The sequence below is a fragment of the Macaca mulatta genome, chromosome 6, assembly GCF_049350105.2.
Source record: "Macaca mulatta isolate MMU2019108-1 chromosome 6, T2T-MMU8v2.0, whole genome shotgun sequence".
In the NCBI taxonomy this organism is placed as follows: domain Eukaryota; kingdom Metazoa; phylum Chordata; class Mammalia; order Primates; family Cercopithecidae; genus Macaca; species Macaca mulatta.
Window position 1 is genome coordinate 144,348,002 of NC_133411.1, and position 71,009 is coordinate 144,419,010.

Genomic DNA, 71,009 nt, shown 5'->3' on the forward strand with positions numbered 1-71,009 from the left:
TTCTAGGCTCATCTTTGAGAATGTGTGCTGGTGTCTTCTTGTTGCCTGGCAACCCAGGTATTCTTCGAGATTGGTTTGCACTTTCACCCTGAGTCCCTTAGACACATTTTCTAAAACTATTCTAACATGCCCCATCCAGGGAAAAAGACAGACAAGAGCCTGGCCTAGAAACTCAAATGTAAGTACAGGTCATCTTCACAAGCAAGGGAGGAAAGAGGGAGGGTCACTTTCATCCCATTGACTTTTACTGAACCCCGACCAGGTGCCAGGTCTGGACCAGCCCCTTGGGAAATGGAAGTGAACAAGACACAGCCCTTCCCTGGCCTCTACCTGCTGGATGCTGCTAGTATCCTCTTCCCCAGCCAGACATTGTGAAATGTCCTCTGGGGAGGGGCAAAATCCACTCCGGTTGAGAACCACTAAGTTAAAGCATGATGTGTCCATGTGGTGGCACAGTATACTCATCAGGATAGTTTTTAGAAGTCATCAAAGATGTGTACAAAAATCTTCACAATATAACACAAAGAAAAAAGTTAGACCTATAATTTTACATATAATAATAATACTAAAAGTACCAAATATACACACACAGTACATGGGAAAAGGCGGGAAGAAAATATAATAAACCATTACAAGAATTAAACTGGATGGTAGGATAAATGATACCTTTCCAATGTTCTATTGTAAATAACATTTTTTCAATAAGGATCAATGTTTTATATTTATTTTATGCTTTTTTTTTTTGCAGTTTTTAAAACCAGGCGGGTCTTGAACTTCTAAGCCTCCAGCGTCAGCCTCCCAAAGCTCTGAGATTGCAGGCATGAGCCACTGTGCCTGGCCCAATGTTTCATATTTATTTATTTGTACATACAATGTTGCTATGAGCCTGATCATTTATTTTAAGGAAATTTATTATTGGATATAACAGACATACAGAAAAGTGCACAAGTCATAAGTGTGTGGCTCAGGGGATTTCACTCTGTGGACATACCCATGTAGCCAGCATCAAGATCAGGGAACAACATCACAGGCGCTCTACCTCCAGTGTCAACTTCCAGTCACCACCCCCCAGGGCTGACCCATTTCCTGATTTAAACACCAGAGATTCTGTTTGCCTATTTTTAAGCTTCATATAAATGGAATCACACAGTGTGAACTCATTTGTGTCTGGCTCGCTTTGCTCAACATTGTTGAGCAATGTTGTTACTGTATGTAGTTGCAGTAGAGCACGAGTATATATCATTTAAAAATCATAAAGCTATATTTAAAAGAAGGCAGATTTGAAACCCTGGGACACTTTTTGCTTCCTGGGGAGCGCTACACAGTCCTTCTGCTGGGAAGTCAGTCCATGGCCTCCAGTCCTGGCTGCTGCCCTGAAGATCCCAAAGATTCTCTTGTGCAGTTGCTTCTCCAAAACTAGGGAGGATTTGTGCCAATCCTCCTGACCCTGCCGGCTCGCCCACCATCGCCAGTGATGTGTTTGGGCCCCTTTATAAGGAGGCCAATCAGATAGGATGGAGAGGGGGACATATGTGTCTCACCATGGTGGTGCCGGACACAAGGCTGACAGGAAGTGGTGTCCAGCAGGGGCTCAGATCCTCCTGAAGGGAGGGCCATCTCTTCCTGCTCTCGTGGTGACTGTCGCTGATATGCCACGAGCAGAGAAGCAGAAGCTCTCTCTCAAAGATTGCCCCATCTGGCCCCTGGCTTATCACATTCCTCAGGGTAAAGCACCCCCTGCCCTTGTTCTCCTTGCAGCAACCCTATGAGGGTTAGGGCTGGGGGAGCTACAGTTATTTTCCATTTTGTGGACCACGAGGCTGAGACTGGGGAAGGTTAGCCTGCAGAAGGGCACAAGCTGGACCTTGCATCCAGGACTCCATGACTCCCAAGCCCAAGTTCTTAGCCCTGGATATTTGCCTCTAAAGGCCACCTCCCTGGCCCTCCCATGTCTAGCAGAGGTTAAGAGATGGGGATCATGACTCAGTCTCTGGTAATGGGCTCAGCCTGGCAAACTGCTCCCAGCCAGCTGTGTGGTCAGGCAAGTCATTTTCCCAGAAGATGCTGCAGTTGGTTTGACTATAAAGTGGGTAGCTGATACTTCCCTTCTTCTCGCTCTAAGCCCCTCCTCCCCAAGCCTGCAGGAATCTCTGGAAAAATGTTCTGGAAAAACGGAGGCATTTTTACGACTCTCTCCTCACCTAAACCTGCTGGGCCAGGACAGAGCCCAGACCCTCAGGCTCTGACCGTTATCCTACACTTTGGACCCGGGCAGCCCCCAGCTTTGATGTTGTCTTGCTAAATGTCCCCGAGTCACTGGCGGGCTCTGATCTCTCCAGCACCTAATAATTCAAACAGTCTGAAGTAGTGAGCAGCTAATCAGCTGGGCAACCCTTGCAGCTGCACAATGAAGTTGAAGGGAAAGGGGGTCCCTTTCATTCTTGGGGTCTCATTCTACAACTCGATGGCCAAGGCAGACGGCACCGTCCGCTGGCCAGGGGATGGGGTTAATTCCTGCAAGGACCTGGGTGAGGGTCTCCCTGACCAAGGCAGCCAGTTGCACGGTTTGAATCATGGCTGTCCCAGCCGGGCCATCGGGTGGGAATTAAAATTTAATTTAGAAAGTCCTGTCTCTGCGGCCCTGGTGGCCGTCGTCTGGGTGATTGACTGGCTGGTTTCTTTCACCTTTGCACGTCTCAGGTTTTTACTGGCAGAGGAAATGAAGGCTGAACTGGGGCAGGAAATTCCATGTACACAGGTGTTTCTGATTAGCCCCGTGCACCTCACCCAGGGGCACAACCAGGGGCTGAGATGCCTGCATGAGGCCCTGGGCCCCTCTCTGGCCTGGCAACTGTGGCAACTTTGCATCTAGGGAAGGCTGGACAGGACACTCACGCCGCTGCAGGGCAGACAGAGGTGCCAACCAGGTCCGCTGCCTGGCCCTGGGAACTCAGTAACCTTCTGCCGTGGACACAAGATCACACAACGCCCTTGGCCAGAGCCACCCCAGCCTCTGTGTCTGCCGTAGGCGGCTGGTGGCACCAGGGCCTGACCTGGAGATTAGCATCGCCCTGAGGTGTGTTTACACATTGTAGCTGGCGCTTCATGTGGCTGACCTGCCCCCATTTTCACATCTTCAGAGGGGCTTAGAGATCCAAAAACCACCTCCTCCTTTACTTAAAGGGTCTCTGGAGGGGTCGGGGAGGGCAGCCCTGGGCTTGGTTCAAGATGGCCATCTGTAGCGGTGGTTTCAGAGGCTGAAGAAGCAGCTTTCTTCATCTCATACCAGCTCTACACTGCCACAGAAGCATCCCACCATTGTCATTCACTGCCCTGGGTAAAGGCACTCAGGGCTCCCGTTACACCCAGAGTGTACCTGGAGGTCGGGGGCATCCCAAGAAATGGCTCATGAAAACACGCTGGCTGGCTCTGGGCAAATGTCCACTCCCACCCTACCCACCTCAGTTTTCCCATCTATAAAATGGGCATCATAGGAGCAAACTCTGCTGGACCAGCAAACGGATTAATGAGATAGTCTGCAAAACATCAGGCACACAGAGGATCAACAGAGCATGCAGCTCCTGGGAACATTCTCAAGGGAATTGTTCCAAAGAAAAAGTATTTTATAGATACTTTGAAGCATTACATTAACCATTGCAAAAACATTTTAACCAATTAAAATGCTCATTGGTTAGTTATAGACTAAGGTGTATTGTGACGCGATAATGTGTAACCAATAAGCTCAATATGACAAGGATGGAGCCATATGAAATGTCCAACAAATAACTGAAGAAAATGGGTCTGTATATAGCCTGATTACAACTGTGAGAAAGTGTGTGCCCTGAGGAAGATTGGAGGGACATGTAAGTAAATGTTTATTTAAATATATTTCAGTTATTCACATAGTTAAATGCATATTAAAACATGAAAATTAAATAAGAGCAGAGACAGATATGAATGTGTCTAAGTTATCAAGTTCCTACTAGGAGGAGACCCCATGTCATCAGTCTAGGACAGAATATATGTGGTACAAAAGGCTGGAGAAAAGCCTGTGGCTGAGCTTTTGCCCTGTAGGGAACATGGAAACAAAGTCATCAGAATGAGTGTGGCCACCACACGAGGTTCTGGACTCAGACTGGGCATCCTGGAGATCTTGGAGGGTATGGGGCTAAGCCACCGTCATAGTCGGCCCCCTTTAACAGCCTAGGGCCTCATGTCTCCCCGTGCCCCTGTCACCTGGAGAGAGACCTGGGCTCCTGACGAGGGGCTGGGAGTGGAGCCTCACCCACATCCTCAGGACTCTGAGTGACACTCTGCTGACCCTGTTAGCTGCAGAGTAAGAGAAATGTGTTTTCATTGCTGTTATGAGTTCCCAGGCTGGGCAGCGAGCAGCCCCTTTAGAAAGGACCTCTTGTTCTTAGTGAAGCACAAATAAATGCCTGTCGTGTGGGGCTACGTGAGCTGGGAGGTGGAGGGGGCTAAATGGAGACCTCAGAGAGCTGGCTACCTCGTCCCTGGGCCCCCGCCCAGCGGGCAGCAAGGCATAGCGGGGGGCTCTCCCTCTCTCTCAGCAGATGGCCCATCCTTCAAGGTATGACTTCATCCCTGCCCCCCTCAGAAACCCCTTCTGCCCAGACCAGCCTTTGCCAGGTTGAGCTCAGAGTCCTTCTGGAATCTGGATGTGGTCCTGGGTCCTTGGAGGGCAGAAGTCGGGCCTCACCATTTCTGTGCTGCTCCCACCACAGCCCCCACACCCAAGGTCCTCAGGATGAATCTCAGTATATTCTGACTGAATTGCCATGGATGAAAATAACCGTTGGAATGGCAGCAGTGGCTTGTGAATTTCAGTTCCTCTTCTAAAACCACTTGCAGATATTTCTGCTGCTTTCTTCCCCTCTCCCCTCCCCCTCTTCCCTCCCCCGAAACAGGAATTATGAGGCAGTAACACACACTCTTTTTGCATTTGTGGCTCCTCTTGTGGCCATTGGTACAGTTCCTTCAGGGGCTGAGCCTGCTCTGACTCACTTCCCAGTCCCCCAGGCCCCAGCAAGCGCCATCAGATAGGGAGCTTGTCACCTTGGAGGGAAGGGGCCAAAAAGATAATTTCCAAACATTGAATCCTTGGTGTCGGTCAAGCACGGTGCAGAGTCCTTCACAGGCACCCCATTTATCCTCCCAGACACCGTATAAGACCTGTGATACTCCTGTTTCACAGAAACAAGAAACTGAAGCTGGGAGAGGTTGAGCTCTTGCCCAAGGTCACAGAGCCAGTAAGTGGTAGAGCTGGGATCCAGACTTTGGCTGTCTGACTCAAAAGTCTAGGCTTTTCTTTGCTCTAAATCCCTCCGCTCAACTTCTCTTTTGTCTGAGGAATTCTAGGAAGTGTTGGTTCTGTTTCTCATCAGCAGGGCCTAATGCTCCCCATGGTCTCTGGGCACCTGCACGTCATCCCAGAGGCAAACCTTGGGTATGCAGAGCCCTATCCCAGGGCCCAGGATGTTCAGGACCAGCTGGAATCAGAGGCCTTCTGGCTCCTTGCCCTGCCATGTGGAAATGCCATTTGTAGTGAGCCGGCCATCATTGGAGAGCTGCCTTTAGGTGCAGTGAGTCAAAGGACCACATGGAAATGCTTTAGCCTGAGGCGGCACTGGAGCAGCCCTGGCTTGTAGCCATGAACGGCAGCAGGTCCAGTAACACTGAGTTCCAGGTATGCATGTTGCCAAGACGGGAGAGCAGTTTGGAGACTGACCAGCTCCTCTGGCTCATGCAAAAGCCCCTACACAGTGCTAGGCACGTGGTGCTCAGTAAACATAAGTTCCCATTCTCTGTGAGAGGAGGGCCTTGGCCCTGTGCACTGAATGTCCTGGTAATGGAATGCTATATGCTCTGACTCTCTTGGGATGGGGGAAGAGGGAACATCTACAACAGGAAACCATGGGCTCCTGAGGTTGGATGCAAGTTGCGCATGTTCCTATGTGCGAAGAGACACCATAGCTATCATTTTCTGAGGTGTCCAAGACCCACAGAAAGCCAAAGACTGCACTACCCAAGAGACTGCAGCAGGAATGAGTGGATTAAGCCATTCAGCATGTCCAGACATACAAAATCACCAGGGACAGCTGGCTGAGGGAGACAGGCCAAGCTAGCACATGCATGAGAGGAAGAGGAATGGGCACTCAGGCCAGGCCGGCTCTCTGAGCAAAATGGAGCTCCTTCCTGCTTCCTTTCCCGGCCTGACCACACAGGCTGCAGAGCACAGGGGCCCGCCTAAGGCCTTCAGGGAAGATGGTCTCCCCCAACATCATCTGTGAACCTCATCTCCAAGCTCAGAGCTTCCTCCCAGGTGGGGTTGCCCCTTCTCAGAGCTCCAATTTCCCCGTCAGCCTTGGGCCGTATATCTTCCCCTTCTTTCTACAGGCTGCTTTATAGCTTGCTGGAAACACCTTCCCTTAGCACTTCGAAATGTATCACTTGAAAGCATCTTAACGTTAATCAATATGATTCTTTTTTAATTTGAAGGGGCTTATTTCTCCAAATGGTTTTCCTGATCTTATAGGAGGGCATGCTCTCTAATATTAAACTTTTTCTTTAAAAAGAGCAAAAAAAAAATGACTCACATCTGTTTGATATTTAATTCAGATTGAATGGCAGGACAGGAACAAAATTACACTGCAAAAGGCCATAAAGCGTGATGTTTAAAAGAGCCAAGCATACCAAACCTACATGCCAGAAAATTTGAAATGACAAAGGATTGAGGGGGTGTGGCCTGGGCGATGGGGTGTCTCCTACCCAGAAGCTGGAGGGGCAGTAGCCAAGCTGGGGGAAGGTGGGAGGTGGGAGAAGGGCTCACTTTGCACGGGAGGACTTTGTAGGGGCTGGTTTCCAGCCACATGTGAGTTTGGGGGTCTGGGATCTGAGCCCCAAGCAGAGGTCCTGGAATCCAGTGCTGGCTGCTCCAGGTTGGGGGATGGGGTGGTGGCCTGTCTGGGGCTTTCCAAGGGGCTGCTGGGTAACACCACACACAGCCTGGGTGGCCAGTCAGGCACTGTCAAGCTCTCAGTGTCCAGGAGGCCTTGGGGTTTGGCTACAGCTCAGAGAATTGAGTTTAAAGCCCTCTGCTGCCTTCTGATCAGTTTAGCAGAGACACCAACATCCTGCATCCCAGAGGGCAGAGAAAGGGGTGGGACTTAGAAAGCTGTGTTTTCCTCCAATCTTGGAAGAAAGGCAGCCTCTGAATGTCACTGCCCCCGAGCTCTGCCATAGACGTCCTAGGAAAGAAGTGAGTGTGGCCTCTTACTTAATATTCCTTTAAAGCCAGAGGGCTGAGTCCAGGGCGGGCACAGGCGCTCCACTTGTGAACCGTGTCTGGTGACGCTTGTTAGGTGAGCTTTGACAGTGGTGTGCAGTCAGAGGTTGTGTGCTGGTGTGGGCTGCCCCTCACTAAGACCACGAAGGGAGTGGTAGAGACAAGAGAGGGATTTAGAGTAAATCAAATGCTGCACCCCCCTGACCAGCTGAGTGGGCTTGTGTTCCCTTTCCCTCTCTGATCCTGTTTCCTCATCTATACCATGGAATGGTTTGACATCCTCAAGCTTATTTTTTATTTTTTTAATTTTTTATATTTTTGAGACGGAGTCTTGCTCTGTTGCCCAGGCTGGAGTGCAGTGGCCGGATCTCAGCTCACTGCAAGCTCCGCCTCCCGGGTTTACGCCATTCTCCTGCCTCAGCCTCCCGAGTAGCTGGGACTACAGGCGCCCGCCACCACGCCCGGCTAGTTTTTTGTATTTTTTTAGTAGAGACGGGGTTTCACCGTGTTAGCCAGGTTGGTCTCGATCTCCTGACCTCATGATCTGCCCGTCTCGGCCTCCCAAAGTGCTGGGATATCTAGTGTGATAAATATAAACGAATTCACTTTTAAATAGCAAAATATTGTACGTGTTTCTTAGAATGGTAACTCCGGCCTTTCCAGGGCTTCTGCTTAGGTACCATGTTTATTTCCAAGGCATTAACTTGTTTTTCCAGTCAGCACTTGAGCACAAGGGTCTGGAACTTTTTCCATGCAGTGGTGTGCTGGAGTTGTCTCACACTGTTTCATAAAAGCTAATTGTTAAATCATTAAATTATATTTAATCACTCACTAAACTTAAATTTTTAATGTAACTAACTTATTAACAATTATATGAACTTATGGTGAAATGATATTAAATACAAAGTGAATAAATAAATCAAAACCCACTGCTTCCTAGTTATTTTACTATACCTTACTATATCTATGGCCTTGGGGCTATTTACACTGATTGTATCTGCATGATGGGAATGCCACATGATGGTAGGCTTACTGTGCGTCTCTTTCCAATTCCACATTCGGTGATGTCATTTTGATACCTTGAAATTGACCGTGGTAAGACAATTTACATCACGGACATCAGCAAACACATAATCCGAGCTCCCCCGCCACTCAGAGAGCTGCTAAACATTTGCCAGCACAATTCTGACTATAGAGACTGGCAAAATAAAGTATGCAGAGCTCCTGGTGACTTTCTCAGAATCGCTCGGCCATGCTGAATGTCTTCCATTCAATCCAGTGCTTTCTTCATCAGACTTAGCTGTTCCAACCTTCCCGGGAACTTGTGGCCATCTCTTACGGCATGCATCCCTTTACCAGAGCACTCTGACCTTCCCAGCATGCTCCCCTACCATTCCTCTAGTGGGGTCACTTCTCTGCTTCTGTTTTCCCCTGAGCGGAGCCAAAACATTCATGCTGGTGTGTAAAGCGGGCTGAGAATCTCAAGTGGAAGTATTTTCCCTTTCTTTAACTGTGGAGCAAAACTCACAGCTCATAATTATCATGTGGTTTTCTAACCAACACTTAATCTGGGATGCTTGACAGAGCCCAGAGGCAGGCGTATGTGTGTGTGTGTGTGTGTATGGATGGATGTGTATATGCAGGTGTGTGTGTGTGCATGCAGGTGTGTGTGTGTGCATGCAGGTGTGTGTATATGCATGTGTATGTGTGTATGTGTGTGTGTGTATGGATGGATGTGTATATGCAGGTGTGTGTGTGTGCATGCAGGTGTGTGTGTGTGCATGCAGGTGTGTGTATATGCATGTGTATGTGTGTATGTGTGTGTGTGTATGGATGGATGTGTGTATGCAGGTGTATGCATGTGTTTGTGTGTATGCATGTGTGTGTGTATGTATGGATATGTGTATGCATGTGTGTGTGTGCTGGGGAATGGAGAGGGGAAGGAGAAGTCAGACCACATGAGGCTTTCTGATGTTTTGACTTGAATTCTGCACTGCAACCACAGACCCTGGAGGCCCAGGGGAAGAGGAACGTAAAACTGAAAGACAGAGACCCCCGAAGATTAGCTTCCCGCCTTGGCCTCCAAGAGTGTCCACAGGGGACGACCATGTGTTTCCCAGTAATGAGGCCCAGCACTGGATCTGGAAGCCTCTAACATCAGGCTTCCAGCCTGCCTGCTTCTAATACTCCCGGGGCAGCTCTCCAAGTTTGGGAGCTCTGGACCTCGTGCGTGTGTTTCTGAGTGGTGAAGGGCTGGGTGGTCGTGTCGCACCAAGGAGACGAGGCCCATCTGGAAACCGGAAAACCTGTTGGCAGGTAGCAGAGGGACGGGGTGTGGGGCCCTGCATGGCCCTGCTGGAATTTGCCATGGGCTTCCGGGCTCAGGGTCCCCTGGATACTGTGGTTCCATTCACTGAGCAAGACCACTGACCCTTCCTCTTCTCACTCAGAGCACTTACTTATTTAACGTGTATTTTCCCCTTTTTGTCAGGAACCGTATTGTGGTTTGACTGAGGTTCTTCTCAGAGCTTTGGCCCTAGTGGTCTTCTTTCACTCCACCCAAATTCTTCCTCTCAACTCTCTCTCCTGTCAAGAGAGAGGACTGAGGATCTACTGTGTGTAGGTGGCTGCTCATCTACAGACATGTCCAAGATGGCGTCTGCCACACGCAGGGCTCTGCCTGCCGGTGGGAGAGTCCAGCCAACTGGCATGTGAAATGGGCCCAGCCCTGCACCTGGCACACTCATGTTGTGTTTTTCATCTTCACAGAGGTGAGGTAAGTACTCACAGTATCCCCATTGTATAGGTGAGGAAAAAGTGGCTTGGGGGAGGAAGGAAGTTTCTGGATTCTGTAAGTGGAAGGCAGTGGGATTTGGGCCTGTTGGCTTCCTGAGGACAGGTGTCTCTGCCCTGCCCCCTGCCTATCTCAGGGGCTGGTGTTCAAAGCAGGGCGTCTGGGTGAGTTGTGTGTGGGCCCAGCCAGGCTGTGCCTGGGTCTTCTCTGTGCTTCACTCTGTGGTACTTGCCCTCCTCCCTCCCTCCTTACAGATGTTGAAGGTCACATAGGTTGGGGTGACAGTGATGGTGGGGATCTATGTTTGCCCCTCAGGGGTCCCTGCATGGTGGAGTCCTCTGCAGTGTGGCCTCCCCGTCCTTCTCTCCCTACTTGGCCACCCCATGGCCCCAGGCGAGGCTGAGGGGCATTGACATGGCCACGGTCTCTGTGCTGGCCATTTGGCTGTTTGTCCTCAGGTCCACGGCTCTCTCGTTCATCCCCTGCTCTGTACTGCGGGAAAGTCGACCCCCACAGGCTGCATTTCTCAGGCTTGCTGGTCAGCTTGCCTCTGGCTGGCTTCAGCCAATGGGGTTGGGGTTGGGGGGCGCGAAGAAGAAGAGAAGCCAAGGTATTCCTTCCTCTGTCAGCCTGTCAAGTAGAGTCACCTCATCAGCTGCTGGTGGCAGCTGCCTCTCATCTGTGGCTCCTATCCCTCTAGGTCCCAGCTTCCTTAGGGGCCTCCATGGTATTCTAGCCCTGGGCTGGACATTCCCCACTGTGACTCCAGAAACACTCCCTTTCAGTTGCCCTCCAGCCTGGAGCCAGCAGTGGGAGCAATCTCTGTTAATCTCTGAATTGCATCCCTTATTTGGCTTCTCGGTGATTCCATACCCAATTCCCTGAATTACATTTTTTGCATACTTAGACCGGTTTTTGCATTTCTGACTGGATCCTGAATGATAGGCTTCCCCTTAAACAAGGTGACTTAATAGGGTCCATGTTCCCAACCCATCTGTAGCGAGCCCTCTGAGCGAATGACGTCATGACAGCCCCTGATCCCTCAGAGAAGCAATTATGGAAGCCTCGTGTCTGGCTGCCTGGCTGAGGTCTCGCTCTGAAGACCCCTGCCTCTGCCTTATTCCGAAGACTCCCACCTCTACTCCCTGCCTCCACATCTTTAAAGGAAAGCGAGGCAGACATCGCAGTCAGGCCCCCTTCCAGCAGTTAGAGTGCTTGGCTCGGAGCCTGGGCCCTCCTGCCGGCCTTGCTTGGGACCTACTGCATGTGAACTGTGTTGTCAGGTCACACACAGGGAGGGTCAGAGAAATGGGAGAGGCCAAAAGGGAGTCTAGAGCCTCCTCCACAGCCCCAGTCTTCACAGGTTTTCTCCTCGTTCCTGGACTGATTTGATTTGGATTCAAATCTGCCTGTACTTGGACTCCTTCCTGGCCAAATACCTGGAGCTGGGCCCTTTGCTGCAAGCACCCCTTAAAGAAGCGGGCACAGTTGGGGAATGGAAGGCATTTCCTCTGGAAGGAAAAGGCAGAGGAACCAGTAATGGCCCAGGCGTGCTGATATCCTTGCTGGGGTGCACATTTTTGTGAAACGAGCCCCCTTGCCAAATGGAACTCTAAAGCTCCTTCAATTCACATGCCTAGAGAAGAAAATAATCAAACTCTTCTGTCAGGGATCACCTGGCTCCCCACATCCCCTCACTTAGGATGTTTTATTCCCACTGGAGCATGTGATTGGAAAACAAAGGTAAATGGGAGCAATTGATTCCCGGATCCTTTTTTTTTCCCCCAGCAGGATTAAAGCTGCCCCAGCCATAAAGAGTTTACAAACTCTAAAGAAAGATAATAACTTCCCTTCTCACGGCCCGGTCATGGGGAGGCAATGCATGTTTCCAATCAGCTGAGAATGTAACTCAAATGGTAGGTTTTATTTCACTTTAATCCGCCTGTGAGTTCACGTTAAAGGTAAGAGGAATCACAGCCCTGCAATTCAAATAGAGTTCATTAAATTCAGCATCTCCTTTTAACTGGGCTGGGTTGTTTACTACTCCCCACAGTCTTGGATGGGCTTTGAGGGTCTGGTGCGGTGTCCGGCAAATGGCTGGAATGCAGGTGAGGCTGCCACCATGAAGGAAGCTGGAGGGAGGAGCTGTTAACCTCATGGTACTGTGGCGACATCAGCCACCACTACGTGTCATGGGGTGGATGCTGAGGAAGAGAAAACAGAGAAGAGCTGGAGAAGCTCACACAGTAGATACACTGGAAGGCAGGTGACCTTGCTGGCAGCCCATTGCAGGGGGCGGTGGAGGTGGCGATGTGCTGTCCCCACCACATGGAGCTTGCTTGCTTCTGCACACCTCTTTGCTGGCTGCAGCCTTGCTACTCAGTGGGCGGTTGTGGAAAGAATCGGTTCTCGGTTCCCATCCCAACTCTGCTATTTAGACACCGGGAGACCTGGAAACAACCCGTTGACAAAGTCTTGCTCTACACGTTTCTGCAGTGACCGTCCATTTGAAGGGATAGGGAAATATTCCCTCAGTGTCCTGCAGTGAAACTGTTGAAACCACTCCTCCTATGAAACTCACTCCTTTGGGTTAAGCATTGCCTTCTCGGCCCTTTCCTGTGTGGATGGAGTGTTGGCACAGTGAGGCGGATGTTGCTAAGGGACGCATCGGGGTGTTCTGCACAGGCTGGCCTGCATAGCCCAGGGGTGGAGGGAGGGGTCAGGCTAGAGCCTATGGAGATTTGGTGGACAACAGGCCCAGGCTCAGTCCAGCCAGCCCAACCTCTGATTGTTATCCTCAGAGTCCCTCCAGGGTCTCCTTGGCAGGGGCTGTCCCCTATGAGCCTCTGCAGGGGACAGGAAGTGCTGACTGAGAATTGTCTCTCTCACATGCACCCTGTCAAATCCATAAACCTTCCTCAGCAGTCACCACACAGAATCCCAAAACCCCAGGGTTCTGCTTGAGTTTGAGCTATACAGGCTCAAGGACTAGAAGGAAGCACCAGCCTTGTTCTGCCCCAGCTAGAGGGTCTGTGCTGCCCCAGCTAGAGGGTCTGTGCTGCCCCAGCTAGAGGGTCTGTGCTGCCCCAGCTAGAGGGTCTGTGTTGTCCCGGCAGAGGCCTATAGGAGGCAGACACATTCACCTCTACTTCCTGTCTGCCCATGGCTTCGTGGTCTTCTCACCCCAGCTGGCCAACTGGCTTCCCACCACTATGGGCCTTGCCCTGTCCATGCCGGGCCTGATGGCCTGGCTCAGACTTTAGCATCTAAGGATACTGCTGCCTTGACCACCAGAGCCCCACCTGTCTGTGCGTCTGTCCTCTGTTCAGCTCTGTGAAGGCCACCAGGAACACAAGAGTCAACAACCCATGGCCTTTGTCTTCAAGGAACTTGAGGTCTCACTGGGCAGACAAGCACGGAGTGAGTGCTCCACCACGGGCCTCCCTTCCTCCAGGCTGTAGCCAGGACTATGCTGTCTAGCGTGTCTGCTGTGACTTCCTCACGGCAGAGCCCCACACTGTGGCTGCTTATGGAGCATTTGCATGTTTCCCTCAAGGGGAGGCTGTGTCTCTCAAGGACAGCTTGGGAAGATTCACATTCTTAGAAAGGCAGAGGAATGTGAGTGTTAAAATACCTTAAAGGGCAAGGAGGTGATTTCTAGATTTCCAGACAATGTCTCAGAGAATTGTAGTGCTCTGGGGTATACCTGAATGTAACCAATGTAGCTCCTTTTGTGCCTGCGTGTAGACTGAGTCCATGTGTCCACTTGCATTCAGTTCCTCCCACCAAACTGGACAATGATAGCTAACCCTGTTGACCCTTATGTCTGGGTGCCTTAAATGTGTGATGCCTCAAATTGACCTTCACAATGACTCTAAGGAGGTAGGTACTGTGATCTTTCCCAGTTTCTACAAGAAGAAACTGTGGCACAGGGAGATTCAGTCACTTGTGCAGGATCACAGAACTATAGTAAGTGGTCATGGAGGGGGACAAGAATTCTAACCCAGGCAGCAGTCTGACCAGAGGGCCCTAGCTTGGAGCAGCGTTCATGTGCACTGTGTGTTCATGTTTAGTGTATGTCTGTGCATACCTGTGTGTGTGCACATGCACACATGTTCACTCAGACGCATGGGCTGCCCTGCGGTGGGAGCTGAGAGAATGCAGTGGAGGTTGCTGGGAGGAACTCACCCGCCTGCTCCGGTTGTCTGAGCAGGTGAAGGATAGTGATATCAAGTGCGAAGACCAGGCCCTGAAGCCAGCCTGACGGTTTCAGCTGTTAGGAGAAAGTGAGGGTGGGTGCCATGGATCTGATGATTTCAGTGATTTTCTACTCAAGAAAAATGAAGTCTTGGATGGGCAGAGCTTAACTGTCTTAAAAACTTGGCATAGGGCAAGGTGTGAGTTTCCCGGGGAGACTGTGTGAACTGTGAACAGGTAGAATCTGAAACTACAGGCCAGATGTTTCGTGGCTCCCTCCCGCCTGGTCTGACCTGTCTTCCTTCAGCTGCTGTGCAGTTCATCCTGGGTCCCTGAGGGGCTCGCAGATGCTTCACTCCAAAGATCTCAGTTGCAGAGTCCCCTGTGGAGGAATTGAACTCTCTCCTCTCTCAGGACTCCAGTTGGCAAGGGTCTGCTCCTCCCTGGAGGGGAGAGACCCTCACTGAAACCCTGGAGAGGGCCACTCGGGGCAGCAGCTCATTCCCAAAGTGTCTGGTGGAGCCGGGGAGTGGCACCCTGGGGACTCTGGGGTTTCCCCACCAGCTCCTCTCTCCAGTCTTTCGTGTCTGGGTGCAGCCTCCAGGCCATGGCTCCTTGAGTTCTGTATGTGGGTTGCTGCTCCCACAACATGCATAGTTGGGGGACCATTTTGGTCGGTGACAGATCACTGCTGCCTTTCATCAGACCAAAGTACACGTGGCTTCTTCTCCTTGCCAGCCCTACCATGGCATCTCCCATTACACTAACCCTGCCTATTGGACCTTCTGATGCAAGGAACAGATTAAAATCCCCTCCTGGTTGCCCACCAGGTCCATGGCTACAACTAAATCCCTAGTTGGGGCGTCACAGAACACAGGTAAGCCCTTGAGTTCTGGAGCCAGCTTACTGGGGCATGAGTCTTCCTTACTTCCGTATGGATGGTGAGCCCTCCTCTCTCAGGTCTCATGATAGCAGCTAACCCTTATTAAGTGTGTGCTGGGCACTGACTGAGTGCTTTACAGGTGCCACCTCCTAAGGCCCTCATAACTCTAGCAGGTAGTAAGTACTATTATCTTACCCATTTTCCAGAGGGAGAAATAGAGGCAAGAGCAGAATAAGTCACTTGCCCAAGTCACATAGCTACTGATGGTGTGATGTTGGGCAAGATATGTAATGTTTCCGAGTCTCAGTTTTCTCATCTGTAAAGTGCAGTTAATACCATTGTCTATCTGGGGTGTTATGAGCCTTAAACAGGGTAATATACATAGCACCTAGCAGAGTCCTAAGCACATGGTAGGCACTCAACAGGCAAGGCCACTTAACAAGAGTATGTGAGCCCAGCTGGAGGAGAGAGAAAAATACAATGACTATAGCACTAATCACAGTAGTGATCAAATAAGTAATGCACTCCTGAATGCTTGACTTTCCTGAGCACAACGTAAACTCCCTGAGGGAGTTTGCCTTACTCACTTCTGGTTCAGTTCCGTGGCTTTGCACAGATCTGGCACAAGGTGGGTGCTTGGTGAAGGTTTGCTGAATGAATGAGGAACTGCTTTGGGGGTCCAAGGGGTCATTCACAGCATCAGATAGCCCCTTCCTAGCCACCCTGCTCTCCCTGCCTTGTGGCTGTGATCTGAGTGTTTTTGCTTCATTCCTGTTGGAGAGGAAGCTTCCCAAACCAGGGCAAGCCTGGGTCTTGCCGACCTCTGTTTTCCTCATAGAGAAGATGTTCAGGGCCTGTGAGTGAAGTTGGACCTCCTTGTAGCTTGCCCTGGGTGCAAAATGATCATCCTCTTGGGCAGAAAACAGAAATTGCTGGCAACTACAGACCCAGGGATTCGAGTCAGCCAGGGGAACAGGGCTGTGCCCTCGGCGCCTCAGATTCCTGGGAGAGTGGGGTCTGGGATCATGGTGACCGTGTAGATCCCTCCCTGCATCACACCAGTGAATGCTGTTTCTAAACCACACTCTCCCCTTCTCAGCATGGCGTGGCAAGTGGCTGCTCCCCTTATTCACTGAGAAAATCCTCCCACCTTTGGCGTGCCTGGCTCCTAACGAGTCCCTTATTTGGAAGGAACACCCCCACCCCCTTTGGTGTGTGACTCACCCTGAGTGAAATAACTGCTTGGCTGAATTCTTACACAATCCCCCACCCCATCCGCTCATTCTCTGAAGACCTTTGCCCTCAAGTCAGCCAAGGCCTTGATCCAGAAGTGACAGAGAATGGGGAGTGTGAGGATGAGGATGATGATGGGGACAATGAATTTCCAGGCAGGCCCAGCTCCCAGCTCCCATCCTCAGGAAACCCTGAGCCCTGCCTGCATCTTTTCCAGAAATGTGAGTCCCACCTTTCCAATTTCCTCTTACACCTCGTCTATATTTCTCACCCCCACCTCTGCATGACAGCGTGGCGTGCATGTGGCCCATCTGGGGATCAGGGAATCCTATTGGGTGTGCCAGCTTAATGAAATACTTGCAGTTTATTAAACTCAGGCTTTCCTAAGCCCCGCGTGCCTGTGGGTATTTGAAAGCTGAAGGTAACACCAAGCTACCACAAATGTAATTGTTACATGTGTCCACGCATTCCTGGTGCAACCTCAAACTCCCGCTCTTAAGCAGCACGCAAAATGAACCACATAAAGTAACTCCTAGTCAGACAAGAGGGGGAAATGTGTGGAAATGCTGAGAGAGGCTCCCCAGAACCCCTCAGGGCCTCTAAAAGTATATGAAGTTCCCATTACTTTGCATAACTCTGGCCACAGAGGGTGCTTCTCCACCCCGGACTGTTTGTTCAGTGTTTGCAGAATTGGTTCATTATGAGCAAGGCAGCCAGTGGGTTTTGCTTGTCAAGCTTGCATGATGTAGTTCAAATACTTCAAGTCCTGTTTCATCTAGCAAAGACTTGCTCTAGTGGCAGGGCTAGCAGAGTGTACTGTCTGGGGGTTCCCTCTGGAGCTGTATTTCTGTTCCTCCTCCAGGTCTTGGCTGGGGAGGGCTGTCCCAAGTCTGGGACGGGCCGTGGAGAAACCCCAGGCAACCTGAAGTCTGCTGCCCTGAACCAGGGGGAGGCTGCTCCTGGGAGATGCCTTCCCATTCGTCAGTTTCCTCAGCCTCAGGTCTGTAAATCAGGGGTGAAGGGCTGACACGGAAATAGCAGACAAAGGCCTCCAGGGATGTGCCTTCTTCTACGCGAACCAGCATCTGGATGCCTGAGAAGAAGAGCCTGTTGACGGGACTCAGGGTGACCTGCTCCAGGTACCTTAGCATCAGCCCATTGACCCACACACAGCCCTTGCGGCTCAGGACCTTGAGGCAGAAGGCCAGCATGGCACTGCCTTTCTCCAGGTAGGGCTCCAGGGACAGGTGACGACGGGAGAGGTGGGGGAGCTGCAGCTGGAGGTGGGCGTCCTGCCCCCGTCCGAGCAACAGAGGGCTGGTGTCATGCTGCAGCCGTGGTGGCACATTGGCAAAGGCAGATGGGCCCAGCGTGGGGTGGTACAGGCTCACTTGCAGGATGGTGAGGGGCTTCTCCATGGATGAAGGCCTGGGAAGATGGAACATGGACACACAGGCTCAGCTTGAGTCAGAGACCTCTGTGGCTCCCTGAGCCCAGACACAGTTGCCCACCTCAGGGGCCCTGTGCCTGTTCATACAATCACTCTGCCCAAGCCAGGATGGAGCCAAGGCTGGAACTGGTGTGGAAGGTCATGAGCTTAGTCTGTCTCATACTCTGAATAGAACACACCACCCACTCTCTCTGACTTCTGGATTTCTGTAATATAGGTATGTCTGTCCTTGTCTGTGCAAGGGATCAGGCATGCTGGCTTGCAGGGTGGGGCTTTGGTAATTTTTTGGTTATTTGGAGACAGTTTGGCTCTGCTTCTTGGAAAAGAAAAGGTAGACAGACCAGCTACATCTTCCTTGTATCTGACAGTTACACAACAAACCCTTGCTGAGTCCTCCTTTGAGCCGAGCAGGGAACCAGCTGCTGGGGAGAAGCGGATTCAACAACAAACTGAGCCCTGACTCTTGGGAGCACCCACTGGTGGAGGAGAGAGGTGTCTGTAGCACCAGGATGTATGGAGGGACACAGAAGGGGGAGGCTTAGCCATAGTCCTGGCCACCAGAAAGGCTGCCTAGAAACCCTAGTGAAGACTAAACACAGCTAGCACATTCCAAGTGGTTACTATGGGTACTTGGTGGAAGGCCACTTACAATGGCCAGCTTTGTTCCTGCATGGGTTTGAGGAACACAAACTCTGCTATGTCCACCAACGCCATGTGGCCCAGGACCTGCCATCACCTTCAACAGGAACCAAGGGTTGAGCAGATTTGAATAACTAATTATACATTCTCTGGGTACCAGGCTTTTGCTCACATTATTTCTTTCCTAAGAAGGTATCTTCTATTCCAAACTCTGTGTCCAAGCACTGCCCATGGTTCAAGGCCCTGCTCAAATGTTACCTCTCCTGTGAAGCTCCCTTCCCTGGGGAAGGTGACCTTTCACTGCCTCTGACTCCCACAACAGGGAGAATCCCCCAGGACACCTGGCCAGCTTTATTCCCCATTCATTCCATCTTTGCATTTCATGCCCAAGTTCTGTGGGCCCTTGTCCTGTCTACCCTGAGCTCCTCTCTTCCTGTCCCTGAGGCCTCCCGAGGACTGGGTGTGGTCTGGGCTGTGGTTCTTGCTGTCCCATGTCCCACTGCCCCGTACAAATAGGGTTAGGCCACCATAAATGTCCAGGGACACATTTGCCAAGTGGCTGAATGAGAAGCCCACACACACACACACACACACGGTGAAATCACCCAGAGAGACCACAAATAGGATCAGATCTCAAAGGCTGTGTGGGACAGCGAGCCTGTTGCAGGTGGCTTGAACCCAATGTCCCTCCAGGTCTTGAACCTTTTAGATGCAGTAGGTTAATGGCTGGGACCTTTTAGTCTGATAGTGAGGGCACCCTTTCACTATCAGAGGCCTCAGGGCACCCTCTTTCCCCTAAGGCACAGACACATGTATGTCTCTGTCCACACCCGATCTGGCCATAGTCTGAAGAAAGCCTCTCTTTTTTCTTTTCTTTTTTTCTTTTTTTTTTTTTTTTTTTGAGATGGAGTCTCGCCCTGTCACCCAGGCTAGAGTGTAAGTGGCATGATCTCAGCTATGGTAGCCTCCGTCCTCCAGGTTCAAGGGATTCTCCTGCCTCAGCCTCCTGAGTAGGTGGGATTACAGGTGCCCGCCACCATGCCCAACTAATTTTTTATTTTCAGTAGAGACGGGGTTTTGCCATGTTGGTCAGGCTGATCTCAAACTCCTGCCCTCAGGTGATCTGCCCACCTCAGCCTTCCAAAGTGCTGGGATTACAGGCGTGAGCCACCACGCCTGGCCAGAAAGCCTTTTCTTGAGGTGTGGGATACAGGCCGAGCCCAGGACAGGTGGGCTGGGCAACCATGCTGTCAGGCCTGGCTGGAAACTCAAGAGTTCACTCCCAGAAACTAATCTCATGGCCCAGAGACCCTGAAAGAATTCCTTAGGAAGAAAGATTCACTGTTGCTGTGTGGCCTCACTCTCTGCTCCACTGAACCACCCAGAGCTAACAGAAATCTCCCACCAAAGAGGAGCCCATCCATGAGAGGCTGTCCTGTGTCTTTTGGATCCCAGGTATTCTGGGGAAACAGAAACCCAGCCCTACAAATCCAGCCTTTGGGATGAGGCAGGAGGAAGACACTCCAGAGTGTGTGTCTCGGGGGAGCCCTCCTCCCAGCCCCACCAGGCCTTCCCGTCTCCCCATGGGTTCAAGTCCCTCTGGCTTCCACTTACCTTATTGCCAGGGCACATCTGACTCTAGTCCTGCAGCTGTGAGCTCTTGGGAGGGAGTAGGCTGGTTTGGGTAGGGCTGGGGAGGGCTCTTACGGCTATGGTTCAGGAACATGACAGAACATACTTCAGTTTTGTTGCATTCTTCCTTTTTCCCTTTAGGAAAGAAAATAGAAGTGTAATTTTTCATTGCAGAAGTGCTATTCCACTGCTGAGAGTTTGAGAAACCCCAGCGTGGGGCCCCGTCTGAGATAGATGGCGTGCCTTCCTGGGTTTCAGTTCTGCTAGCCTCTCCTACCCCACCCCCAGGGACCTTAGGACTTGCACCCAGGGTATCTGCAAAGTTCCTCTCCACCTGCCAGTAGGATGGGGTCAAAGCAGTCCAGGCATGTTAGAAAAAAAGAGCCTTTTGGGACAGAGGGCTACTGGACAGGAAAGCCCCCCTGAGTGTGGGAGAATGAGGAGAGCATTCTGGCTGGATAGAAGTTGGCCAAGGAAACTGTAGGCAACATGGCACTTCCCTGAGGGTCTCAGGAGAGGGCAGGGCCTGGGGACGGGGAGGATGGAGAGGGCAGTAAATGGCCACTTGTAGAAGATGGTCTCTCCTGCAGAACAGCGAGAAGGCAGTCTCTCGTGCCCACTCCCCATTGCCCGAGCTATGCTTGTTTGCATGCAGTTTGGAAGGGGTGAAAATGGTCGCATGTCCAGCACTGAGGGCTCTGGCTGTCCTGGAAGTGGCTAAATGTGAAGGTACTAACCCTTCACATGGCCCAGAAATCCTTAGTTCACCAGTGTGTTCAAGTCACCTGCATTATCTCCTAGGAGTTTTATAGTTCTATACATACATTTTAATTTTTATGACACGTGTAAGGTTTGTGTCTAGATTTTTTTTTTTTTTTTTTTTTTTTTTTTTTGCTTATAGATGATCAGTTGTCTCAGCACCATTTTCTGAAAAGACTGTTTTTTTTTTTTTCAGTGTTTTCTCTTTACTCCTTTGTAAAAGATTGGTTGACTGTATTCATGTGGGTTTATTTCTGGGCTATCTACTTTGTATCATTGATCTATTTGTCTGTTTTTTCACCAATATCATACTGTCTTGATTGCTGCAGCTTTGTAGTAAGTCTTGAAGTTGGGTACTGCCAGTCCTTCAATTCTGTTCTTCTCTTTCAATTTTGTCTTGGCTCTTTTGAGTTGTCTCTCCATATATACGTTAGAATCAGTTTGTTAATAGCCACAAAATAACTTGCTGGGATTTTGATGAGACTGCATCAAATCTATCAATAAAGGAGGGAAGAACTGACATCCTGACCGTATTGAATCTTCCTATTCATGAACATGGGATATCTCTCTATTTATTCAGTTCTTTGATTTCCTTCATCATAGTTTCATGGGTTTCCTCATATAGATCTTGTACATGTTTTGTTAGGTTTATACAGAAATATTTCTTTTTGAATATTAATGGAAATGGCATTGTGTTTTTTATTCCAAATTCCACTTGTTCATTGCTGGCACATAGGAGAGTAATTGATTTTATGTATTAATCTTGTATCCTGCAGTCATCCTTTAATCACTTACTAGTTCCAGGAGCTTTTTTGTCAATTCCTTTGGATTTTCTACATGGACAATTATGTCATCTGCAAATAAAGACAGTTTTTTTTCTTCCTTCCCAATATGTATACCTTTTTTTCCCTTTTAATCTTACTTCATTGGTTAAAACTTGTTGGTTAAATGATGTTGAAAAAGAATAGTGAGAGGGGACATCCTTGTCTTATTCCTGATCTTAGTGGGAAAATTTCTGGTTTCTTATCAGTAAGAGTATGAGGTTAACTGTAGGATTTTTGCAAATGTTCTTTTTCAAATTGAGAATGTTTTCATTTATTCCTAGCTTGTTGAAGATATTTTGCTCTAAAGTAACTGACAACCTAGAATTCCATACCCTGATAAAGAATACTTCAGAAATAAAGATGACATGAAGTCATTTTCACCCAAAAACTGAAGAATTTGTCAACAGTACACATACTCTAAATTCTAGTGTTCTTCAGACAGAAGAAAAGTAGTCCCAAATGAAAGCATAGAAATGCAGAAGAAAATAAAGAGCAATGAAAATGGATATATTCATACAAATCAAAGTAATATTAACCATATGAAAAATAATAATAATGACATTTTATTTTTGAAACTTTTGTTTTAGTTTCAGGGGTATATGTGAAGGTTTGTTACATAGGTAAACTTGTGTCATGGGGGTTCGTTGCACAGGTTATTTCATCACCCAGGTATTAAGCCCAGTACCCAATAGTTATCTGTTCTGCTCCTCTCCCTCCTCCCACTCTCTACCCTCAAGAAGATCCCAGCGTCTGTCGTTTCCTTCTTTGTGTTCATGAGTTCTCATCATTTAGCTCCCACTTACAAGTGAGAACATGTAGTATTTGGTTTTCTGTTCCTGTGTTAGTTTGCTAATAGGACGATGGCATTTTAAAACATGTTTAGAATATATGTATAATTACATGACAACAATAACATCAAAAGTGGGAGGGGTAAAAATGTAATTATAGTGTCCCAAGGTCCTTGCATTGTCCAGGATGCAATAAAACTACAATTTAAGGTAGACACTAATAAGTCAAAGATGCATGATATAATCTCTAGGATAATCAATAAAAGAATAATAATGTCTTAGTGACAAGCTAATAGATGGGAAGTGGAGTGATACATTATCAATGACAATGAAGACTGAGAAGGCTTGGAAAGGCACAGTGGAATAGGGAGGACATCCAGGTAGGGAGGGTGAGGACAGCCCCAGACCAGGCCTGCAGCTGGGTTAGGTAAAATTGAAGGGGAGAAGATGGGCTCTGGCACTGACTCTTCCTGGACAGACACTGACGCATTCCAGTAGCTCACCTCCTGCCTTCCTCTAGGCTGAGGCACTTGAGACCCTTCAGCATGGTGGCCTTGGAGGCTGTTTCCTCTAAGGATTTCTGACTCTGCTCTCCTCCTGGGGGTAGGCTGCTACTCTGGAGGCCTCGCTGGTTACACCTGGGCCTTTTCTGACCACCCTGAGATCCTTAGGGCCAGATGCTCAAATAACTGACCTGGAAGCTCAGCAAAGGGAAGTGACCAGCCAAGGTTACACAGTAAATCTGTAGCACAGCTGGGTGAGGACTTAGGTGAGCTGACTCCCAGTCCTCAGGCCTAGCCACAATACACCTCCACAGTCCAGATAGCTTGATAGCTGTGCCACATACTCCCTCTGGGTCATACTTGGGGCCAGTCTTATAGGTCTGGAAACAAGTGTGGCTCCTGGTTCCTCAATAGCAAGTTAAGCAGAGAGGTGGGGGGTCTAGGGGGAGGGCAGTGAGGGGCAGGGCTAGCCCCCACAGCCACAAGATGTTTGGTAGCAAACCAAGCAAGACAGGTGACTGAAGCTCAGTGAAGTCCCCATCATGGTCTTTGCATTTCTCCAATTGCCTTTTCTTGTATCCTTCCCCCAACCCCTGTACCCTGGCTCTTCCTGGTACTGGGGAAGGGTGGGGAGCAAAGCTCAGATCACTGAGAAAATCCTCTTCTGACAATTCTTGGGGACTTGCTGTGACTCCTTCTCTAGGAACCTATGGAAGGCAGTAGTAACCTAAAGGAGTGGTTCTAAGAGCATGCCAGACCTGCTGTTTGCTCTGTGCAGGAGAGGAGCCAAGTACAGGCGAGGCAGCTAGAATGACCAAAACCCCGAATGGCCACTCCAAGGCAAGAAAGAAACCATGTGCAGGCTAGGCAGCTAGACTTGATCCTGAGCCTCTTGCCGGCACCACAACCCTACTCAGTGCAGTGATAGACAATGAATGACTGAAAACGTGAATGGCTACTCCAAGGCACTTCAAGGACTGCAAAGGCACATGGATGGGGCTCAGCCTACTGTGTGAAGGTGGCTGGCCATGCTCCAGAGCCTTTCCTCTTATCAGTCTCCCTGGTCCAAAGATCACCTGGCCTGCTGAGTGTCCCTAGACCCTGGGAAAGGACCTCATCTTTGGGGCTCCAGTCTGGGCAAGACCTCAGTGATCCCTGGATATTTCTGCCCACCAGCAGAATAAGGTAGTGGGCAGAAGCTTGGTAGGGAGCTTTGTCATCCCTAGATATGTGACCTCAGGCAAGTCCTATCTCCTCCCTGGGCCTGTTTTCCTCCCATTGCCTTCTGTTGCAATTGTGAGTCATGAGGGGAGGGCTACGTCCATGCTCACAGCCCTGGTGTGGGAGGGTGACTGGGCAGAGGACATGTGTTCATGGTGCCTGTGTCTTTAATAACTTGGGTCACAGCAGTTTCCAACCAGAAAGAGAACTGAAACAACCAGGGAATTCCCTGGCAAGGAGAAGTCCTGCCCAGGCTGCATCTTTTAGAAGCCAGGAGAAATGCCCCAGGTTTGTGGGAAGGAGTATGCATACACAGTGCTGGTTGTTGGCTTACCAGAGGCGGATAGGAGCTGGAAGTCTCACGAAGGGAGAGTGAGAGCCCAAAAGGGCGAGAGCTGGGGAAGTGCCGGTTTCACTCAGCCTGGCCCCCTTGGCTAGGACAGTCTCTGGTTGTGTGTTGGGCATCTGGTGTTGGGATCCTGGGGCATATTACATCAGTCAGCAAATGTCCCCCATCATGTGCTCAGGGAGGGCTCAAGGACAGAACAATTGCCTCCCCAGGCAACCCCTGAAACTCCCACCTCCAGGGCTTTCTCCAACATTAGACCAGTGAGGTTTCTGCTGCCAGACGGATTCAGGTCTGACTGAGGCTTTGCTCCTACATGTAACAACTCAAGCAAGTTACGCAGCCTTTCTGCACCTCAGTTTTCTGCTCTGTAAAATGGGGACAAATTGCTGTTGCTGTGAGGACTCGAGATACGTGGAAAGTGCCAAGCATGCGGTGAGAATTGATAAGTGAGAACTGCTCTTAGTAGAACCCTTGGCAGTAGAGTAAAAATGCGCCCTGGGGACAGGGGCTCTCAGAGGAGACTTAACAACGCACACACAAAACCTAAGTTTTCGGACAGCTCCTGTTTTTGCTTAAAATAAGCATGGCTTTAGAGTTGAATTCCTAATGTGCCTGAGTTTCCTATAAATTCCATTTTAGATTATAATAAAGTAAAAGGAATTCTCCAAGTAATTGCTGGGACCTGTGTCCTTGACGTCCAGGAAGGCTCTCCATCTCACAAATGAGGAAGCTGGGGCTCAGAGCAGGTAGTTGACTTGCTCAAGGTCATCCTTCTGGGAAGTTTCAGAGCCAGGATTTGAACACAGTCCCTGAGACTCTTGGGCTTAACCATGAAGCTTTCAGGCCTCAAATGTAGGGGGTCTCTGGAGTCCAGCTGCCTGGCCTTCTCAAAATGTGTGCTCCAGCCCGCTGGCCACCAGTGACACTCAGCGGAGAGTGCTTGGTTCCAGGCCTAGCAAGCTAATGTGGCTGCCCGCTGAGTCCCGATGGCCTGTGGCCACCAGGTGGCAGCATCACTAAACCCACTGATCCTCTCTTGGGTCCCAAGAGGGAGGATAGTTTGAAAGGTTGGGGAAGCCATGGCAGGAGGTGGCGCTGGAGGAGGCAGGGGGGGGGCGGTCCTCCTTTCTCTGACTCAGAATGCCCTAAATGGACCCCAGGTGCATCCACACCCAATCCCCTCCCACTCATAATGAGCATGGAGCTAAAAGTAGGAGTCAGAGCAGAGGCAGGGGAAGCAGCCATCGTAGTCACGGGCACCAGGACAGGAGGCTCAGAGAGGTGAAGCAACCCGCCCCAGGATGCAGATTGCGTGCCTGCAGAGCGAGGATGCACAGCCACTACCTGTCACATCCTCCCCAGAGAGAGGGACCCAGTGGGGAAATGCACCCTAAGGCTCAGCCCCGGCTGACCTGCTGCATGGGAGGCTCTCAGCATGTGGATGGAGCTGTTGTCACTGTGACCATCAGGACAGAACGCTGCACCCTGCTCCAACCAGGCCCTCAGGGAAGAGAAAGAGCCTTGGTAACTCCCAGGGATGGGGGTTGCCATACACATGACTGTGGACCCCAGGAGGGAAACCTAACCCACCAGGGGTGAGAGGGGTCACCGGGGAAGTCCTCTTGGAGGAGGATAAGCTGGTGCTGGCTCCTGTAGATGACTAGGAGTTGTCCAGCTGGCACTGCTGGGATGTGGGATGGTGCCCGGTGGAGGGAGGTCCTGCTTCTGGAAAGGCTCTGCCTTGCCGCCCTTGCCTAGTAAAAATGGTGACCACAGTCAGGGTGTGTTTGAATTTGAAAACAACAGTAAAGTCCCACTTAGTGACTCCTTGCTGTGTTCTGGCAAAACCCTTGTAGGAGTTACCTTGTTGAATCACCACTACAACTCCCAAGATAGATTCTGTAGTAATCTTGTTTCACAAATAAGAAAACTGAGGCACAGTTAGGGAAGCAGCTTACTCATGATAATCCAGATATTAAGTGGTAGAGCTGTGTCTCAAACCCAGATTTGATCCCCAAATCCTTATCCTCAATTCCTGTGCTCCACGGCCACCTTAAGGGGCAAGCCCTTTCCCCACCTCCTTCTGCTAATGGAGCTGGAGTGGTGATTACTTGGGATTTGACCAACTCTACCAGGCTCTGGCCTGAGCCCCAGCGGGAAGCATATGACTATTGAGGTGGCGCTTACTGATGCATTCCCCTTCAGAGTGCTGGCTGGGCCTCCTTGCAGAGGTGGGGCTGGCCAGCAGGACCTGTGTGGCCTCTACTTGCCAAGGAGCCAGGGATGGTGGGGGGAAGAATCCCTAGGAGCTGCTGCCATCCCGGCCCAGACTCCCTCCCCTATTCTAGGCTTCATTGCTAAGCCCGATTTCATTATAGTGCCAAATTGCTAATCTATGTCAATTTCACTATTAATAAATGCCAAATCCAATAATGACTGGAGCCCTGACTAATGCCTGGGGTAGGCCTGGGGAGAGGATGCCTGGTAATTCTCACAGGAATGCTTGACTTTTACCTCGGGTTGGGGAGGTCAGGCCACAGGAGACTGGTGCCCTTTAGCCCAGCAATGAGCTCATACCTCCTTTTGTCTACTGAGCTGAAGAGGAGACCCTCAGGCTGCCTGAGGAGCAGGGACTTGGAAGAGGGGGAGGCATCCTACCGCCCTGCCCTGAGGGTGGTTTCCTCTACCTTCACCCACAGCATCCAGACCAGCAGAGGGGCCAGAGGGCAGGAAGGAGCCCTCACAGAGCGCCCAGCTCCACCTCCTCCATGGAACGTACTTTGTGGCAGTGGCTTTACCTCTCCAGGTCTCAGTTTCCTCAACTATAGAATGAGGATAATTGTGCCTGCACAACCTCCCTTGCCTTATAGCCAACATCTCCATTAAACACTTTGAAAGGGGTTCACTTTCCCTCGGTCAAAAGGATTTGCAAAGAGCTTTTTTCTTTTTCAGTCAAAAACTTGGATTGAAGAAGCAGCTTGGGTTTATTTAAAGGACTCAGCTGGCCAGGAAACATGGTCTCAACATAACATAACACACATTGAACATGGGCTTTTCATTTTTAAGTAGGGTGAAGCCTGGCATAAATGCATTTTACTAAAATTTAGGAATAAGGCATATTCTGGAATTCGTGTGTCTTCAGAGGCAGATTTCTAACATACCATGCAAGCAAACCCTTTGTGTGGAGAGTTAGGTGGTTCCAGGCCTGTAAGTACTGGGTACAGATCTGAAAGGAGGAGGAGAAGAAACAGCTGGTCTCTCTGCAAATAGTACCTTTTTGTTTCAATTATGGTAAAATATACATAATACAACATTTACCATTTTAACCATGGTTAAGTGTGCACTTTAGTGGTATTAAGTACATTTGCATTGTTGTACAATCTCCAGAAGTTTTTCATACCCATTAAACAACTTCTCACTCCCCCTACTTCTGGTGACTACCATTCTGCTTTCCATGAGTTTGACTAGATACCTCAGGCAACAAAAGTTAAAAACAGATGAATAGGACTCTATCAAAATTAAAAACTTTTGCATCCAAGGACACAATCAGCACAGTGAAAAGACACCCATCTATGGAATAGGAGAAAATATGTCGTAGACTTTATACATGTAAAATATAATTGGAATCATACAGTATTTGTCCTTTTGTGACTGGTTTATTTAACTGAGCAGAACATCGTTAAGATTCACCCATATTGTAGCATGTATCAGAATTTCATTTCTTTTCAAGGCTGAATAATATTCCTTTGTATGTCTGGACCACATTTTGCTTATCCTTTCATCCATTAATGGGCACTTGGGTTATTTCTACCTTTTGGCTATCATGAATAATGTTATGCACATGGGTATACAAATATCTGTTTGAGTTTGAGTCCCTGCTTTCAGTTCTTTTGGGTATATATCCACAAGTGGAATTACTGAATCATATGATAATTCTATCATTAATTTTTTTTAGGACTTTGGGAGGCCAAGGTGGGCAGATCACTTAAGCTCAGGAGTTTGAGACTAGCCTGAGCAACACGGTGAAATCCCCTCTACAAAAAAATAAATATAAAAATTTGCCGGGCATGGTAGCATGTGCCTGCAGTCCCTGCTACTTGAAAGGGGCTAAGGCAGGAGGATCACTTGAGCCCAGGATTCGAGGCTGCAGTGAGTCGAGATCATGCCACTGCACTCCAGCTTGGGTGACAAAGCGAAACACTCTCTTGAAAAAAAAAAAATTGTTTTCCACAGTGGCTGCAGCATTTTACAGCCCCACCAACAATGCACAAGGGTTCCAACTTCTTGATATCCTCATCAACACTTGTTATTTTCTGTTTTTATTTTTTGGACAGTATACTAAAGTGTATAAGGTGATATCTGATTGTGGTTTAGATTTGCATTTCCCTAATGATTAGTCATGTTGCACATCTTTTCATATGCTTGCTGGTAATTGCATATCTTCTTTGGAGAAATATCTATTCAAGTCCTTTACCTATTTTTTAATTAGGCTATTTTGTTATTGTTTTTGAGTTGGGAAAGTTCTTTAGATATTTTAAATATTAACCCTTTATCAGATCAGTGAATTACAAATATTTTCTCCTATTCCGTCAGTTGCCTTTTCACTATGTTGATTGTGTCCTTTGACACACAAAAGTTTTTAATTTGGATAGAGTTCTATTTATCTATGTTTAACTTTTTTTTGCCTGTGCTTTTGGTGTCATTTTTAACCAGGAAATTATTACTAAATATAATATCATGAAGCTTTCCCTCTGTGTTTTCTTCTAGGTGTTTTATGGTTTTAGGTCTTTAATGCATTTTGAGACAATTTTTGTATATGGTGCAAGGTAAGTGCTGTGGTTTGAATGTTTGTGTCCCCCCAAAGTTCATATATTGAAATCTTAACCCCCAAAGTGATGGTGTTGTTGATAGGAGGTGGAGCCCTTAGAAGGTTATTAGATTAGTGCCCTTATAAAGGAGACCACAGGGAGCTCACTAGTCCTTCCACCCTGTGAGACTGCAGTGAGAAGTTGCCATCTAGGAGCCAGCAAGTTGGCCCTCACTAGAAACAAAATCTTCCAGTACTCTTACCTTCTTTTCTTATATCTCCGGAGGCTGGGACGGCAGAAAAAGGAAAACACGCTAGGTGATGAAGGTCTTTTGTTTTCCTGTCTCTGCTGTTCCTAGCCTCCGGAGCTGTAAGAAATAAATTTCTCTTGTCTCTAAGTCACCCAATTTATGGGAGTCCAAATGGACTAAGTAAGGGTGCAACTTCATTCTTTTGCATGTAGATATCCAGTTTCCCTACAAATAGTTATCTTAAGTTTATAATTGAAGATCACAATTTACCAGATTTGACTATATTTGGTTGAGTAGAATATTTTACATACCTTAGTTACAATGCAAAATAAAAGCATTCAAATTCACCTTGCAGGTTTTATTAATTTTATATTCCCATTTTTATATTGTTTAATAGGCATACTCTTTTTTTTTTTTTTTTTTTTTTGAGACAGAGTCTCACCCTGTCGCCCAGGCTGGAGTGAAATGGCACAAGCTCGGCTCACTGCAACCTCCACCTCTCAGGTTCAAACGGTTCTCCTGCCTCAGCATCCCAAGTAGCTGGGATTACAGGCACCCGCCACCACGCCCAGCTATTTTTTGTATTTTTAGTAGAGACGGGGTTTCACCATGTTGGCCAGGCTGGTCTCAAACTCCTGACCTCCTGATCTGCCTGCCTCGGCCTCCCAAAGTGCTGGGATTACAGGCGTGAACCACCGCACCAGCAATCCACACTCAGCAGTGTGGATTGTTTGTAACAATATAAATCTCAGGGAAGTGTTAATGAGAGGATGGATGAATCTTCTATGCCACAAGCTCCCTGCCAGGGCTTCTGCCATTCACTGCCCATGAACTGGATTCTGTGCCACTCGCTCACTGAACTTTCCCAAGTGTTCCTGGTGTCACATATTTTGAGGGCAAGGGTTATGTGATTATTATGTTTTTCTTCCCCCAGCATGGACTTCTACACAAAGCTGTAGCCAGACCATCACTACGAAACACCGTTTCTAATGAGTTTGGGTCGCAGACTCAAAGCCCACGAGCAAAGTTCCACGTTCCCAATACGGTAGGTGCACAAAACCCAGAGGGTCCACAGCGTTTCTGGACTTTTGTATTTGCTCCTCATTTAAAACTCTTTCCAGAAGGCTGATTCATTATAATGCTGGCTAATACCCACAGGAACACTGAGCTCCACTGTGGGAGCCTGAGGGGCCTGTGCTGCCCATGCAGAGTGTCTACCGCCTCCCACTGCCTCTAACACCTTCAAGCCATCTCTTGAATCTGGAATAGTCATCGTGAGCTGGAGGCTTCCTCAGAAGAACCCTAAAATCAAGGGGGAATCTGGTGTCAAGAAAAATAGCCCAGCCCAGCTTCACAGCTGTGTGAGCCTCCAATGTACCCCAGGAAGCTGCCATTGCCATGGGTAGCACAACTTGGCTTGATTTTGCCAAAACAAAGGAAAATCCCTGCAGTAATTTCTGTGAATCTGTTTTGCAAAATTGAATTGTCTGCTTTTAATTCCCCTATACCAGTTAAAAAAAAAATTGGAATTTAAAATCCAGTGAATGACAGAAACCTCACTTTGGAGTAGATGACAGACCCCATGTGACCTGGGGTCTGGGTTAGAGAAGTGAGATGCTGGGACCTTCCAGGGAGTGGCGGCTTTAGTGGTAGGCTCCCTAGGCTTTGGGGCTCCTGGACCATCCCCATGTGTACATGTGCTCTGAACCCATGGGACTGATAGATGACCACGAACAGAACAGCAGCGAGGCAGGAGCCTGATGCTTGCCATATTTCAGCTTCAAGACTCTGCCCCACATGCCTCTGAAGCCAAATTCCTGTGTGTTTGTTTGTGTTTCCCGTGGGGCTCCTGGATCTCTTCCCAAGGAGGAGGCTGGGCCCAGAGAGACCCCAGCTTCCTCTGACACAGCCCTGGGCGGCTCTGCACCAGTAGGACAAGTGCCATAGGAGGAGGAGTCCTGGTGAACTGCAAAATCACCCCTGGGGGTGGAGGAGGGCTTCCTTGAGGAGCTGATGCCAATGCTGAGTCTTGAAGAACTGGTAGGGGTGACTAAGCTGATAAGGAGAAGAGGGCATTCCAAGAGGGGGACTTTCCCGTGCAAAGGAGCAGAAGTGTGAGAGAGCCAGTGACCCTAGAAGACTACAGGGAATTGGATCAGGCTACTTCTTCCTAAGCTGTTGCAGAGGTACTTGGAGTTTCTGCTGTATTAGCCCTGAGCCCTCTTGGGTCTTCCCTCCAGTCTCTCTCCTGACTCCACCAAAGCCCTAGAGGACGGATGATGTGGCATGTTGACCTTCATCACCTAATTTGTTTTCCTGTCTCTGCTGTCCTGAGTGTCCTACATCTTAGGGCACAGCCACAGTCCCTCATAAAACATATGCAGTCACTGCCCCCAGGACATGGGACGCCATCAAATTAAGGAGGCCAAGTGTCCAGCTGTAAGCTTGGGATATATCACATCTAGATAACCTGAAACCTGGGTCCTTTGGGAGGCCATGTGGCTCAGTGGCCAAGATCATGGGCTCTGGGGTCAGGGAGACTGAGTTCCAATCCCCACACCACCTCTCATGAGCCAAGGGGATCAGGCAAGTCATTTAACCTCATGAAGCCACAGTTTCTCTTTGCAAAATGTCGACAGAGTAAAGATTAAATGAAATTGTGCTTCTAAAGCACAGAACATGGAGCCTGTTAGAGTGAGAGCTTAACCCATTTATGCCTGAGGTTGCAATTTTTTGAATTTTTGCAATCAGATCTTGGTAATGACCTTGAGCAGTAGGATATAGATAATTCCCACATGCTTAGTGTTCCAATAATGGAACACTAGGCATAAGTGGGTCAATAGTATGTTGGTGCAAATGTAATTGTGGTTTCGCCATTACTTTCAATGGCAAAAAGTGCAATTACATTTGCACCAACCTAATAACTATCCACCACTGTGATCTGTATTGATTGACTGACTGCACCTGGATGAAGAGAGACAAAGTGGCAATCTACTATTTTGTCTTTTCAAGATTCACTACATTATTTCGTTTTACTAAATTTTTCTCTCTACATATTCTCTCTCTTTCTCCCTCTCTCTGTTTTATTGAAAACTCGCATCTCAAGCAGTGGCTTAAATAAGAGTCACCTAATAGGCCAAGTGTGAGCAGCCCAGGGCCCCGATGGCCGCTCCACAGTGTTGACAACCCAGCCTCCTTCCCCCTTGCCATGCTGCCCACCCTAGAGCATTGCCCTTGCCCATGCGGCCTCACATGGCTCACCCCCACCATACCCACATCCAAACAGGGGGAACGGGCAGGGGGCAAGCATGGAGCACATCCTTTCCTTCAGAAGACGCGTCCTGGAAATTGCCCAATCACTTCTGCTTGCATCCTGTTGGCCTTGTCTCAGGGAATGTCTAGTCCTAGCTGTCAGGGTGGCTGGGAGCTGTGTGATCAATGACAAAAGGAGGGTTCTATTATTATAGGAGAAGGGGAAACAGATACTGAAAGACAACTGAGTCTCCTTTTCCCAGCTGAACTGCAACTCTTCAAGGGTTGGAAAGACTTCTCAAACTTGCACCTCACCCCGTTGGGCTCCCCGGCTGCAGATTTGTTTACCAAGTGAGACTGATTGCTGAGCTGGCTCCACAGAACTGCTGCATTGAGAAGTGCCATGGTCAGTCTTCCACGTCCTCAGAGTGCAGAACAAGAGCCAAGAGCCAAGGACAGCAGCATGAGGCTGGGGTGCTGCTGTGGGGAAGACAGCCCCGAGAGAGAGGACTGGGAGCTGGAGAAGCAGATCAGCAGCAATTGGGGGATAGCTGATGGACAGCCTTTGGATACACAGAAAGGGATGGTGAGAGGGAGGAAATTTAGTTTTTGAGGTTTTTTAATTTTTACAATCAAAATATGCTCTGAATGTTTTAGTTCTGTTCAATGATTGAGGCTTTTAAAATGAAAAGCTTTGTTTTATTTGTATGGCCCATTTTGAAAAGGTAACATATTCACATAGTTCACATTTTTTTTTCTTTTTCAAAATAAAAAGTAGAGAGGAAAGTCCCTCTCTCACTCCTCCCCACAGGTAACTGCTGTAATGGTGTCCTGTGCATCCTTCCAGAGAGTCTTGATGCGAGTACAAGCACATATGAATCTATATTCCAGCCACCCCACTCTGTTTCCAGCACTGTCTGCCACCTTGCTTTGTGAAGGTGTCCTTAAGGCCAGCAGCTCCCATTCTCCCCAGCAGTTTCTCACTTTTAACGGTTTTCTCCCTGTCCTATGATATTTCACAAAACGAACCCAAGCCATGACAATAAATATTTCATACCCTGCGCGCATGACATGTTTCACATATGCTTTACAAATGTGCGTCTTCATTCAGAATCGAATGTTGAGGCAAATATGTCTTTTCCACATGGCCACTACTATAATATAAAAAGCATTTTCCTCCTCCCTCTGCCCCAGGGGGAAACTATATCATGAAAATGGAAAAGTGATGAGAAAATGAGCAATCCTGCCTACAGAGCTCTCTCCAAGTAGTTTTCCAGAAGCTCCCTGGGACTGCATCACCTTATGAACCGTAAATCACCAACTGGGCCTGGGGAACTTGTCACCCAGTGGTTCACTGAGTGACATTGGCTATTTCTTTTTGTTGGCCATTGACCTGAAGGGTGTCTGCTGTGTACGTGTTGGGAACCTACCTCAGAACCTGTCATTGGTGTTTGGCCTTTGGCTGTCTGCCTGCAATTGGCTGGCTATGGCATGGGATGGGCACATACTTTGCTATGGGCCCATCTGCAGTAAGAAGTGGCTTGTAGAGCTGAAGAGGTTCTAATTGAGGCTCGGGGCCATCGTGGCTCAGCCATTTGCAGGTAAGTTCTACTGCTGCTGGGATTGCCACAGACCATGGAATGCCTCCAATACCTTTAAATCAAGCCTGAGGGCTCTCAGCTCAATCTTGGCAAGCCTTAATGTGTCTTCAGTATAAGCCATGATCTGGTCAGCCTGGAAACAGGGAACCCCGGCTCGAATGCTAGGGCCAGTGCTTGATAAATGCCACCCTTAATCTGCCTTCCCTTTCCCCCATCCCCTACCCACTCCTACTCACTGATCCCAACACACCCACATGTTATTGGCAAGTATGACTTGGAGAACCAGATTTTTCCCCACTCTTCTCTCTCAGATAACTTTCTGAAACCTCCAAGACCCTACTCTAATATAAGAAGGTATGTCATCATGAGTGCTAGAGGGCAGTGTTGGGCAACTTTTGTGCACTGGAAATTGCCTGCTTGTGTGTTTTCAGAGGACAGGATGCTCAGTGGGGACAGCTGTCCCCACCCAGTTAGCTCTTAGGGACTTGGCATAGTTGCTCCCCCAGCAGGGCCAGAGCTCCCTCCATGTCACCTTTCAGCCTGCTGGCTCTCAGAGGCATTAACTGTGCCCACCTCAGCTCAGGTGGAGAACTGCCCTGCAAGATGTGAGTAGAGCTGCCTTCCCTCTTCCCTTTCTCATTCTTTAATTGACAACTCCTTGGCCTGGATGATTTTTCAGATAGGAGCTGAGTTCCCCACCCACCCCCACCACTCTCCAACAACAGCACCCGGGAAAATCAAGGACACAACTTCTTATTCAATTCTGATATTTGCTGTCATTGTTGGAATGACAAATGTCACAACTCTATTATTTGTTGGAAGTGTTGTTGCAAACGTGAGGCTGCCTCGGAATTCAACTGAGTTCCGATGTTTCAACTTGGGAGAATCGAATTCCCCCATGGATCCTGCAGGGAAAGTGGTCCTAATGTTCAGGTCCGGTACCCCAATCAAGCTGGGAGCCACCTGGGATTTGGTGTCTTCTGCCTCAGTGGGTCCCTGTCCACAAAGAAGAAACTAGCAGCTACTATGGACCACCCAGTATGGTATTTTATACATTTTGTCCATGTTGTCAACATTTTAAAATTGGAAGCCTGGAAATAAAACCCTCAATTTGCACCTTCAGTTGAAAAGTCAGTAGGTGAGGCTGGCCTGGGCTCGGGTTCCTGCAGGGCACGTCTGCTGGTGCACATGCTACCCTCAGGATGAGCTTGGTGCTCCATCCTGGTTTGCCTCAGTTCCCCCCAGGCCTGCTTCATATATTTATTTTACGTTCTAAGCTCCTGTAAGCCTTTGAGTTTGCAGTCCTTTTGTGAGGTGTGGTAACCCCTAGTTAGCCAAAATGTAATTTTTTTCCTTAGGACATGAGTCCCCACAGAACCAAATAACAGAAATCACCACGAAGAAGCCAAGGACTACACATGAGTTGGGGCATGGGGCAGACAGCCTGGGTGGCTGGTACTAGTTCTAGACAGACTGGAGTGCTCAGGGTCTCTCTACTGGGGCAAATCTCTCTGCTCCATCTTCACGTGGCCTTCTTCTCCAAGTGTGAAATCTCCCACCACCTTCCGGTGACAAGGATACTGTCATTGTATTTAGGGTCAACCCAGATAATCTAGGGAAATCTCCCCATCTCAAGATCCTTAATTTGATCCCATCTTTTGCCACATGAGATGATATTCACAGGTTCCAGGGTTAGGAAGTGGGTGTGTCTTTGGGGCCATTACTCAGCCTATCACGGTTGGCAAGCCTTCCTTCAGGGAGCTTGCATTCTAGAGACAGTCTGGAAGGGAAGGAGGAAATGAATAGGAGTGGTCAGCATGTAGCTGCGGTGGGGGATGACTGAGCATTCAGAAACCTCCCCTGGGGAGATTCTGGTTCACCAGAGGCTGAGGGAAGTAAGGCAGCAGGCCGAGAGTCCCTGAGTACAAAGGCCCTGAAGCAGCAGGGGAACTGCCTGCAAGCGAAGAGGAGAGCAGTAACAGAGAAGGCTGGAAACCAGGCGGGGACAGACAGTCCTTGCAGGGCCTTTTAGACTCTAGTAGAGGGTTTGGATTCTATTCCAAGACAATAAAGGAGCTGTTGAAGGATGTCAGCAGTAGTGGGATGTGAGCCACTGAGGATGGTGCCTGAGACAGGGCAAGGCTAACAGACGCCCCTTACTCAGAGATCACCCCTTGGAGAGGTAGGGGTGGAATGGGAGTCTGCCTCTCTGGCTCACCACTGCCCGGCTACCAGCCTTGCTGGCTCCAGGTGCCCCTTATGCTGGGCACCTCCCATGATCCAGTCATGCTGTGAAAACTCAACACCCACATTTGTAACAGGGTGTTCCAGCCAAGATGGGACTCCAGCATTTTTGAAATCTCAGATCCTGTGCTTTTACCTTTAAGCTAAAGGGGAAGCTTTAAGAAGCCAGATTGCCTGGGTTTGAATCTGGAGACAGACACTGAACCATGTGAATGTGGGGGACCCCCATAACCTCTGTATGCTTATTTTCCTCCTCTAAAAAATGCAGACGAAATGGTGACTGCCTTACAGCATTGTTGGGAACTGGTGAAGGGATAAACATGCACACAGCTTAGCACAGGATCATGGACTAGGAATCAGAAAATCAATGTTAACCGTTGTAATTTTATTTTTATTTTACTTTATTTTTTTTTTTTTGAGACACAGTCTCACTCTGTTGCCCAGGCTGGAGTGCAGTGGCGTGATCACAGCTCACTGTAGCCTTGACCTCTTGGTCTCAAGCCATCCTTCCACCTCAGCCTTCTAAGTAGCTGAGACCACAGGCACACATCACCACACCTGGCTAATTTTTGTTTCTATTTTTTTGTAGAGACCAACCTATGTTGCCAGGTTGGTCTCGAACTTCTGGCCTCAAGTGATCCTCTTCTCGCCTTAGCCTCCCAAAGTGCTCAGATTACACACATGAGGCACCATGACCGGCCTATTAGACTTTTAGTTTCTGTAGAAGGCATCTTTGAGAGCAGGCTGTTCTTTGTGCTTTGAAAAAGGGAAAAACATTAACAGGACATTTGACTTTACATAGAAAAAGCCAAACTGCAGCTCTGGGACGGAGAAGTTCCAGGCAGCAAAAGAAAAACACTTGAGAGTTTTGTTTTATAGAATCACAGCAAAGCTTGTCTTCACTCAGGGCACAAATGTGAGAAATTGCAGAAATAGAAAGGAAGCGATTTCCCTCACAGAGCCTCAGAAAGCTGGAGGAGTGTGTCGTTGGAGAAGGGGGCCATATGGCTGAGGCTGTCCCTCTTCGAGAGGATGCTAACCCCTGTGTGGGCTGTGGCTTTAGGACTTTGAGCGTGGTAGCACCCAGGAACTAGTTTGCAGGTTTCCATCATTCTCTGTTGTTCCCTCCTAATATTAGCCCAGTCAAGTCTGGTCCTACTTTGCTTGAAGGTGTAGGCGCAGTCTTGACCACGTGTGAGCTGAGGTGTTCTGGGGAGCGGTGGGGCCTGGGAAAACTTGTCATGAGATGTTGAGAGATCACCTGAGATAAGGAGAGTGGGGAGCTTGAGTCGGGAGGTGGGATGAGGGAATACCAGCCACAAGCCAGTGTTGCCAGGGTTGGCAAGCTCAAACTGTTGATTCCCAGGGTACGGGGGTGGGGGGGAGCTGGATGAAAGTTGGCTATATGATGACCAAGGAGGATGAAGGCTGGGTCTCTTCTGCTGTTGGACACTAAAGGGCAGCTGGACCCTTGGGAACACTGGGTGTCTGGCATCTGGGTTACATCCTCATAACTATCCTATCATGGGGTACTATCATGAGGCTTGCTTTACAGATGGGGAAGCTAAGGCACAGACAGTAACTTGCTCTCCATCACACAGCTGGTAAGTGGCAGAGTTGGTATGTCTACCGGGTCTGACTAACCCCAGCGCCTGCTGGTCCCCCAGGGAGCAGGCCCTTGCCCCAGTTCTGCAGTAACTGCAGTCATTGGCTCCTGCTCAAAGCCTCCCAGTAAAGAGAATTTTGGGGAAATCTCTTCCGCAGGAGAAGCTGGTGAAAGACAAGCCCCCTGGCTGGATATTCTCAGCACAATTCGGGACTTGCTAATTACTCCTGGGCTCCACCTTTCTCTTCTCAAGGAGGCGGCCAAGTTTACTGGTGATTGCGAAGTAATTGCAGAGTGGTCGGAGAGAGACTGGATCCGGAGCAGCGTCGCAAACAGCGCAGGGGCGGGCTGGAGGACCCCATCCGGCCGCAGATCCAAGGCCTTTCCTGCCGGTCTGAGGAACTGCCAGTAGATGGCGCTCTGAGCCCGTTCCCCGGCCCCCTCCACGCCCTGGATCCGCCGTCCCCGCCGGTGCGGGACTCCCCGGGAAGCGCTTTCAGAGCAAGGGCTGTTTCTGCATTGCTCCAGTCCTGCGTTTAGCAGACGCTTATGGAGCACCTGCTGAGCACCGGGGTCTCTCCTGTGTTCTGGGTGTTCAGCCTTCCTGGCAGAGGATATACAAGGCCATCGCAAGGCCACTGCAACTCAGTGTGACCGCAATTAGGACCGGAGAGCACTTGATTTCTGGACTGGGTGGCCTTGCGCCTTCTGGGAAGAAGGCTAGAGTTAGTGTTCCCGCAGGGCTGTGCCTCAGAGGACCAGGCACCACCAAACACACAGGTGGTACTCAAGAAATGCATGGCAGTAGATGAGGGCATTCTGGAGGCTGCATGGAGAGCCCAGGGCCTGCCGCAGCACCAGCACCAGCAGTGACGATGGCAGCAGCGGGGTCGTTTCCGGGGTACTTGTTCTTTCCCCTTGCACCTCTAGGCTCTGCGGAGTTTAACGACGAAGCTCAGCCTGGGTACATTTTCGGGAATATGGGCGCCCTAGCTCTGAGGGCGTCCACCGCAGCCAGGCCTCAGGGCTGGCCCTGGCCTCTGCAGGGAGCTCCAGCTGCAGGCAGCCCCCAGAGGAAGCAGGAGCGGCAGGGAATGAGTGGAGGGGGTTGGGGTTGCCAGAAAGGGGAGGTGCTGTCTGCGTTCAGGTGGCTGGCACCTTACTGAGCCTGAACGCTGAGCGCTGTCTCCTACGCTGTCCTCACAGCAACCCTTTCAAGAGACGTTCTTGTCCTCGTTAGGCATGTAATGGAGGTTCAGAGAAGGCAAATCTCATGCATGAGATGAGTGGCCCATCAGGAGAAGCGGAGCTGTAAGCACATGGAGTAGGGTGCCTGGGGAAGACCAGGGTCAGGCCCCTCCTTTGCTAGTGATAGAGAGGGGACCTGTTGTGGGCCGCTTGTGAACGTATCAGTGCAAGGAAGCCTTCCACAGCAGCAAGCGAACACCCTCCTGGAGTCAGGCCAGCTCCTGATCACAGGCGCCACCAGGCTACACCCAACTCAAGCCCCCAGATTGGCTCTCATTTCCCAACAGAGTGCCTGGCTACCCAGGTTCATGGCCTCTGGAGACCACAGGACAGAGAGTGCAGAGGGTAGGGTGGGGAGAAGAGTCCGTAGGAGGCCTCCTCTTAGGACCTGTAGTGCTTCCAGGCCTCACATAGGGTCATCCACCTCGGAAGGCTCCTGTGATGTCGTTGGCCTGGTACTGTGTACAGCCTGATTCTGAGCCCAAGTCAACCAATGCTGACTGTAACCCAGCCCATCTCTAAACACCACTCCCAAGAAACTTCTCAAGAAAAAAACACCGGCTGCTTGAATACTCTCCTAGGCGCACTTCATCCCCTTTTTCTTTTTTTTCTTCCTTCAAATAGTTCATTATTTTGCATGGAGATTTTGCTTTTCTTTGACTATTTTTTTTTCATATATAACCTGATAAAAGGGCTCCCGTTATTTCAGAATATATTCTGGGCCCTATTCTGTGCTCAATTACACACCATCTATAGTTGATTTTCATGAAATTTAAATAACAAAGAGGGACGCTTATGTCATTTCTTCCTTATAAAAATACACCCTTGAAATCCACTCTTACTGGAAAGCTGCAGCCTGTCTACAGTTTAACAGCTTGTGTGTCCAGGGGTACACGCTGCCTCATTAGATGTGCATGCAGAGGGAGGGCTGTCTGAGTAATAAGAGCTAAATTCCACTCACTGTCCCCAAGTGGAAACAGACTGCCCAGAATGCCAAACTCTATCTTTCAGGGCTCAGCCGCATCTGCTGGTCTCTGCAACACTGACAGGCCATGGAGGGCTGATGGGGCATTAGAGATGCATCCTGTGGGCCATGGATCCAAGGAGGGTGTGTATCTGGAGGGATCTGGAGTGAGGGCTACCAGTTGACCAGGCAGGAGTGCCCAGTGGCAAGCCATTAAAAACCCAAACTGCGCCTACCCCTCATGAACCCCTGATGGCATTCCGCACCACGAGGCCTGCATGCTTCATAGCCCAGGCAAAGGGAGAGTGGGAATCCTCCAAGGCTTGACCAGAGTCCTGGGAACCAAGGTGGGGGCTAAGAAACAAGAGAGACCCCTCTGATGGGGCTATTGTTGGAACTATGGGGTGATGCTATTTGACATCTAACTGTAAGTTCCCCTCTTCTGTGTTGTGTTCTCCATATGGGGCTCTGCAGAGGGCATGTGCCCTGATAGGGGGCTGCCCAGAGCTGCTGAGAGCATAAGTATCTGGACTTGGGGGTGTATATGTGTGGGTAGGAAGGGGGATTCTGTCCCAAACCTAGCCTTCAGATTCCCTACATCTCAGAGCCCACTGCCTCCCACCCTCTGGGATGGACTTTGCACAGAGGAACTGAACTGGTCTGCTCCAGTTCCTAATATCAGGGCTCTGCCAGTGGGCCCGCCCCCCATAGGCTCCATTCACATAGTAGGAGGACTTGGTTAAGTGCATGAGTTTCACAAGAACTTCCTGCCTCTGAGTCTCCCCTCAAAGAAGCCAAAGCAGAGCAGAACACCCACAGTCATAGGAGCCACTTGGGTGGCACCTTAGGGCCTGGACATGACCCAGGGCCACTTGGTATTTCATTCACAGGGGCTCCCCCCACCTCCTTGGGCTCAGCCTATGATCCTAACCATGTTGAGCTGGGGTCTGGTTCTCCTAAGGTTTCTCGAAAGAATCTTGGAGGAGGTGGAACTTGGGTTGGGCCTTGAAGGGTTTGGCACCTAAGAGGACATAGTGGAGATGTCTGAGTCGAGGAACAGTGTGGGCAAAGGCCAGGAAGTGAGGTAGTAGGACTCAAGTTTGGAAGAAGAGAAGAGGGTCTGTGGCAGCTATGTTTGGAATGGATGGTTAGGAAGGTCTCTCAGAATTGTAAATCAGGGTGAACATATGTGATATTGTAGGATTAGGAAAAATCTAATTCTACAACAACCCTTAGCCACTAACTGTTATAATTCTTATTCAGGTGTGGGCCCAGGTAGTGTGGGCAGTGTGTGTGCAGTCCAAAAGCCCTGTACTACCTGGACCCACAGCTGAACAAGAATGATGACAAGTTAGTGGTTAAGGGTGCAGGCTTCTTTAAATCAACTAGGAGGGGGAAAAATTAAAATGAAATACAAACAGAAGCAAATAAACCTAATTTGTACTTCCACAGAACAGAATAACCATATTAAAGGGAGAAAAGGAAACCCAAGTAACTGTTGGACCCAATACTTTTGACTACATACCCCCAGTGTAAAGGCAAAGAAAGCTGCACACCAATATTGAACTCTACATAGAAAGTGTGCCTTCACAGTGTTGTGGGTATAGCCATATACTGTGTATTGTAGGATTGAGCAAATGAATGAATATATTAAAGTCGCAAATAGTAAACTGAGGAAGGTTAAGAATAATTCTATGGAGTTGGATTGGAGCTGGAAGATTGGAGATAGGCACACACACAGATATATATGTGTGTGTGTATATATATGTGTGTATATATACATACACACATGTGTATATATACATATATACATACATATATTTCCTAGTTCTGTATAATGAAATGGTCTAGAAACAATAAAACCACAGTAGCAATGAGCACACTTATTCAGATTTCAGTTTCTAAATGCCATTGATCAATAAAAAGAACCAGGGTTCCTTGTAGGCTGTCTGATTTCAGGGCTGGGACGAGAAAAGTACAAGATAAGCCTGCAGCACCTTGTTACATCAGAGAATAAGGGAGTGTGCAAAAAAGGATGGAGGCATGAAAGGACAGGAAAAGCAGCTTGAAGAGGCTCCCACAAGCCGCATCTGGAACCATTTAAACATCAAATAAATAATGATAGTAAAGGATTGTAACCCAGTCGAATAAAAGAAGAATCTATGAGTCCAAACTGGCATAAATAAATTAATAATTAATCCATGAATAGAAGGAAAAGCATTTCTGTACAGTAAAATGCCAACTAATAAATGCAGAAGGAATGATGGAATTCAAAAATTACCATTTTGCAAACATTAAGTTATTAAATAATATTATTTGCAAAATCAATTCTTGATTCAGGCAAAATCATCAATAAATGCTCAAACTAATGAGTGAAAGTTTGGTGAGGATCAGGATATTTACAGTCTCAAAATATCTTTTCACTTATTAGTTACAAAGCTTTACAGTGGAGAGTCCCGGCAGACTCTACCTTAACTAAATGATCAAAATTAACTTCCCCAACATGGAACAATTCAGCATCAAGCACCTTCTGATAGGATACACATCACTTCTTTGGTATTCCTGCCAAAACATATAACCTGAATGTCATTATGAGGAAAGAACAGAAAAGTCATCTTGAGGGACATTATACAAAATAATTGGTCTGTACTTCCCCCAAAATGTCAAGGTCATGAAAAACAAAGAAAGGCTGAAGAATTAATCCAAGTGAAAGGAGATAAAAGAGAGGACAGAAAATAATTTCATCGCCAAAACAACAGAGTGGGAGATGGGAGATAGGAGACAGGAGATAGGTGTGCAGCACCCAGCAATGCAGGATTCTGAATGAGATTCTGGCCTGGGAGAAGTAGCTGTGAAGGACATTACCAGGACAGTGGGATAATCTTGACTATGGACCAGGTGTGAGATGATAGCATTGTGTCACTGTTGAATTGCCTGATTTTGATCATAGTGCTAAAATTATGTTAAAGAATGTCCTGGTCAGGCACGGTGGCTCATGTCTGTAATCCCAGCACTTTGGGAGGACGAGGTGGGCAGATCACGAGGTCAAGTGATTGAGACCATCCTGGCCTACATGGTGAAACCCTGTCTCTATTAAAAATACAAAAATTAGCTGGGCCTGGTGGCACACACCTGTAGTCCCAGCTACTCGGGAGGCTGAGGCAGGAGAATCGCTTGAACCCAGGAGGCAGAGGTTGCAGTGAGCAGAGATCACGCCACCACGATCCTGGTGACAGAGAGAGACTCCGTCTCAAAAAGCAAACAAACAAACAAAAGTCCTTTTCTCAGGATATACACACTGGAGTATTAGGGCTGAGTGTCATGCTGTCTGCAGCTTGCTCTCACCCAGTTCAGTTTTTTAAGAGTGGGCATCTGTCTGTCTATCGGGAGGCAGAATGAGAAAGCACATGCTGGGAAATGTGAACAACTGGTGAATCGGAGTATTTGGGAGTTCTTTTTACTACTCTTGAAACTTTTCTGAAAGTTCAAAATTATTAAAATAACAAGTTACCAAAAAAGAAAATCCACAACCTGTACACACTCTTGTGTGGGCTTTTAAATATCTATGAAGATAATAATATCTGCCTCTGAAGGAGGTTGGGAGGAAATACCGGGCATTTTGTCAGAACTTAATAAAGGAGATGGATTCTTATTACTAATGTCTACTTTCACTTATAATTATTTACAAGGAAGGAGGGCTCATTCCTTTGTCCTTCTTTTGGATCAGGGGATGTGTGCCATGTTCCTGGTCATGTATTGGGCCCCTGCCCCGACCCCTGTGCCCACGTCCCAGTTCCTCACCACTGGTCCTAAGGTCAGCAGAGCTGAGTCTTTGATGTCCTGGAGTCTCTGGGGCACATCCCAGGAACCGAGAATAAGGCTGAAATTCTCCCTGACTCATCCTTTGCAGATGCTCTGGGGAGCATCTGAGGAGGTCCACCTTCCTTAGCAACTGACAAATAATTTTACCAGAGAATGGTGGGGAGATGTTTAAAGGTGAAGACTGTTCTAAATGTCTAAGCGGGCAGAAGGTGAGGCTGGGGTTAGAAGCCCAGATAGCCCTACATTCTGCTTTACCTGGCAAGAGCTGTAAAAACTGGCCAGTCGTTGGCTTCACAGTTTCCTTGCCCGCTCTGGCCTTCTTGCCTATCAGAGCCTCCAAAGAGCCAGGCCCCAATTCAAAAAGTTCAGTTGTTTCAATCTTGCAGCCTATCGTCTCTTGACCCACCGTTTTCAGTGTGCCTTTGCCTCTGGGCTGGGCAATCCTACTCTAGCTGCCAGTTCTCTCAGTCCTCATAAGACCAGGGGTTCTAAAGTGTGTTACAAGGACCCCTGGGGAGAGGGTCCCTAGGATCCTCTAAGGAGGTTTATATGTTCCTTGTTTTTCCAGCTACGTATCTATGTGAGATTGGATCTTCATATACTTCAACAACATAGCAGAACAGCTTGAATGCAGAAGAAGATAATATGAACTCTCTGTTGTACTGTATTTAGCCATTTATTTCAAGAGATTTTCAAGAACATAAAGCAATGTCACTCTTCTCACTAACTTTTTGTTTTGCAAACTACATTTTTCATAAGAATTTTATATGTTAACATACAATGGTGTTATTTTAAAATAAATAATTTTCTTTTGATTTCTAAAAGTGTAAATATCAATAGATGCAATTCACACAAACAAATGTTCTCCAGGATCCTCAGTAATTTTTAAGAGATCAAATTGTTTGAAAACTGCCACTCTAGCCCCGACAGTGTTTTAATAAGAATAGGCTAAGGGGCCAGGTATGGTGGCGCATGCCTGTAACCCCAGTGCTTCAGGAGGCCGTGGCAAGAGGATCACTTGAACTCAGGAGTTTGAGACCAGCCTGGGCAACATAATGAGACCTCTTCTCTACTAAAAAATGTTTTTAAAAAACCAGCCGGGTGTGGTGGCATGTGCATTTAGTCCCACCTACTAGTGGGGCTGAGGTGGGAGGATTGTTTGAGTCGGGGACGTCGAGGCTGCAGTGAGCCCTGATTGTGCTGCTACACTCCATCCTAGAGTGATAGACTGGAGACCCTGACTCAAAAAAAAAAAAAAAAAAAGAATGGGCTAGGCTGTGTGGCAGTAATAACCCCAAACCCCAGCAGCTGAATGCACCAAGAATATTTTCTTGCTCATGCTATATGTCCACCATGGACTGATGGAGGGTTGTCTCCCACTTTTTCCCTCAGGGAACTAGGCTGAATGACAATATGCTCTCTGGAACACTGTGGGTCACTGTGACAGAGGAGGACAGCTGGAGAGTCTCATACTAGCAATTAGTGCTGCAGCCTAGAAGTGGCAGGGATCACTTGGACTCACAGCTCATTGGCCATTCCTAGCCTCATGGCTCTGCCTAACTGCAGGTCGGGGAGAATACAAGCCTTTCTCTGGTCAGTGCCCTGAAAGAGAGAACTGGTAGAGGCTGAGCACCAGTGGTCTCTATTGCTCCTGACTTCGGAGTTTTTCATAGCACCTATCACTTTCTGACAGCCATATTAGTCATATTAGCTACTAACTAACTGCCCCTCTGGTATGTAAGCTCTTTGAGGGCAGGTTCCTTGTCTCTTGTTCCTTTCTCTGTCCTCAGTGCCTAGAACTGAGTCTGGGCCACAGGAGGGACTCAGTAAGTGTGAGCAAAGATGAATGGGGTAAGGGTGCTGACTCCTGGTCTCTCTGGGTGGTTGAAGGCTCAAATAGGGCTGCATCTCAAAGTGCTTCCTGGCCCTATAGTGCAGGATGTGCAGTAAGTAAGCACATAGGGCTCCTTTCATCCAGATACGCTGGTGCTGGCCAAAGTGTACCCGGGGAGTCCGTACCTGCAGGTGGAGCCTTGGTCCACATAGGCGGGGAAAGGACTCCCAGGATGAGGACCAGGAGTGCAGCCCATTTACCGGGAGGGCAGGCCTCTATCTGGCAGGTCAGAGCTCCCTTTTCTCCTAGCCAGTTGCAGCTGTGGGCAAAGCCTGGGCTGCAGCTTCTGTGAGGGATATTGGAGAACCAGCCCTGGAGGCTCCTGCAGAAATGGCCACACCTGCATGGCCCAGGTGTGCTCTGTTAGCTCTGCAGCCCTGCCCTTTTCCTCCAGAATGCTGGTCTTATCAGCCAGTCCCACTGGATCCTGACCTCTGATGTGGGTTGGGTTGGGGGTGGAATTTCTAATAGAGAAATTAGCCTGGTTGGGAGCAGGGTGAAGGTCCATACAATTCAGTAGGTGTAGTTGGCCCTTGAAAGAGGGTGCAGTGGTACGCCCAGGGAAGAGGTAACAGCATTGATTGGTCAACCTGCTCCAAGGGGCCCTGAGGCAAAATGCCTTTTGGGATTTTTATGCCCTTCCTTGGAGGAACTGACTCAGACTTGAGGAATATTCCTGAGCAGGGGCAATTCACTTACCTCCCCCAGGCTCCAGTGATTTCTGCACTCTTGGGGCACGAGTAACTTTTTTTTCCCAAACCATGAGACCTATGGCCAGACAATATTTTTGCTTTATTTCCAGGACAGGAGAGGTAGTTTGGATGATAAAATGCTGTGATTTCTGGACTGTGCAGGGCAGAGAGTTCATGGAAATAACACAACAGAATACAGCACTTGAAATCAGAGTCAGCCCAGAAAATTGGGAGTGGGGGCAGTTGCTAATATTTTCAAACCATCTCTTTTCCAGTGCAGACAATTCATTTCAATTCTGGCTCCCTCGATTAACCAAATGGTGTCAGGTGCTGACTAATTAGAAAAATCCCTGAATCTTAGAGTACTTGCTTAATGAAGCTTGAAAAATTAAGTGCAAGTGTCCACTATTTTGTCTAAACACATATGAGAATAATTGTGAAAACAATGATAACAACAAAAATCAAAAAGAGCTGGATCATTAAAGCAACTTTAGCCGACCTGGGGAAAGAAAAAGACCAGGGAAGCCAGGCTTTGACGGAGACCTGAGCAGAGTGGAATGTGAGCCCCAAACCAGCTTCAGCAACCAGTCCGATGTTACAGAGAACCCAGGGCTTGTATCACACATAATTCTAAATTAAAGCAAACCAAAACAACTAGGATCTGAATTCAAAATGAATCCAAGCATCCATTTTCTAAGGTTATTAGAAATCATCATCAATATGGACTTTAAATGACATCTGCTAGGGACTGAATTGGTATCTCCTTCATGTGGAGCTTCCAGACTTGAGGTACAAAGAAAAAAAAAAAAAGATAAAAAGCAATAAAATTAAATACACAATTACCATATGATATAGTAGTTCTTTTTCTGAGAATATTCTCAAAAGAATTGAAAGCAGGGACTGGAACAGATATCTGCATACTGGTGTTCATAGCAGTTCTTTTCACAATAGCCAAAAGGTGGGAGCAACCCATGTGTCCATCTACATACAGGTGAATGGATGACAAAATGTGGCATATCCATACAATCGAATTTTATGCAGCCTTAAAAGGAAAGAAACTCTGACACATGCCACAACACGGATGAACCTGGAAAACATTATGCTGGTTAAATAAGTCAGTCACAGAAGGACGCATACTTATGATTCCACTTAATACAAGGTCACTAGAGTAGTCAAATCCATGGAGACCGAAAACAGAATGGTAGGTGCCAGGGGCTGGGGAGAGCCGGCTATAAGGAGTTGGCGTTTAATGGTTGCAAAATTTCAGTTTGGGAAGTTGAGAAAGTTCTGGAGATCGATGGTGGTGATGGTTACACAACAATGTGAATATACTTAAATGCCTCTAAAGTGTACACTCAAAAATGGTTAAAATAGCTGGGCATGGTGGTTCACGTCTATAACCCCAGCACTTTGGGAGGCTGAGGTGGGTGGATCACCTGAAGTCAGGAGTTCAAGACCAGCCTGACCAACATGGTGAAATCCCGTCTCTACTAAAAATACAAAATTAGTCACGCGTTGTGGCACATGCCTGTAATCCCAGTTACTTGGGAAGCTGAGGCAGGAGAATCACTTGAACCTGGGAGGCAGGGGTTGCAGTGAGCTGAGGTTGTGCCATTGTACTCCAGCCTGGGCAACGAGAGCGAAACTCCGTTTCTATATACATATATAGTTAAAATAGTAAAATTTACATTATGTGTATTTTACCACAATAAAACCAAACAAACAACAGGAGTGTGCCCCAGGGTTCTTAGTCTGTAAAGATTCTTTGTGAGGGAGACACTGAGCTGCTGTGGATGTCCTGGAGGGGACCCTGTGACACCGGCTCAGGCGCTTCAAGAGTCGTCTGATGGCTCTCCAGGGCACGGACAGAGAAACCCAAGAAGGGGTCACCAGAATGTGGGCTTTCTTTCACCTTCTTCGGGGGAGCGGCCATCTCCCCATCAGACGGCCAAGGACCAGCCCGGAGGGGAACAAAGCCAGGAGGGTAATTTAAAGGTACTCCTGTCTTACCCCCTCCATGGGTAGCCCCTAACATTGTACTGAACTCCCTACCCGCTTTTCTACCAGGATCCACCAATCATAAATATGCAAGAATAACCGAGGTCCAAATCCTTTCCCAGTTCTTCAGTGGGGCTCCCCAGCACTCAGGACAAGAAGGAAATTTGGAGGCAGGCACTCAGAGGAATCGGGTAGAACTCACATTTCCAACTGTGCAAGACAACTCCCTGGAACTCACAGCGGCCATCATAATTATCGCTTGCAGAAGGGGTCTTATCACATAACAGCTTTCTCACTCCTCAGGGGGCAGGGGGTGGGGCCCAGTCTCAACTGCAGGGACTTGTGTCTTCATTCATTATTTCCCAAACAAGTCGGTAGAAAATTGAGGTTTCTGAGCAATTTGCAGATTAATAACCACTGGAGATGTGGGTCCATATAACCTCACCAAGCGAAAAAGTGAGACCCTCCCCTCTCTCCTTCTCTTGAATAAGGACCTACAGAAGATATCTTGAGAAGCAAAAAACGAGAAAAGCAGAAACGTAAGTAACCTTTCCTTTCCAGCATAGCAACTCTACTTGCAGCCCCACCGCCCAGCAACTCCTGGATTAATCTTTCTTTCTTTCTTTCTTTTCTTTTTTCCTTTTTCTACTCAATGGATTGTGGTCAAGGCCATTGTAACGTGAGCAGTGCCTCGGAGGGGATTGGCCGAGGGGGCTGTGAGGGGCCCCTTTCACAGAGGGCTAATTGCGTTTCAGACCACCAGTATTCGGGAGCTACAGATGTCTTCCTTCATTTGCCTAGGCAGTACAATTGGACCCATCTGTTGCATTTATTCCGCTGGCTCCCCTGCCCGCCCCCTGCCCACCCCCCCACCCCCTTGCCCCCGTACCCTCCCTTCCCTTGTCTGCTGAGCCTAAATTGAAAACTCATCAAAATGTAATCCAAGAGCAGTTTGGCTGCCGAGCTGCTGAGAAGGGGCTCAGTGGGAATAAAGGCCCCCCGCCACTTTTACACACGGGCCAGAGCCAGGGGAGCCGGGTCACAGGCAGCCTTAGGGGGGAAAGTGAGAAGTTAGCCGGCAGATGGGCTGCTCCATGCGGCCCTATAACCTGATGCCTCCGAAGAGGGGCCCTAGCAACGAGCTGGCCCAGTCCGGAGGACGCCGCTGCCCTGGAGGTGGCGACCCCACCTCGAAGGCCTCGCCCCTGGCCCGAGATTTCAAATGGGGCTGGGGCCAGGGCTCATCACTCTCTGACCCCCATCTGCCCTCTCTAGCTCAAAGGGATTTCCAAGGCAGAGAGGGCAGGGACGGCGTGGCCTTGCAAGGGTTGGGGAATATGGCACTCGGGAAGGCCCTCTGCCCGGCCCAGGGTGCTCCCCTCCTGCACTGCCCAGGCCTGCCCTCTGTCCACTCCTCCCTGGCTGCTGCCTGACTGCAGCCTCACACCCTTTCCTGCACTTCATCCTCTTTCTCCCATGCAGGCTATGAACTCTAGAAGGTAGGGCAGTGCTGCTGGCACCTTTGCGTTGCCCCAGGCTCTGAGTCTGGTTGTGGGACTGGCTTTGGGACTCTGCTCTTGCCATCAGTACAAGCCCTGGCTGCAGTCTCTTTTGGGGCCCCTTTCTGACACCTGCCCCAGTGTGGGCTGGGAATGCGCCTGTCAACCCTCAGAACAGCAGATGGCTGCACCTTCCTACTTGTCTGCAGATGACTTCTGGGAAAGGGCAGGCTTCCAGCGATCATGATGTTTTAGGATCAATAGGCTTGAAGGAACAGCTATGGTTAAGATTTCATTGAATTGGGTGCCTATGAGGGCTTTGACACCTCCTTGTTGCTGAAGTGTTGTGAATATGAGTTTTTTTTTAACTTCTTTTTACTGATATCTACAGTTAAAAAAATTCATAACAACTGAATATAAACACACACACACAAAACGAAAGCAAAAGATTCATTAACTAATACTTCCTCTCACTCTATGTGATGTCTTCTGATATTTTCTATTCTGATATTCCATTTCATTTCATTCAATTATTTAAAATGCTGATCATCTTGATCTGCTAAATTGCTTTCACAACCTACAGAAACAGCAGTTCTCAACACCCACAGGCATCAGAACCCAACCTGGAAATGCATAAAAGAGCAGCCTCCTGGGCTATCTCAGGAAGTTGGGATAAGTGGTGCTGGGGTGAGGCCCAGGAACAGGTGTCTGTGACAGACCTCCCCACCCCTTTAGGGGATTCTGTTGCACTTTGAGAAACGCTGCTGCTTCCAATGTGCTCGGTGGTCTCAAGCCCATAGTCTGAGCTGGAAACAACAATAGGTTGACCATGGTGGTCAGCTCAAGGTGTGGCGTTCCCAGGTCGCCTCCTCCCCTCTACCTCCCCACCATCCTTAATTAAATCCTCACCCAGACAGAGTGTGGATGTCAGGCCTGGCTTGGCTGGCTTTTAATTGAAGTGTTAATTTGCTGCTGCAGAGAGTAAGGGCTCTGCAATTCTGGAGCCTTCATTTGCTGCCATCCTAAGCTGATTAGCTTTGTGGCGGCGGGTGGTGGTGGTGGGGCCGGGAGTGGTACAAGCCACCAGCAGGGGAGCTAGCTGGGCCAGAATCAGGCCTTGGAGCTGCTTTTGCGGACAGAGGGCGGGCCAGGGCCAAAACCTTCTGCACCTGCCTCATTCTGCCCACGAGCTGCCAGGCAAACACCTGCTCAATAGGCCTCCAAGGTATTGACCTGGATTTTGCACCCCCTCCCGTCCATCTTGATGATAAAGAGCCATCTTTATCCTGTGATTCTTCTGCTCACACACCATTATCTCAAGAGGAATAATCAGCTCCTCAACTTGATGCTCAAGGACCCCTAGGAGTGGCTCCAAGAGTACCTCCTGGGGCTCCCCTCCTCCACCCTCCCTTCATCCTAGCCAGGCCAGGCTGTTTCCTATCCCCATTTGCACTGTGTGTCTCCCCTGCCAGTCCCAGCCCTTTGATCTGATGTGCCTCAACCTGGAATGCCCTTGCTGAATTGTGCCGGTCATGAACCTGGCTTTGACTTCAAGAACAGCAGAATCCTAGTGCTCCTATGATGGCTTCTCTGACCACTGGAGTTCAGAGCCAGCAGACTGCCTAGCTAGTGTGTGACTTAAGAGGTATGCGTGGGTGTTTCTCTTGAGGTGTTTTATGGTAGCGATAATAATGGCTAACATTTATCAAACACATATGATGTGCCAGGCACTGTGCATTAGTCCTCACAACAACCCTATGAGGTAGATACCATTATTATCCCCAATTTACACATGAGAAAATGGAGGCACAGGGAGATAAAGCAGCTTGCCCAGGGTCACTTAGCTAGGAAGCAAAGATGGGTCAGCTCCTGGGTCTAGGTGTGTAATCACTGTGCAACATAAAAACAGCAGCAGCAACAATGATAGCAACTGTGTTGCTTCTCAGTAGTTCTGCCTTTTAGTTTGATGTGAGAATTACTGCAGTCTTACTTGGTGTTCTCCTCTTGGCTTTGTAGCAGGGTAGCTTCTTGGCAGCTGTGGCAGGAACAATGCAGACATCTACCCAGTGCAGGCTTTCACGTTTCTCATGGTGCCCAAGTGGCTTCAAGGAGAAGCAATGACTCCTGGCCTGGCAGTCAGCACCTGGAGCCAACACCATCTGACTTTATATCAACTTTATATTACATCACTCTCCCACTTTCTAACTATAGCACTTTCTTACTCATCCCCAAACATGATACCTGTGGGTGTCCTTAAAAAATAGAGCACAAAAACTTAAGTACTAACATTTTATTGGAAGTTCAACCCCAGGAAGGCAGAAGTAAGGGAAAAGAGGGGTGAGAGGAAGGGAGGGAGAATAAATATGAGAGAGTGTATGAGCTAGTCACTGTGTGGTTACCCACAGAGGTGCCTGCTTGGTCTTGCAAGACACTTTCAGAGAAGCCGCGGGAAGACATCTTCATGAAACTGCTTGAAGCGCCACACAGTTCAGAGGAGCAAGGGACAACTGATTTGCTGGTTTTTGTCTCTGATCGGTCAAAGTTCCCCCCGCCCCCTATGCAGGCTATCAACTGCCTTATCCTTCTGGGCTGTGCCACCTGCCCTCCAGCAGTTACCAAAGAAGCCAGGTCCCAAGACAGCAGTGGTGGCATCTGCAGCTGAGCCACAGCATGCTGGGTGAGTCAGTGAGCACATAAACATGCACTCACCTGTCCACTACAGCCTGCAGCCTCCCAGGCCTGGTGGAGTGAACTGGTTGATGTGCATACATGGGAAGTTTCTGGGTGTTATCTGGTTATGCTGTAAGTGACAGGAGGAACGAGAAACAATGATCAGAACAATGCATGCCAGAAAGCAAGGCACGTGTGCACACCTTCGCTGGCACATAAGCAGTCTAGGAACCACTCCTCTGTGCTATGTCACTTAGGTGGGCATTCACCTTTCCCAGACAAGTCAATCATTCCCAAATCTGCCTGTCCGCATCATCATTCCTCCATTCAGCATTGAGTGCCTAGCCTGCTTCAGGCTCTGGGGATAAAGGGTTGACTTAGACACAATCCTGGCTTCAGGCAGCTCAGTATCTCCCAGAGAGACAGACCCATGAAAAGTCACTGCATCACAGAGTGATGAGCACAGTGATCAAAAAACACCTTGGATACTGAGATGGCACCATGGAAAGACACTATCTGGAGTGACACAAAACCCCAAACAAGAGCTGCTTACACAGGTAAATGTCTATTTTTCTCTCCAGGTTTTCTGTCTGTGGCAGTCATGGCACCTCTGCTTCACGAAACCCTCAGGAACCAGGTTCCTCCCGTTCCTAACTTGTGGCCTTCATCCTCATCCCCTGAGATGGTGGCACTGTTCCAGGTGGCAGGATAAAGGAGAAGAAGAATACGAGGCAAAGGGCATTCTCCAGCCCTCAAAGAAAGCTTCCTGGAGGGTGCCACATGCAGCCAACTTTGCTAACGTTCCACTGGCCAGAACTGCGTGGAGACTGGGAAACATCATTTTTCTCTTGCTCATGTACCTAGCTAAAAATTCTATCATGGCAGTCTCTGCCACAGACACGTAACACAAAGAGGTAGCGGTCATGGGAATTGGGGTGGTAGTTCTTGGAGGAAGTGGCACTTGAAGTGTCTTAGAAGAGGAATGGGTGGAGGGGAAGGGCTATTCCAGACAGAGGATGGCGTGTGAGCAGAGCACAGGGGTGCAGTCCAGTAGCACGCTTGTGTGTGTATGCATGTGTGTACGTATGTGTGTGTATAGACGCAGCCATGTGTGCTGTCAAGAGCTCACGCTGGGAGGATGGGCAAGTCATAAGCCATGTGGCTCTTGAATCTCAAAAGGAACTTGGGCTTTATCTCCAAGTGCAGTGAGGAGCCACTGGCAAGTTAGGAAGTGAAATCTGCAAAAGGAGATGAGTGGGGAGAGGAAGTGAGAGGAGAGGAGGAGGCCTCTCTGGCTGCTGGGCTGGTGACGGGGGTGGAGGAGGAACAGGCTGGAGGGTGGGGAGGATCAGGTCATTTTGTCAAGTTTGAGGAAGTTGACCAAGGGTGGAGAGGGCATTTGGGGTGCAGGAATGTCTCAGGGAGTGAAGGTGGAAGAATTGGACAGAGAGAAGGCTGGAAACTGAGTTTGGGTGTGTGCGTGTGTGTGTTTTTGTGGGGGTGTGTAGGCATGAGGGTGTGAGTGTGCAGAGACGAGTGTGTGTGAGTGCTTGTGTGGACATGAGTGTGTGGACATGAGTGTGTGTTTGCGCTTGTAAGGTATGAGTGTGTGGATATGTGTGTGTGCTTGTGGGGTGTGAGTGTGTGGACATGAGTGTGTGTAGGTGTGAGTGTGAGTGCTTGTGTGGTGTGTGTGGACGAATGTGTGGACATGAGTATGTGCGATGTCGGGTGTGAGTGTGTGGACATGAGTATGTGTGTGTTTGTAGGTGTGAGTGTGTGAGTGCCTGTGGGGTGTGAGTGGACGTGAGTGTGTGTGCTTGTGGGGTGTGAGTGTGTGGACATGAGTGTGTCTGTTTGTAGGTGTGAGTGTGTGAGTGCTTGTGGGGTGTGTGTGGACATGAGTGTGTGTGTGTGCGTGTGCTTGTGGGGTGTGAGAATGTGTGAATGTGTGTGAAGCTTGAGGAGGTGGAGCGGTGATGGATGATGACCATGTCTGGAGTGTGGCTATAAGAAGGACAGCTTGAGCGGTAAGAGGCCTGCAATTGTGACCAGCTCTTCAGGGTGAGAACTGGTTGTCTGATCAGATATTAAGATCTTCAGAGGCAAGGCCGGGTGGAGGGGAACACAGTGCCTGGGTCACTGTGGCTGTTACCATCATCACTGTCATCATCTCTGCTCAACTGTGGGCGGGGGGGCGCTGGGATGTGGCATCTGGGGACTTGGAGAGCTATTGCTTCATGTGTTTGCTCCTGGATGTGGAAACACATCCCGGATAGATCAAGGACAGGAGCTGGGCCCGAGCCAGGCCTTAGGCAAGAACTGTGGGTCAAGGTGCCAGTGCCTGCAGTCCAGTGGGGTATATAACAGTCGCTAGGAAACCAGGCAGGCCTCTGCCCAATGGAAAGCTCCCTGCATGGAGAGCCAGGCACTGGGGCCTGGTCTCCTGGTGCCCCAGGGATAATAAGGACTTCAGAAAGGACAGCCCCAACTCAGGGCTCAAAGAGGCTTTAGTTTCTTGTTTGGCGGCTTAAAAAAGGCAAACAGAAGCTTTTCTCCTTTGGGGATCAATGTGAATCCCAGAAAATCCCATTATTTCCCTTTGAGATCAGCGCCCTGCTCTTGAGGGCTTTCTCTTCCCCAAGGCAACAAGCCCTCTCCTCACCCTGTGTCAGCATCCTGTCCCTGCGTGGCCCCGTAGGTGAGGGGTTGGGTACGGGGCACAGGTGAGCCCCAGCTTGCTTATAGCTGTTTCCTCACCCCCTAGTCCACCCTGATCCCTCTGCAGCCCTAGGAGCAGGGAGTTGTATGTCTCGAGGTGAGGTGGGGTGGGGGACAAAGCCACTAGAAAAATATTTTTCCATTTCTCCTTTTCTAGGAAGTCATTTTTGACCTCAGAAAATGCCTGAGAGGTCCTGCTTCTCTAGGCTGCTGCCTCATTTGGGTCTGCATCTGGGTTGCCACTTCCCACCAGGATTCTCAGCAGGTTGGACGCATATCATCATAAGAGGATGCACACGATGGTGGAAGATGACATTGATTTAGCCTTTACTCTGGTACCTGGCACTGGGCTAAGCTCTCTTAATGTGTTTAAGAACTGTATGAGGAGGCCATTATTATTATCCCCATTTTACAGATGAGGAGACTGAGGCATGGACAGCCCAAGTCACTGACCCAAGGACATCTGTGGTAGGTGGTAGAGCCCTGCCTGGTTCAGAGGATATTGAGGAATTGGCTCTGAACTGTCAGACTTTCTAGGAAGTTGCCCCAATTGGGCCTCTGTTTAGATTAAAACAAAACACTCCAGTTTAATTTTTCCAAAAAAGAAAATCAATGGAGCATGCCTGACCACTTACCCATACTGACCACCAACAACCAGCCTCCTCCTTTCCAAAATCTTCATCCCAAACCCATCTATCCTGTGTGTGCTGAGCGCTAAGCCAGGGCCCAGGGGAAGAGCAACCAAGCAGAGATCACTCCTTGCTATGTGCTGGGCCTGTGACAAATGCTTTCCAAAACCCCTGGCCTTCATAATCCTTACCATTTCACGTCAGAGCTGACCCTGCTGGTCTGTCATGCAGTAATGACGGGGGTGAGCCCCAAATGAGGAAATACGGTCTCAAAGCAAGGGCCAGTATCTTGCCTAGTAACGTGAAGTCCAGACAGGAACCAGGATTGTCTGACTTGGGAACTCACACTTTGATTCACTGAGGTCCCCACATGGCTTGATGATCTCCTGTGCATTTTTTTTTTTTTTTTGCCTGGCTGGCTCCATTCTTAGTGGTGCTTCTGAAAGGGGCAGGTTTCCTTGAGGTGACTTCTCTTTTTTTTTTTTTTTTTTTGAGACGGGGAGTCTCGCTCTGTCGCCCAGACCGGAGGGCAGTGGCACGATATCGGCTCACTACAACCTCCACCTCCTGGGTTCACGCCATTCTCCTGCCTCAGACTCCCGAGTAGCTGGGACTATAGGCGCCCGCCACCACGCCGGCTAATTTTTTTTTAATTTTTAATTTTTTTAAATTTTTAGTAGAGACGGGGTTTCACTGTGTTAGCCAGGATGGTCTCAATCTCCTGAGCTCGTGATCCGCCCGCCTCAGCCTCCCAAAGTGCTGGGATTACAGACTTGAGCCACTGCGCCTGGCCTCCTTGAAGTGACTTCTAAATGGGTGAGACGTTAGCAACAAGTCTCTCTCTGTCACTTCTAATTCAGATGAATGTGGGCAGGGTGTACTGGGAAGCTCAGAAGCCCATGCACTCTGTTTCCTGCGCCCTATTTGACTCTGAGACACTCACACACACAGAGGCACGAGGACATGCAGCCCCTACACGGAGTCTTTTCGAGATGTGCTTTAATGCGGAGAGAAGAGTCTTTCATTAGCATTGAAATAGGTGCTCCAGAGAGCACTTGAAAGCTGTTTGCTCTTTCAAGTAGGCTGAAAGTCCCCAGCTCTCTGGAGCCTGCACCGTGGCTGGCCTTATGCCTTCCCTGGAGGAGCCTGCTCCAGACTGGGATGTTGGGTTTTCAAGCCAGCTGTTCCTCTCACCATTCCCAGGAGCATTTTGCACATCCCAGCTATGGGTTTTGATCCAGGGAATGTGAACAGAGGGGCCCTTGTGGAGCCCGGGCCTGGCCCAGCTCGTCCCTCCTGCAATTGTCCTACCCAGGGTGACCACCTCTCTCCCTCTGGGCTTCCCTTCACTCAGGCAGGACTGATCCGACTTAAAGAGGCTGTGTCCCTGCTGGGCCTCTTGGCCTCTATGTCCCCCCCCAGGTGGCCTCTGGGCAGACTGATGCCGGATTTGCACTCACTTAGCCTGAAGAAGAAGTTGGGGACCAATGACCAGAGATCAAAGGTTAAGAGGGGTTAAGCCTTCACCCCAGAAGGTCACCCATCAGCCCTGAGACGAGTATCTCACAGGTATTTTCCTGAAACCTAGAGCAGAGGTAGGCCTTCAGGGAATGTTCATCTACTTACAGTCATACAACTGAATGACAGATTATGTTCAAGAAATGAGTTGTTCAGTAAGTTTGTGGTTGTGCAGAATCATAGAGTACACTTACACAAGCCTAGATGGTATATATGCTTTTATTTATATTTTTTTATATGGAAAACCAAATGTCCAAGCACCATTACTGAAAATCAGTCATCTCTCCTACTTGATCTGCAATGTCAGTATCAAGTGCCATACGTCAGATTTCTGTATGTGCTCCATTATAATCTTATGGGACCACTGTCATATATTTGTGGTCTATTGTTGACTGAAAAACATTGTTGTTCAGTGCATGACTGTACTAAGGAAACACCACCCTCCTGGTATAGAAGGTCCATACCCCAGATTTTGTGCAAGTCACTGCCTCCTAGGGTCTCTGTTTCCCTATCTTTCCAATAAGGAGTTTGGACTTGACTGATTGACAATCAATGGCAGATAGTTCATTATCTTGGTCAATTAGAGCCCTTAAATACATTTCTGCTCTCAGGCAATGTGAGGAAATTAGGCTAGACAGGATAGATAAAAGGGAAAAGGATGGTTGGACTTGATCAGAATTCCTAAGGGAGGTTGTAACATTTTTTTTCCTGAGGATCTTGGTGATCAGAGCAGACCCTGCTGGTCTGTGATGGAGCAATGAGGAGGATGAACCCCAAGCTGAGCCTTAGCCCCTTCTCATCTGCCCACCTTCCTTCCCCTTCCCAAGAGGCTATGATGAGCAAATGGCTTTGATTCAGAGGGGCCTGACTTATCAAGCCTGATCCATGCTGGAGGAGGCTGGTTTGTCCTGAGCACATGGTAGAGTTCCATCCAATAGGAATGTGTGGGATATTCCCCTACCTGCTTGCCTCTCAGCCAGGGCAGTGCTATGGTGCACCAGTCAGGATGGTGGCAACCCAGAGGTATGGGCTTCATGCAGAATGGACACGCTAAATGTTGTGGACAGCTGCAAAAAGCACTGCCAAGGCTGCACCTTTGATGGGCATTGTGTGAGCAAGATCCGGTGGAGAAGGAAATTGAGGGGAGAGAAATTTCACAGGCTGAACTTTTCCTCCCCCAGGGGCTCTCTGTTCCCATTCAGAGGAGTGCTCAAACTGTCTCTCCGAGGCACTTGGGTCAAGGCCACAGGCTCTTCCAGGACTTGGAGGAGGAGTCCCACCTTGGTGGGTCAAAGGAAGGCAGCTGGTCTGGGGAAGGGACACCCGATATTGACAAGCAGGGACTGAGGACCCGTTGGGGCTTCATAGCACGGTTCTGGTGTCAGGAGGAATGAGGGTTAATCCCAGGCTCCATTTCTGGCTGTGAAGCTTGGACAGGCAACTTAACTTCTCTGTGGCTCCCCTCGTCAGATCTACACACTGAGGTAATAATAGAGCATCCGTGAGCAGGCACGTGAAAACACACAGTGAGCGCCGGCAGCGTAAGTGCTCAATAAGTGATAAGTACACTACAAATAGCAAGAAGAGGGGGCCAGGCATTGAAGGAATATAATGTTCAAAGTGATTACTCCACTGTGAGTACCACCTGTTACTTTTTGTGGCCTTTGATGCAATCAACAGTCCCATGGAGGGGAACTGCTGCTATCCCCATTCTACAGAGGAGCCCACCGAGTCTTGGAAGTGGGCTTGGGTTTGAGCCAAACCTTGGATTCAGAGCCCTACGCTTACCCTGACCTTAGTTAGGCCTTAGTCATGGTGCTCCATAAGGGCAGGAGGCTGCGCCTACCTTTATCTGTGAAGAATTGTGGAGGGGCTGAAGGAACGCCCACGTCCCTGGGATAAATAACTGGAGAGAGGTGAAAATGGAAGATTTTAAAGGCAGAAGGAGCTGTTGCTCTCATGGCTTGGCTCCTGGCTGCATACCTGACCAGGACACAGAGAGGATTTTAGGACCTGACAGGGCCCAGGGCACAAACCACAGAAAGTGGATCCAAATGGGTGGGCTCAGCAGCCTCCCTGATGGGGGCTTTTGAGACTGAGTGGGTGGGTATGGGGCCCACGCTGTTCTCTCTCCCAGCAGGGATGGATGTGGCATTCAGGGACAGATGGCAGTCCCCTAAGAGGCAAATGGGCAGAGAGGAGAAACTACTGCCTCATTGACAAGAGAAGGGTCAGCCTAGGAGCAAAGCTCACAGAGAGACACTTCCCTCCTGAGCATTTCCATCATTGGGGGCCTTGCCCCCACTTCCCCCCTGGAGCAGCCTGGGGGCCCCAGTAAAGGTGGCACTGGCAGGACGGAGAGGACAAATGGGTCAGAGCTGCCCAGTGGTTCTGTGCAAGGACTGGGGATGGCCAAGCTGTCTCACCCTGGGGGACCTTAGACACTCCCTCTGTCCAGATCCCAACTGTGAAACGAAGCAGATGACAGTGCCCACCACAGGCAGCCTCAGGTCCAGGGATATTCAACTGGCATCACCTAAGTCAGGGCTGGAGTCTTCCTGCCCACTTCTCCCCTCCACTCAGTACCCACTGAGCTTTCCAGGGATCTCACTGTCATTGTGGGGATACTGAGGCCCACAAAGGTGAAAATATTCTTCTTACTATTAGTCTTGTGGAATGTCTATGGGAATATCTGAGGGGTCTGGATCCTAAATCAAGAGCTTTAATGAAGTGAATTGGGATTGGGTGGTGTGTGTGTGTGTGTGTGTGTCTGTGTGTGTGCTGGGATGCTTTGTTTGCCCTGGGAGGTTTGATGACAGGGAGGGGATGGATGACACTTGGTATAGGTGATGCTGGGCACTGGGGTGGTCCCGAGCCTACAGCTAAAAAAAAAAAAAATCTCCACTTGGCTCACAGAAACCTGTCCCTAGAGGCAGAGTCTCCCCATTCCTCTAAGAGCCCTGTGGCAGTCTCCTCAAAACTCAGGCACAGTCTCTGGGAAGCCCATCTCCGGAGCCCTGGACCCCTGCAGATGTGCCTATCTTCCCCTCCTTTCCCTCCCACTGCTGCAGCATCTTCTCGGAGGGTAGAAATTGGGTGAAAGAAAGGAGCCAGAGACAAAAGGAGCTCCACAGTCTGGCCTGTGACAGGTTGAGCGACCAGACGACCCTGCTCTGCTTCCCACCTCAGCTGCACTAAATGGGGCCGCACTGAGGGAATGGAGACCAAATGCCTTGCCAGTCTGCCCGAGAGCATGGGGATGAGGGTGAGGTGTGAGGAAAGGCCACGGACCCAAAGGACCAACCACAGAATAAACAAGGACCTTTTAGCTTTGCACTCCATGGCCCTGAACCCCAAGTGAAGTTTACAAGGAAAACTCTAAGCCTTTAAAACATCTTCCTGAACATCACCTCACATGATACTAAAAATAAAATGCCTCCTGATCCCACATTGAATTAAATTTATATAGAACTATACAAGCTAGTAGATTTAAACTTGCCTAGTTAACAATGTTATATTAGAGACATTTACTTCAATGCTTATGAATTTCATTTTTGCCGTGTTTTGTTTGTTTGTTTTTAGAGCCAGTAATGTTTTCTCAAGTCTCAAACCTTTCCTTATGCTCCGGAGAAAAAGCCCGCGGCTTTGTGCTTATGTTTTGAGGGGTGGTGGCTGTGGGTGGGGTTGGGTGGGTGACGGCCTGTCCCCCTCCGCCAGCCTCCTCAGGTCCTTCGGGAGGCGCCAGATTGTGTGGGCGGCGTCGCCTGGGGACAGTCGGATGGGGCTCCCACCCGGCGGAGGGCAGAAGCGCCTTCTTGGCTGGCTAGGGAAGCTGCGCCGGAGTGGCCTCCTCCCCTCCCCCAGGTCGGGAAGGAGGCCGCCCAGGGCTCTCCAATTGGAGAGCCTTTCATCTCTTTGTTTTTACAGTGATTAACCCGTCCGAGCGCGCTCCGAGCGTGGCTCCAGGCAGCGCAGGGGGAGGGGAGAGGAGGGCTGGGCAAGCGAAGTGAGGGAGGGGGGCCCTGGGCTTTGTCGCTTTCAGGGAACTCTGCTGCCATAGCAATGGGCCTTTCTAAGGCCTGACTTTGATTTCGATTCCATGAAAGAGCCTGTCTGCCCAGTCTCGCGAGTGGAGAGGGCGTTCCGTCTTCCTCAACCTTGCCCCGCGCCCCTCGGACTTGGGGAGGGTAGGATGCAGCAGCAGGGCCAGGATCGCCAGGCCTGCAGGTGGAGGAGGTAGAGGAGCCCAGGACTTAATTTTGGGTACACCTCACCCCTCCTAGGGTCCACCAGGATGGGCGCCTGGCCTTGCGCGCCTGTTTCCCTGGGAGCCACTTCGTTTCCCCGGGCGTCGGGACTGGAGGGAGGCGAGCGGTCCAGCCCCTGTTCGGCCGTAGGGAGGCCAGGGCACCTGCCGGTCTTTCCACCTCTGCATGCATTTCACACTTTCTATCCTGTTAGGCGTCCGCACTCCCATGCCAACGAGGACTCCCCTTCCCACCCCTGTTTTTTATGTCATGTGGATTTAATCTAGTTAGACGATTTTATGCTTAAAATTGCATTGTTAACAGCAATTGTTTAAAAGTGGGCCGAGAGCGAGGGCGCCCAATCTTTGAACCGGTCGGGTTTTGCATGCCTCCGCTCCGCGCCCGTGGAGCGCTGCACAAAATCGTCTAGCGCGGAGCAGGGCGGGGAGGGGGAGAGACACAAAACAATCCTCGGGCTTTCTCGCGACTGAGCCTTCGGGGCCGTTTCCCCAAGCGCTAACAGATGCAAATGTCTCTGCAAACATTGCACAAAGCTATTCAGAGAGAGGCAGCCTCTCGCGGCCTCAATAGCCCTTTAAACCTAGTCCAGTTGCCCTCAAGTAGAGGTAAAGGATCCACACGCATTTTTTTTCACTTTGGCTGGAACGGGGCGGAGGAGGCGAGGGCCTAGGGGAGCGAGGTATGAGGGCTGCTCTGGTTCAGCAGTTCGTGCCATCGACCCCAGCTGCAGCTCTCGGAAGACCCGCAGGAGGGTGCGGTGGCTCGGAGGACTACGCGCTTCCGGGACCGCGGTGCAGCCGAAGCTGGTGCCGCGGGAATGCGAGCACCGGAGAGGCCCCGGGGCCTTTCAGGCCCACAAAGGCCGCGCTGAATCGCGACGCGCACAATAACATGAAAGGGCTCGCTCAGACCTTACTGCAACACAGTAAATTCATCCTCCGAGGGGACTAATAAGCTTTTAACGCGCAACGCTCAGCGGTGAGAGCGGGCCTGCGCCCTGCTGACCCCGCGCGGTACGCAGACTGAGTCTTTCAGAGTCCCTTGGAGGCCCAAGGGCAGCCGCTGCACGGAGGACCAGGCATTTCCTCCTAACCTCGCCAGCAGAGGAGCCTGGGGCCTGCCGGTGCAGTCCTTAATGCACCCCAAACTCACGTGGGGCTCGCGACCCCGGAGGCTCGGCATTTCCTGGACTTTCGGAAGACGATGTCGGGACCTCTAGACTCCAGGCTGAGCGAGGAAGAAGCTCCAGTAAAAGATGCCAGCGTCGGCGCGGTCTTAGCCAGTTGTGGCCAAGCCGCCGCCATCTCCGGTTCAGGGCCGGGGTTTCTTTCTGTAGCTGCACGCAGCAGGCTCTCTGGACTCGATGGGCGGCCTAGCCAGAGCCGGCACGTGCGCCGAGGGCCCGGAAAAGCCCCTTCCACGTTCGCCCTCTTCCCCGCTCTGGGAGACCTACTTCCATGTCACCCACATTTGCTGAAGCCCCTGGGGTTCTGCCCTCACCCAGCTTCCGGCCTGGTGGTCTCAAGGACAGAAATCAAGCTATACATAGCTCCAGAGACCCACGAACCCTTCCTTCACAGTTAAGCGAGAGTGGTCTAAGCCAGGTAGGGAAGAAGTCGCCTCACAAAGGACGGGGAATGTTTAGGCTTCAGAGGCAGCTCGGAGGTGTATAATCTGCAGGCAGCTGTCATTCCTGAGTCCCTAAACTTTGTCTTAAGGGCAGAGGTCATATTTCATTCCCCACAGGAAGTGGCACGTGGAAAATGTTCCCCGGTGTCAGTGGAATAGATGAGTGCGTTGTGTGGTGCTCTGGGCAGGGAAGTCTCCCAAGCGCTCAGCGGTGATTGACTTTGGGTGTCAAGGAGGAAGCCTCCTAGCTTCTGGTAGTAGGTCCTAGCCCCAGAGGCCATCCAGCCGCTCCTTTGTTAGAGCCGGAGTTTCGGAGTTTCGCGTAAGGCCGCAGCGCTTTCCCCACCTCAAACGCCCAATGGCATGCTACTGTGGTTATCCCCATCTTTCGGATGAGCACATCCAGGTTTAAGGTTTCCGTCGCCTGCCAAACAGTGGCAGATCCAGGATTCGAACCTTGGCTGTTGATTCCTAGGGTCTATTATGAGTTTGTTACAAACCGAGCTTCTTTCTTCTCTAACCCTACCCCCATCCGCAGCTCTGGAGACTATTTCTCCAGGCTGGGGGACGCAGCCTGCCTCCCAAGAGGCGCGTCCCTGTTGCCTCGGGCAGGTGCAGGCCAGGCGGGCGCGTGGGGCGGGGCAGGGGCGTTATCTCCTGACCGACGAGGGCCGCACATCTGTTTATCTCCGAAGCGGCGCTGGATTGGATTTCTCGATGTTTATCTCCCTCGGAGGAGCAGCGCGCTGGGGCTGCGGAGAGCGCAGCTGCGGGCCGGGCAGTGACTGACAGGTCGGGAACAGGGCCTCCCGCCCCTCCTCAGTCTGGGTGGGGGGCGCTTGGCTGCCCACCGCTCACCCCATCCTAGAGCGCTGCAGGTGAGCGTGCCGGCTGCCAGGTGCCTCCGAGTTCCTCGGTTTCTCGGCGCTCAGGCCTCCTCCTTGTAAGGAACCACTTAGCTGGGCCAGAGAGACCTCAGTGTTGACTTAGTGAGGCAGTCTAGGGCCGGGTTGGGGAGCGGGGGAGGTAGCCAGTGAAAAGATGGATGAAATCCTAATGAGTCAATTTCCTAACCTGTCAGGGAGGCAGCCTAGGGGAACCCAGGGAAGGCCCTTGGAAGTGCCCTCTGCTCTCAAGAATGCCTGGAGCTAAGAGGGGAGCCTTAGTACCCCAAAGAGGTACTGGGAGAGGGAGCTTCAAAGCCACGAGTAAGGCTGCTTCAGGAGGCTGTGAGGTCACAGGAAACCCAGACTTGAATGTTTGTCTAACTTCCTTAGCTATACCCCCTACCCAAACCAGGCGACCTCCCCACTTTCTCCTCTATCATTGCGGTTTTTACTTATGGACACCACCCACCTGGCATGGTTGTGTGGTTGATGAACCTGGGCTCCTGCCATAGGGCTGGAGCATGAAGTCGTGTTCAGGCAACCCTTGTTGCTGGTTAGGACTACTGGACCTTTGAGGAGGCAGGCTGAACCGTGGTGTTGCAACTATTGTTCACAAGGCACCTAGGATCATGGGAAAAGGTGTTTGGATTTTGTCATGCTGGGCCCCTACTTGGTACCTGTATGTCCTGGTATATTACATGAATGTCAGCATATATTGTTGACCTTAATTCTCCCTGCCCCAGTGGCTGCCTTAGAAATGTGACATGTCCCTCTAAAACTTTCATTCAGTGCCCTCACTCTAGTCAATATCCAGCTGCGCATTTTTCACTTTATGCCCCTGACGCTAAGGGACAGGTAAGCATGTCTTATCCCTTGCAGTGGTGGTCTGGAGTCTGGAATGACTGAAGACAGGACACTCAGGAGCAATCTGAGCAGTGCATACTCTTGCCAATTGCTGTGGACTCAAACTCTATAGAGGACATTGGTTGGCCTGGCAGTGTGGATGGCCCTGTATCTTCAGTGATGAGATATAGGTGCCTGGATTTATCATTTCACCTAAATTATATATAGCTGGCTAGTGGCAATAACCCCACAATAAACTGAAGTGTCTCTTTGATGGGTGAATGGATGGTGGCTGGCCCCATTTGGGACAAATTTCAACCTCCTCAGGCAGAATGGGCACCGACTCTGTGTGTGGGCAGGAGGGCCATAGATTGTTTCAGAGTGCCAAGAAGTGCAGACTCCCGGAAATGAAGCAGGAACTGGTATGGGAAGCCTCTGGCATCCTTCTAGCCTGTGCTGTAATGAATGTTTAATGTCAGTTGGGGCGAGTGGTCCATGAATGCTACCATGTTAGTTTCCTCACTTTTTATGTTGTTCTACAGGAGCAGAGCATGGCTTGTATGAATGCTTATCAAATCAGAAACCACAGCTTCCATGGAGGGCCACCAGCAACAAAACTGGTTCTCATACAGTGAAAAATGAGGCAGCCCAAGGCTGCAGTGTGTTCTGCTACGTGTGTATTTATCTTTTCCATAAGCTGCGCTGCACTCGGGTGTAGTTCTCCCTGGCTGGGACCTCTGCTGGGAGACCAGAGGGGAAGGGAAGGTCTTACCAGTGCCCTATTTCTTGTTGATGAGTCATGATGAGGCTGTTACAAAACAAAGCCTGTTTCAAGAAATGAGTAGTTTTGGCTGATTCAGGCTTCAGGATTTGAAATCTGTTTCCCTTTTGTGAGTTAGAGTGGCTCCTGCTAGCAGTGGTCATTAACGTTGGTGTCTGCCAAGTCAGAGACCCAAGCAGGCCAAGGCAGGCACGGCTTTCTCTTCCCAACTATCACACACAGGTGGAATTTAATCCATGATTCCCATGATTTCTGAAGCAAATCTGTATGTTTTGTTTCAGAAGAGACCTTAATGGCCTCTTATCAAGAAGAGGCGTAAAAGGTTTTCTCTCTAATAACCAGGTCCTGAACATCTTGAGGTGAAGAGTCAGGAATGGGAGGAATTTAACCACCCAGAGTTGCTAGCAGCTGCAAGGGGAAAGCCTGGAGATGTGTTTGAGAAACAAGCTCCATAGAGGTGGCTTAACTGAAGAGAGGAGAGCAGATCCATGAGGCTGGAAAGATGGGCTTGGGGAAGGACTAAGGAGTCAGTGCATAGCCCTCTCTGTCCTCTGAAGCCTTGAGAATATTTGCTTTTAGAGAGAGATAAATGCAGAATATCCTGGGCACATCCCCAAGCCCTGCCAAGAGCTGAAGCCAGGGCTTAAAGCATCATGTGTGAAGGCGCCTGGGCAGTGCCCTGGAGAATCCCGGCAGAGGCTCCCCATCTCTGGTTATTGGTTCAGCTCTCCACATACCGCCAGTCTCTCCATCATGTGGGCCACAGCGTTGTGCTGGCTGTGGCTACTCCCTGTTCTGCATCCCATTGTAACAGACCCCTTTTAGACCAAGTCCTTTGAGTTGGAACAAGAAGACAAAGGCTGGCCCTTCAAGGAGAGGCTTCTCTTTCTAAATATTTGCTCTGCTGCCCTGATTAATCATTAAGGCTTCCTTTGTGTGGAGCTGCACAGGCACAAGTCATTGACCCCCCAGCCCACCATGCTTGACATGGCCAGTGGTTCAAGCCTCCCCATCCTTCTCCTGCCTCCTTTAGGGGTAAAAAGATGCGGAGGCTTGAACCACTTCTCCCTTCTTGCCTTCTGGAGAGGCCCTGGGCCAGCCACTGGCTTGCAATGCTCAAGAGGCACCTCTGACAGTGCAGGTTTATTTTCTTTCTTTGTTTATATGGTCAAAGGATATTTGAAGATTGAAAGTTTGCTAAGCATTTTAGGAGCCCATTCCAAGGCAGTTCACATTCCTTCAACAAATGTTGATTGAGTACATGTGTGAGATGGGCCTTGTCTTTCCTTCCAGAGTCCTTAGAACCCAGCATAAGCCAGATGCACAGGAGGTGCTTACAAAAACCGAGAGAATCACACAGCAGCCACGGGAGGAAGTCATCAGATAGAGAGGGGATTCCTTGTCTACCCTAGCAAGCTCTACTTCTCACAGTTTTACTGCATAGGGTTCTGACGTCATGTCCTAGGCAGTTTTAGCTTTTTGTTTCTGTAGAAGACATTTTCTGGAAAACTGCATAAGTTAGGTTGTTGTAAATTGGAACCTTGGAGTTGTCCCAGACTCCTAGAAATGGGATAAGAGGTCCGAGAGTCCTTATCCAAGTGGTTTAATCAGCAGTAAACATTTGTTACCTCATGTTTCTGTGGGTCAGAAGATTGGAAATGGCTTAGCTGTGTGGTTCTGTTGTGGGGTGTCTCATGCAGTTGCAGTCAAGATGTCATCTGAGGCTGCAATCTTTTGAAGGGGTGACTGGGAATGGAGGAGCTGCTCCCAAGATGGCATGCTCACATTGTGAGCAGTTGGTGTTGGCTGTTGGTGAGGGCCTAGTTCCTCATTTTGTGGACCTCTTCATTGGGCTGCTTGAGTATTCTCTAGACATGGCAGCTAGCTGGCTGCCCCCAATGCAAGTGTTCCAACAATGGCAAGAAAAATGCCACAATGTCCTTTCTGACCCAGCCTTGAAAGTCATAGTCCATCATTTCTGCAACATCCTTGTATTAGTCTGTTTTCATACTGCTGATAAAGACATACCTGAGACTGGGAAGGAAAAGAGGTTTAATTGGACTTACAGTTCCACATGGTTGGGGAAGCCTGAGAATCATGGCGGGAGGTAAAAGGCACTTCTTACATGGCAGCAGCAAGATAAAATGAGGAAGAAGCAAAAGCGGAAACCCCTGATAAACCAATCAGATCTCGTGAGACTTACTCACTATAATGAGAATAGCACCAGAAAGATGGGTCCTCATGATTCAATTACCTCCCCCTGGGTGCCTCCCACAACATGTGGGAATCCTGGGAGATACAATTCAAGTTGAGATTTGGATGGGGCCACAGTCAAACCATTTCAATCCTATTGGTCAGCCCTGATGAGTGTAGGAGGGCAGTACACAAGGGGCTGAATCCTGGGCAATGAGGATGACTGGGATGGTCTTAGAGGCTATCTACTGCACCTTTTAACATAGGGTTTTTTTTTTTTGTTTATTACACTTATTTTTCATTGTTTTTCTTTCACTACTAGTTCTTTGAAGGCAGGGTTCTTTGTCTTTCTTTGTTTACCAAGTTTCTAGAGTAGTGCCTACCACATAGAAGGCATGAAATAGATATTTATTGAATTGCATTAATTTGATTTGAGTCATGTCCAAACAAAAATCAGTTCCCCCACCTGAAAGGGGTGGGGGAACTGGTAATTAGTGCCTCTGATTTGTGTTTTTAAACCAAAGAATCCACTGCACCTTATTGCTACTTATTAGATATGTCCAGTGTTTGCTATGTTGTCCTTTTTATTTTATTTTTAAAATAAGGCACTCTTGTATTTGAATGTAGCTACTCAGCAAGATTTATAGGGACATAATCCTGTTCTTCTACTCTACAGGAAATAAAATAAAAGGGATCTTTTAAATCTTTCTGTTTTTCAGTTTCCTCATCTGAAAAATGGAATATTGCTGGCTATATCCTAGGGTGTTTTTAAGGATTAAATGAGATACGGATTAAAAGTAAAGGACATCTTATACAGTAAGCACCCCCAAAAATAAACTATATCAGTCAATTTTAGAGGTCATTGAGTAGGGAAACAGGCTGTGAGAAAGGTGGAGAAATCCTCTCTGGAGCTTTTAGGACTACCTGGATAATGCATCAGGCATGTTGTTCTGTGCCAACCCACACTGAGGCTCCTGCTGACTTGGATGACTGGAAACAACCTGGACGCCATTTAGGAATATTCCTGGGCAAGTTGAAGAAATTGTGGGATCCACTTGCTAACTCAAGAGCACGTTTAGCAGGTCATCATTTGAAATCCTGTAGGTACTGGTCCTGGGTTTGCAGAGATGATAGAAGTGCAATCTCTGGCCTCAGGGGACTCACTGTCTTTAGGGAAAGATGGACAGATAAGCCACTCATTCTGATATAGTGGTCAGTGCAGTTGTTGAGTCCTTGGACCCGTGGGGAAATAAGTGGTGCAGAGACAGCATTATAAATGGGGTGATATGAGCTGAGTTTTAGGATTGGGTGAGAATTGGGAGCATAAATGATAGGAAGCAGGGAAGGGTGTGTCCCAGCAGAGGAAACAGCTTGGGCAAAGGCCTACAAACATGATATACGTAGGGGGAGGGAGCACATGGAGGTTGTAAAGACAGATGAGGCTGAAGGTACAGACGAAATAAACAGGCTGTAATTTTATCCTGTAGGATTTTCATTCTGTACCCCTGGAAATAGTTAAACAAATAGTGAGTGTGTCAGGCTTGTATTTTAAAACCCACTGGTGGCCTTCTGGAGGACAGCCCAGAATGGGTGAGACCTGAGGCAGGGAGATGAGAGGGGAAACTGTGCAGGGACCCTGCAGTCATGGGTAGAAATCATGGATTGCAGGATTCCACTGGGCATGACCCAGGGACCCTCCTAGTCTCATCTGGAAGAAGAATCTAAGGTTTCTTCCCTGATGGTCTGCCCTAGTTACTGCCAGTGGAGGGAGTCCTTGGGGGACCACCTTACTATTCAAAAGTGGAAAGCAAGGGAGGCAGGGATTTGGCCCAGTGACTTTGCACCTGCTTTCTTCTACCGGAGGGGAGGACGCCCATTTCAGAAGAGAAGTCCACAACCCCCTATTTTCTCCTTAATCTCATTCGAAATGCTACTGAAGCCTTTACAATGACCCTCTACTTACTCCCAGCATTTAATTTTATGCCTGGCTCATTGTACACTTGGGATAAAGATGATGGTTGCATGATTCATTTCTTCTGGAGACCATGGCCTAGGACCCACCAATCTTTACCTCCTCCATAAAACGTAGCACAGGGTCTAGCTCTTTTAGCAAGACCCAGTAAGTAGATGACATTGGCAAACGAATTCAAGCACTGCTTTCAAACCCTTTCTGCAGAGAAGGTGTGGGCCACATTTACACATACATGTACACATATGTGCATGCCTCCCCCCCGCACCCAACCCCAAGCTATTTTCCAGAATGGGATTTAACAGATCAGTCTCCACCCCATTCCCTCCCCACCCTGGGTTCATAACCAGGGAAGCGAAAGATGAGCTGAGTGCTTTTTCTTTTGAGTCAAATGACTCAGATCTCAGTTAAAGGGAGACACATCTGTCATGCTTAGCCTGGGGAC

At 49.3% G+C, this 71,009-nt stretch overlaps 2 protein-coding genes and 1 long non-coding RNA gene across 3 annotated transcripts; 1 reads left to right on the top strand and 2 right to left on the bottom strand.

Annotated features, from left to right (window-relative positions):
- Positions 1-12,003: 12,003 nt before the first annotated feature.
- TIFAB (TIFA inhibitor) lies at positions 12,004-20,289 on the bottom strand. Its single transcript, XM_001105096.5, has 2 exons — positions 20,117-20,289; positions 12,004-17,841 (listed from the first exon to the last, which is right to left on the bottom strand). Exon 2 carries the CDS (start codon positions 17,829-17,831, stop codon positions 17,217-17,219), a length of 615 nt encoding a protein of 204 aa, XP_001105096.4. The 5' UTR covers positions 17,832-17,841; positions 20,117-20,289; the 3' UTR covers positions 12,004-17,216.
- DCANP1 (dendritic cell associated nuclear protein 1) lies at positions 14,217-14,952 on the bottom strand. Its single transcript, XM_078005217.1, is given in 2 exon segments — positions 14,217-14,784; positions 14,786-14,952. Coding segments are annotated over 2 exon segments (735 nt in total).
- Positions 17,090-33,700, top strand: LOC144341543 (uncharacterized). The gene is made up of 3 exons (XR_013418544.1): positions 17,090-17,642; positions 30,571-30,681; positions 30,795-33,700. It is a non-coding gene; the product is annotated as an uncharacterized LOC144341543 (long non-coding RNA).
- Positions 33,701-71,009: the final 37,309 nt, after the last annotated feature.

Excerpts from the sequence above, each read along its gene's own strand:
- TIFAB (XM_001105096.5), bottom strand. The coding sequence starts at position 17,831 with ATGGAGAAGCCCCTCACCATCCTGCAAGTGAGCCTGTACCACCCCACG.